At 37.2% G+C, this 72,089-nt stretch overlaps 4 protein-coding genes across 10 annotated transcripts; 2 read left to right on the plus strand and 2 right to left on the minus strand.

Annotated features, from left to right (window-relative positions):
* Window positions 1–4,488: 4,488 nt before the first annotated feature.
* On the minus strand, window positions 4,489–19,904 carry LOC577354 (myotubularin-related protein 14). 4 transcript variants are annotated; one of them, XM_011678237.2, is made up of 20 exons: window positions 19,217–19,904; window positions 18,681–18,737; window positions 17,949–18,046; window positions 17,059–17,173; window positions 15,890–15,965; window positions 15,190–15,256; window positions 14,544–14,666; window positions 13,309–13,453; window positions 12,745–12,819; window positions 12,217–12,280; window positions 11,243–11,328; window positions 10,238–10,314; window positions 9,709–9,745; window positions 9,229–9,296; window positions 8,613–8,674; window positions 7,845–8,028; window positions 7,028–7,139; window positions 6,548–6,576; window positions 5,703–5,825; window positions 4,489–5,318 (listed from the first exon to the last, which is right to left on the minus strand). In XM_011678237.2, exons 1-20 carry the CDS (start codon window positions 19,319–19,321, stop codon window positions 5,129–5,131), a joined length of 1,893 nt encoding a protein of 630 aa, XP_011676539.1. In that variant the 5' UTR covers window positions 19,322–19,904; the 3' UTR covers window positions 4,489–5,128. The 4 variants fall into 4 exon arrangements, with proteins under 4 accessions (XP_011676539.1, XP_011676538.1, XP_782679.3 ...); XM_011678236.2 differs by having other exon boundaries at window positions 7,028–7,136; window positions 8,613–8,677; XM_777586.5 differs by having other exon boundaries at window positions 8,613–8,677.
* Window positions 19,905–20,456: 552 nt separating this feature from the next.
* LOC105444249 (putative nuclease HARBI1) lies at window positions 20,457–24,216 on the plus strand. Of its 2 annotated transcripts, XR_004061842.1 has the most exons (3): window positions 20,457–20,811; window positions 22,942–23,203; window positions 23,530–24,216. XR_004061842.1 is itself a non-coding variant. In XM_030973134.1 (2 exons), exons 1-2 carry the CDS (start codon window positions 23,032–23,034, stop codon window positions 23,778–23,780), a joined length of 423 nt encoding a protein of 140 aa, XP_030828994.1. In that variant the 5' UTR covers window positions 22,451–23,031; the 3' UTR covers window positions 23,781–24,216. The 2 variants fall into 2 exon arrangements, 1 of the variants encoding a protein (XP_030828994.1); XM_030973134.1 differs by lacking the exon at window positions 20,457–20,811 and having other exon boundaries at window positions 22,451–23,203.
* Window positions 24,217–27,486: 3,270 nt separating this feature from the next.
* LOC100891218 (mitochondrial tRNA-specific 2-thiouridylase 1) lies at window positions 27,487–34,365 on the plus strand. Of its 3 annotated transcripts, none has more exons than XM_030973056.1 (11): window positions 27,487–27,538; window positions 27,692–27,878; window positions 28,934–29,099; window positions 29,707–29,897; window positions 30,426–30,598; window positions 31,066–31,119; window positions 31,592–31,658; window positions 31,987–32,087; window positions 32,786–32,927; window positions 33,282–33,364; window positions 33,688–34,365. In XM_030973056.1, exons 2-11 carry the CDS (start codon window positions 27,797–27,799, stop codon window positions 33,817–33,819), a joined length of 1,191 nt encoding a protein of 396 aa, XP_030828916.1. In that variant the 5' UTR covers window positions 27,487–27,538; window positions 27,692–27,796; the 3' UTR covers window positions 33,820–34,365. The 3 variants fall into 3 exon arrangements, with proteins under 3 accessions (XP_030828916.1, XP_030828918.1, XP_030828917.1); XM_030973058.1 differs by having other exon boundaries at window positions 28,941–29,099; XM_030973057.1 differs by having other exon boundaries at window positions 27,490–27,538; window positions 27,730–27,878.
* Window positions 34,366–35,993: 1,628 nt separating this feature from the next.
* On the minus strand, window positions 35,994–39,953 carry LOC752214 (uncharacterized protein C12orf45 homolog). The gene is made up of 4 exons (XM_001175939.3): window positions 39,811–39,953; window positions 39,092–39,142; window positions 38,300–38,436; window positions 35,994–37,245 (listed from the first exon to the last, which is right to left on the minus strand). The coding sequence occupies exons 1-4, from the start codon at window positions 39,857–39,859 to the stop codon at window positions 36,991–36,993; spliced, it is 492 nt and encodes a 163-aa protein (XP_001175939.1). The 5' UTR covers window positions 39,860–39,953; the 3' UTR covers window positions 35,994–36,990.
* Window positions 39,954–72,089: the final 32,136 nt, after the last annotated feature.

The following is a 72,089-nucleotide window of genomic DNA, read 5'->3' on the forward strand; positions in this document are numbered from 1 at the left end:
GATAATTGCCCCTATTCTAATCTGAGATATATTCGTTTTACTTTGATAACTGCCCCTTCCCCTCCTAATAAGTGCTCTTTTTATCTCTGACAAATGCCCCTTTTCCTTTCTAATAAACGCGATTTTTCCTTCTTACGAGTGCCCCTTCCCCTTAACATTCTCATAATTACCCCTTTTTTAATCTCTGATAAGTGTCCCGTTTATTTTAACATGCCTCTTTCTCTTTTCAACGAGGTCCACTTCCCCCTTCTCATGAAAGCCCCCTTTCACCTTCAATAAATGCACCTATTAAAATCCGATCGGTGTCCCTTTTCTTTCAACTGATGCACATTTTTCTTTTTTATTAGTGCCCCTTTTTTATTCTCATAAGTGCTCCTTTTCCTTTCTGTTTTTTCCGTCGACAAAAGCCCATTTCTTATTTTCATAAGTGCCTTTTTTCATCCGTGGCGAGTGCCTTTTTTTGTAGGTATAAGAAGTGCCCCACTTTTTACTCTGAAAATTACTATTTGTACTTTAGCACATGCTCCTTTTCTTTTCTAATAAGTGTCTTATCCCATTCGATAAGCATCCCTTTTTCCTCTCGTCATTAGACGCGTCCCTAATTTCAAGCGACTTAGAGCAGTTTCCCCCGAAGGTCGCTCACTGCATTAATAGATGATATAATTATGTTACTTATCAAGGTATTGGGTCTTTTCAGTCTTCCATTATGAGAATGTGGCCCATCAGGATTGGATTTTTTCCTCTTAATAAGATGTATAGGATGCATTAGTTCCTAGATTCAAGTATCATCAGTCTGCTATATGAACCCCGTTATGCTTGTTAGTGCTTTATACACCAGTTTTGCCACTTACATTCAGTACCCCCTCCCATTGCATGTTTAATTAAATAACATTTATTGATAATTGAAATACACATATTTATCACACATAAAGCCCTGCTTTGTAAATAAAAATCATTTATTTTTAAATATTCTGATACATTAATATTCTGATACATTAATATTATGTTTCATATCAATGACCTAACAAAGAAATACATACATGCTTTAGTAAAAGACATTTTAGATTCAGAATGCCAAAATTGCATTGGTCCAACAGAAATAACAATCTTTTTAAGGACAACAACTCAAAAAACAAAAATCAAGTTTTCAAGTTAAAAAAAAATAGCCTGTGGTAATTCAGGAATGTCCTGATCATATGAAGTAACATTTAGACTTCCAGACAACCATTTAGTTTCAATAAGAATGATGCTGCTCCATGCCTAAATGTTGCATGATTAATCAGACAACAAAAATGGTACTACACTGGATCGGTAATAGCGGTGGGTTCCTCCTGCATAATTTTCTAGTAAATTATTCATACATCACATTTTCATGAAAAATATTGAATAATTGAGGGGAATTTTCCTCAGGTACACTGTCAAATTATTCTTTTGAATTGTGGACCATGTAAACACACGTGCAAGATTTTAAAAATCATTTAGTGATATGTAAAGGAAAACATTCTCTGAAATCTGATTTGGTTTTAATTCTGGGTTTACTTGGCACCCGGTGTTAAAACATGCCATAATTACCAACAAATACCATTGCTCAAGAGAAATAAATCTCCCTCTCCACTACTGACTCTTTTCTCAAAGCCACCAAAAATGTTAAAACTATCCTTAAACCATATTTCAAATGAAATTCCGGAATTTCATGCCAGCTATTTATGTCTTTGGATCATGAACGGACTTGGTTCAAAATAAATCTTTAGGCATGTACCGGTAGTCCAACACAATTCCTTGTCTTGTGAATCATTGTTAGTAGTATGATATAAGATGGGGGATGGCTCATGCAATAAAGACAAAAACAGTTATTTTTTATATCCTTACTAGTTATACGAGGCATCAACAGGGCTCTTCCCATGTGCTGTTATCCTGGCTGTTATTACTTTAATAAATTATTATTTTAATTTTACTATCATAGCATTGCACTAAAACTTGCTTGTTAATATAAATCAGCAGCAGAATATGTTGGATGGACTAAGAACAACACATGCAGAGTTTACTAGACATACCTTAAGTTGAATCCAACATTAGATCAGAAACATACAGAGCATTTATTTCCCCAACATACAAGTAGATCAAAACTTATAGTAATAAAACCATTAAGCATGGGGAATTTCATTAGTTATATTACAATAACAAAATCATTTTTCTTTCCACATCTTCCTTAATCTCTCAAATATTCACTCATTCCACAAAAATAGTTGAAAGTTTTGATAGGGATTTTGGTACGTGCTTCATCCAAATAACTTTGTATATTAACTAATAAAACGTATATATCTATATATATTACTCTCTTGTGTGATACAAAAATACACATATGGGAAACAACAGAACATAGACAAATTCAGTAGAGAAACAAGAAAGGAACAATTAAATTCTACATAGATATTTACACAAAGATGAAATTCTTAGACTATAAACAGACTTTCTCAAAACAATTTCAACACATATCCTACATTCCCATATTTCAGAAAAATTGGACAATGCTATGTCCTTATGCCAAATGATTTGCCATGTCACTATAAAATAATTAACCTCCCTATGTCAAAGAAAAATTAGGTCGATAATTTTCCTGATGGACATGTTATATTGAGAGAAATAAATGCATTTGAGTTTGTAATGTAACAAACTAACAGGCCATACCTATAACATTGGAGGACATTCTGTGGATTACATTGTTTGTGGTTCAAGTCCCGCCGCAGCACTCATGTCCTTTGGCAAGATATCAATCTACATTTGCCACTCTCCACCCAGGTGAAGTAAATGGGTACCCAGTAGGAAGAAATCCCTTGACACCTACAGCGGAGTTAATACTATGATACTTTGAATCAGTAAGCGCAGCAGAGTATATTCATATACTAGCTGCAGTTCATAAATGGACATATTCATTATCATATAACAGCTGCTTACATGGAAAGAAATAGGATCTAGGTGTGCTCTATGTATAAAGGTACTACATGTATGTTGAAAAATCAGTTCACAATAATCAAGGAAAGCAAGATCACATGTGGACAAATCAAATATTGTATGACATTTCTTTAAAATTAATCATCTCATTACACAGAGTTAGAAAGAAAGTCATATCTTAACTTGAAAACCAATGTCAATTTTTCAATAAGAAATTTTGATATTCCATAAACCTTTCATGTATGTTTTTCATTACTTTTTCAATCAATTTGATTATCCTCATGCCCATGTAAACAGGTTAAATAATATATATAATGAAGGCATACCATTCAGCTGGATCAATTTTCTGAAAATGATTGTACTCATCCAGAAGTGGCAAGATTTAATTGTTTGGCCTTCATCTTCAAGTGTCAAGTGTGGATTTTTTTTTTTTTAAATAAAAAATAAAAAATAAAAAAAATATTAAAAGATTTTATTTTTGGTAAAGAAACTTAATTGCATCACTCAAATGACATATTGTCTGTTTGGAGCCAGAAGGATAGTAATTCATATTTTATACAGAGTTAACGCCTTCCTGGCTCCAAAGAAACGATATTGCCCCCTCTTACTGCAACAAGTCTTGTTAATAGTGGAGGTATCATGGTATTGATACTTTTGTCGCTTCACTTTACTTTAATTCAATAAGTTGACGGTTCAAATCACAGCCTAGCTCTTCACATTTGACGAGGCATGTGCCACTGTTACCCTGCTGTTAAGGGGTACCTGATATGATTATGCAATAAACCAGGGCAATACTAATAATGGAGTGCATAAAGCATTACCATATGACAAACATGAGAGTTATATAGGTAGCCACGTAGTATCATTTTGAGGTGTTTTGAATGTAGATAATATGCTACACTGAACAATCGATCTGGAAATACCCAATTATGATGAGAGAAAGAATTTTTTTAAGTGCTATAAAACCCGCCGCTTGAATAATATACATCCAAGAATATTTTCAAAAAGAACCATCATCACTTTTGTTAAACACCACAAGAAGTGATTTTGCAAATCAAAACTTGCTTAACTATCAAGGCGTTTGAAAAATGGGAAATGAAGATTAAAATCAACTCATTAATTTCAATTTGGGTAGTTTCAGAGAGAAAAAAAGAGAGAAAGAGAGAGAGACTTATGACCAACAAAAATGAAAAAATATAAAAATACTAGGACAATCCAAGTTAAAATTATACAAGTATTGCCATGAACCATGGCTACAGCACTATTCAAAGCAGAACAAGTTTGCACTACACATCAGATAGCTTTGGAATACTACCATTCGTACATGAAAACATATAATCAACAGGGAATGGTCTATATATTTCTAGAAAGAAAAAAAGTTTCAACTCCCTAAAACTTCCCCATGTCTTCCCAAGAACCTCATTCATAAATCATATCAATCAACAGTAATATTCTATAAGATTGTAGCAAGAAAGGGGATTACTATAGAGTTTTAACATGGATTGTAGGTAGAGTTATTATCATGATACAGGGCCCGGCTAGGACACAAGCTGATGCGAGGCAAGGTCTTAACTGCAGTGCCGTGATTGGAATGAAGCAAATATTACAGCAGACAGATCACACCTCTCCCAGATGGTGTCTGACTTTGTAGCTTGCTGCAATGATGAAGATCCTCCAAACAAAGATCATCCTTTGAGATGGTTCCAGGCATACATGGATTACGATGTTGCAGCTACCACAATCACACTGAACTCTTTTATCACTCTCTTGGTGCCAGAAGTGGAGCTGTCTGTGCTGCGTATACAGCCCCAGCATTAACCCAAGCTTCTTATGCTCAAGGAGTTACAACCACACATGAAATTGGGTCATCTGTAAAAGGCCATGTGCAATATCTTCTACCTCAACAGGCACCTCTCACGTTTTGAAGACTTACAGTCATGTGTGAAAGACCATGTGCTACCTCAATGAACCAGCACCTCTCACTTGTGAAGACTTACTATATGTGAAAGGCCATGTGCTATATGCTAAGAGACTCCTCTTACATGTGAAGACTTAGCAAAGTCATATGTGAAAGGCCATGTGCTATACACGCCACCCGCACTTTCAACAGGCACCTTGCAAACGTGAAGACTTACAACCTCACCAAAAAATGCAGTCATATGTGAAAGGCCATGTGCTATGCGTACTGACCCCTTCCACCCTTGAGTCCTACTTTCGTGACCAGGTTTCCTAACACACCCCCTATTCCAGTGCTGGGTTCCATGGCGTATCTGGGACCAATCACTGATGAGTAGATCTTGTTAAACTCCATTCGGACCTGGTCTAGCCTCTGCTTCCTTATGCTCTCCTCAGGGATATGCTCAGGTCTGAAAAGGAAATAAATTCTTACTGTTTATTAAGAAGAAGCTTGCACAATGGAGATAAACGACAACTATCCAACCTGGGGTTTTAAATGGGTCCCATGGGACCCCCTTAATGCTGCCACACCACACTATCTACTGTATCTTCATCACCACGATGGCAAGGTGTGGCCTTCAAGGTATATTCAATGGACAGAAATTATTTCCCAAGGCATCAGAAAACTGAAGACCGAACACATCACTCATGACTGTTACCATACATCAATCTGTGCCACAACACAACTGATATCTGTCAAGCTAAGAAGGAGGGGGGGGGGGGACACGGAACCAGGAATCGATTTCAGATGGCCTAATGTGAACATCAAACATAAAAGGCTAGAGTATGCTTACATCGGTGGGTTGCTGTTAGCTGAGCTAGCTGATCCACTGGAGATGTCTGAATTGATAGTGAGGGGCGAGTCTCGGGCTGAGAAGTAACCCTTTACACTACCCGTGCCTGATATTATCTGCCAACTGAAAAATCACAAAGGGGAATATTAAAAAAATTGCAATTAGTTTATTAGCTTTTACTTAAAAGCTGCCTTCATGTGAAACAGAATCTATCTTTGAGTGAAAAATAAAGTGTTATTTTTTCAGTACCCCTTTACACTACCTGTGCCTAATATAATCTGTGAACCGAAAACAACACACAAGGCGAATTAATTACTTTCTTATTTAGTGTGTTAGCTTTTTCCTAAATGCTTCCTCCACGCCAAACAAAAATTCGCCTTCACACTATTTGTGCCTGATAAAAATATTCACACAGAAGGATTAGCTCTGTAAAGTCACAAAAATTAAATACAACTTTTTTCTCCCCAATCCTGCCGACTACTGTACCTCAAATAATAATTGTACATGTATCATAGTCAAAATAAGTTCCAGTCATTATGCAATTTTGCTACTCTAGAAATGGTATGAAGGGAGCAATTGAATACAAATTAATCAAATCACCTGAAATTGACATTAATATTTTCACAATTTTGTATATAAGAGCAAAAAATAAGTTGTTATCAAACAAACAAAGAATAATCCATTCATTGAAAAAATGAAATTGATGCATTTTGTTTGAATTTCCATCAATTCACTTGGGCCATTGCCTCAGAACAGTATTTGTAAAAACTGATCTTCATGAAAATGCTACATATTATGTTTCTGTAGTCTTTGATGTAAAATAGGCCATCCATAATATTACATACCTTCCACATGCTGATGATGTTGACTTTGCCTGATGAGGAAAATGAAGAAGAAACAAAAATAGGATCATAAAAGTAATGCATACAAGTTCAATAAGTTTTTGTTTTTGTTTGGTTTGTTTATAATTATTGTACTATTATTTATCAATGAAAATATTTTACTCTACATATTTACACATACGAAGATAAAATCACTAAGTAAATAAAACGGGAAAGAAAAATTAATTTATCTTACACTGGCATGTAATTATCATAACATTCATTAATACTTTTCACGCTTCTATTACCCATAGAGAAGCCTGTTGTACCAAACAGTCTGTAATAGGCAGATTTCCTCCTATCTTTAAACTTTTAAATAATAATACTATTGACTGGCTGATTTTTGGGGGTGATAAAAGATTGTATTTCCCAATTTCATATCCTCCTCAAAGCCAGTAAACATTATATACATATTCAAAGTGTCAATCATGAGTGACCCCTCACCAAATCAGCTGATGACCTTCGACATGACCTGGGTACTGCTACAGGACTGGTTGCTGATTGGATGATAGTTTGCTTCGTGCTCTCAGGTCGGTGGAGTGCTGATTTTGGTCTACTGAAAAAAGAGACATGATTAATTCTGCCATCTGTTTTTATCAACAAGGAAACAAAACTAAAAGTAAACAGGATGTGTAGTCAACTTGTCAATGATTCGGCTAAGGCAGAAGTCCATGCAATGATCAAGTGATCTAACTATGTAAGCTTTATCACTCTATTAAACCAACTATTAACTACTACAATATAATGATGCCAATAACTCTTTGTAAACAGCACCATTTACAGTTACATCATATCTAACCAAAGGACTCACAGTATTAATACCCTGCTCACTGGATTCAATTACATTTTTGCACTTTTCAGTACATGCACACTCTCTACTCTACTGTGGAACATGTAGAACTATTTCAGACAATCAAATGGATAAACATGAAAGTGGCCCATTCATTTTTTAATGTAATGAAGACAGGGCTCGGTAAACAAAAATGCTGAAACATCAGAAGATGTAAAAAACAACAAATGACACAATCATTTAATAATCAAAAGGATATTTTAGAACAACAACAACAAAATTTAAAGGCAAAAAGAACAAGAAGATTAGGAAAAAGGAGACAAACTTCAAGAGACAAAAGGAGTAGAATTGATAAAGAAAGAGAAATAGACAGACTTAAAGAGAGCGAGAAGAGGAACAAAGCTCATAGACTACAACATTATCAAGATAGTCAAGATGATGAAAAACCAATGGAGCACAAATGAATCTTACACATTATATTTGGGAGCACCATTTGATGTTTGATGAACATCTCCATTCCTTGTTTCTTCTTTACAGCTAGAGTCTTGAACAGATGTTAAGATAGGAGAACTTGTGCTACTGATGCTGGTAATACTGATATTACTGCCGAGACTGGAGTTACTACCTAGTTTGTATTTCCTGCTTTCTTCCAGATCTGTAGGGAAAGGGAAATAATCGCAAATTTGTTGATACAGTGGAATATCCATTTCTAAAATGCATAGACTGTAGAGTGTACATAATGATATGCATTGTAAATCTAACAGTTTGCATTTCCAAAGAGTTTTTAACAATCCTTCCCATTATGTTGTTCTTAGTTGATTTATAATTGGCATTAGTTGAAATTGATAATTTATGATTTAGGAATATCAAGCAAAATCCATCTTGAACTGTCAAAAACTTAATTTCAATTGCTATGATCGTAAAATGTGTTATTATTCATATTTTTGTTAGATTGTACATAAATTGAACACAGTATTTGTATGATAAAAAAGACAACAATTTCTCCCTAAATAATCGTTTTCAGTATTTGACTACCGGTATTCTACTTAAGATTTTTTTAAATACTCCAATTAAACACAAAATAATATCAGTGGACTTACCTACTTTTATGTTTTCTTTAATACTGTGTTTTCTTTGTTTTCTTGCTATAACAATTAATTGTAATTTCATTGAAGCAAGTTATACAGAATGTCATAAATGAAACAAAGTATGAGCTGGGAGGATGAATAATAAACAAACCTAATAAGACCATCGGTTCAAGACAGGATTCTGAGTCTGCTCTACTCGATGCTCTGTGTCGTCTGCTGTAGTATAAGAGATTCAATTATCATATTTAATTGGTATATTATTCTAAGAATATTATTACAAATATATATGTAATTTTAATCATAGGTCAGAGGTTATTGTATGAAATATTTTGTCAATTCTGTTATAAAAATGAGAGCATGTTGTTTCAAAGTAACTTCATGATTCACATCAATGAAACTATTAAACAGTGTATAATACTCCACTCAATACATTAATCTATTTATTCATCAATTTTTCTTTTAAACAAAATTATTCCATACAACTTTAAAAGAGTCCAAGTATATGGCAAGTATAATGAAAGATAACAATTGGAATAACAAGACACTTTGACAGTTTGAAGTCAATAACTTCTTATGATAATAAAAAAGATGGACTGAACTAACGATATTAATCAAGGTAGTTGGATTAAAAAACTGCATCCACCTTCCACACGTATATGTATTAACCCTTGAAATACTATGCCTAAGATAATAAGATAACGCAAGTTGGAGTCTACAGAAAATCTTTCTTATACCAACATTAAATTGTATCCAATGAGTTAACTGACCTTCTTTGGAGTAATGAGAAGTCATCGGATGTGATGTGCTTCAGGAAGTTGAAACAGAAGAAGAAAACCTGGGAGGCAATTACAAATAAATCAATCGGAATGAACATGCCAAGCAAGTATCAATAGTGGTAGTTCTTTTTTTACCTCACCCCTAAGGCCCTAATACATGTTATCTTTGGTATTCAATTATATGCAAGATATTGCTGTGCAAAGCAATTTTTCAGAGGTTTATAGAATCCTGGTCAAACTATATTCTGAGGTATGATCGTTTAGTAAACTTCACATTTAATGCAATTCACTTTATTTCAAACACACAATAAAAGGACTGTAAACAATCGTACAACATTCATGTATTTGTTCACTACATCAATAAAACACAAAATTAGGTTAGCATGCATTTGTGAATAGATCCAACTCGAATCACTGCCATAAAAGATGCACTTTGAATCAAATCATTCATGACAGAAAATGAGTACTTACATCTTCTCCTTTCCCTAATCTGTCACATAGATTGTGCCTGCACAAAAGATATTGACAGAATGAGATTTAGTGTTCATGACCCTAGACAAATTACTATTTTGAGATAATCATCATGTTTATGACAACAACACCTGTTGAAAATGCTTGAAACATATATTGAAAACTTTCCAGGGATTAAAAGAATACTCTCATTAAAAAATAAGTTGATAATGACAGCTGATTCAAAATTGTTTTAAAGAGCTAGAACTCTTGTAACAATAATAACACTAGTAGATATTCTTTTGATATCCTGCCTTTTTATTTCCTGGTACAATTAACTGATCGAGGTGATTTTCCATGTAATATTAACCAAATCATGGAATTCAATAACACTTCCACACTTGCAGTAAACACCCTTCTCTACATTTTACAGCAAATGGAATTCCCCAAACAAAAGATCACTGATAATAAGGGGCAGAGTCCAATGTCATTAGTATAATGGTGATTGCATATGTTCAAATCTTCAGAAATATCAACAGTAAGTACTTACCCATATAAGAGCCAGTCATACGCAATTGTGAGATAGAGTATTTCAGCTGCACTAAGGTTTGCATGGGCTTTGCAGTCCTATGGAAAATGAGGAAGAAGGGCAAAGTAAGCTACAGTGTGCACAAAGATAAAATATACATGAATGACATGTCCATTTTGTAATAACAACTACCCGGTAGGCATTTAAAAGGTCGATTTCTGGGAAAAGATGAAAAATAATTTGTGAGCGCTATCATTGTTGTTATGCAAGTGTGGAAGAACATCAGATAAAAAATGTTCCCTAAAAAGTATGTCTCTTCAAATGCCTTAATATTCTAAATATGGCATGTAAAAGCTTACAATTCGGGACAGATTTTTATGCCACATGTTCGTGTAATCCCTTATACATATTTCTATGTACAGTGCTTGTAACTACCAAGACTGGGCCAAATTTCTTATCATTTTGATGATTCTAGAACCTTGCAGTACACACCCAATACTTAAACGCTAGATGATCAACCTTTTCTGATCGATTCCACGATGTTTCTTTCACAATGCAATTGCATGACTAGAACTCAACTTTATCTTTATACTACAATATTTCTCAATTTTTATTGTACAAGAAACCAGGAAACATATGACATGACAGACATGAAATTGAAAGGCAATTACTATGAACATTGATGAGCAGTGTTTTTATTTCTACTTTTAAGTGAATTTACCAAACAACATTCAATTCATTGCATAGACACATATCATCATTTCATTTTTTAGAGACTGATCTAACCAAGAAATTTAATCAAATGAAGCACACAAGATTGAAGAGATTAATTTATCAGGCTGCAGGTAATGTTTCTCAATATGCTTGCTGAGCTGTGCCATATTGGCTGGTTCCTTAGTAATGTTCATGCATCATTACAATGGAGAAGGAGTGTACTTTGCATGGATTGCAAGGTGTAAGCAAGATGTCATTGCCCAGTAGTACTATAAGGCCATTCCTTTTATACATACATAGGTGATAACTTACCGCCCAAAGAGAAAGCCTGAGAAGAGAGATGAAAAGAGGTGTGCGGTCCCAGCCTGATATACAATGTACTAACACCCCAGAATCTCCTGCAAAATAAACCACATGATACTTTCTTTACACTCATTTCCAACAGCTTGCGTAAAAAGGAAAAACACAAATTATTTTCAAGTAGATCTTTTGTGGTCATGGAATTGGTAGAGATGAACATCATTCATATACCATAGAAAAAATAACAAGCACTATAATTCAAATCAACACCAAAATCTTTTCAAGTAGCGGAAAAGGGGGAAAACCAACATTTAATTCACATTTATTAACAATGTGTAAGTGGAGAAAGTTCAAAACTTAGCGTCTCCCACTGTGGAAGGAATCACAGAGATAAACTTCAAGAGAATTCACTACAATAAGGAAATAAGGACTGTAGTCTTTGTTCTACTGTAGAAGTTATGTATTCTGGGGGGTGTTTCACAAAGCTGTTTGTAAATTTACACAAGACTTTACGAATGACTTAAATATAAAAAGCCAAATGGGATGCTCAAACATTTTTAACTGCATCAACTAAAGTTGAACTGTGCAGATGTAGATTAACATTCTTGTTATAACAAACATTTTTAATGCAAAGTATATTTTTTGCCATTACTTAATTGAGGTTATTAGAAATATCAGGGAAAAATTTGGCCATCCTATCTCTGGCACTTCATATTAAAAGTCGTTCGTAAAGTCATGCGTAATTTTACGAACAGCTTTATGAAAAACCCCCTGGTGAGCAAACAGGAGAATACTTGGATCAAGCAGGGCAATATGGCCTTCTGTATAAACATCAACGTTTCACTTATACAGTGAAACCTGTCCATAAAGACCACCCAAGGGAGACAAGAAAGGTGGTCTTTAAAGGCAGGTGATCACTAAAGCAGGTTTGACTGTATTCCCATATAACATGGATGTTTCCTAGCAAGGTTACATGTTTTACTCACCATCTTTGATAAGGAAGAGCAGGAGCTTCAGGTAGTTCTGTGTGATCTTCACCAGATCCCATTGCTGTGCCAACAAAATTATGCAAATTAAAATTAAATAAAACAATTAAGGATATTATCATGATTGCAGAAGGACAGTGAAATCATCACTGAAGAATTGGGGACTGATCATTCCCACTTACTTGCCTGCCACTGTTTGATTGAGGTCAATATCATTGAAATTGTACTTTTAATAAACACACAACTCTCGAAAAACAACATTTAAGTCAATAATCAAATTCAAATAATGATAGACTTAAATGAGGTTGGGTAGTCCTATGAAAATATTCAGGCAGTCATTTCTTCCGATGAGAATGAAAGGCGTTAATTGTTTCAGAGTGCCAAAGAAAAGATGGTTGATACCACAATATAATTATACCTAAAACTCTAGGCAAACAATAACAATAACAACATCAACAACAGCAACAACAACACAAATGTGGTGTTAATGCTAGGGCATAGTCCATGCATATTGAAAAAACATCTCACCCTGTACATATGCCAGTCAATGCCTGTGGAGGTGGCTACTCTGTCTGGTATACTCAGATCAGCATCAACAAAGTCCTGTAAAATTTTAAAAGTACATCAATAGGATATGAATTTACCAGTTAATTCTTTTCATATAGCAAGGCTTCACACTATCTTTTTTTCATAGGAGGTCTGGACTGAAAGGTTTAGGGCCTGTATGCATGAGTCTTATGTTAAAATTCTGACATTTTCAGGTTCGTAACAAGATTTTTGGTGCCTATGTGTCCTGGGCACCTGTTAGTGTCAAACCCTGCGATATAGGACATATGGCAATGCTTTGGGTTAATACGACAAGACTATATGGCCTACTTCATGAATGCTGTAATTAGCAACAATGTTATCAACAAAAAACAAAAATACAAAATTCTTTGACTGACTTGGGCATTCATGGTTTATAAAATGTTTAAAAAAGCAGATTCAAAAGTATTAATCAAATGTTAACACTTCCTTGAATTTTAACTTTATGACATTTGTCCCCAAAATCGTGGTGGTTAAGAAGGGATTTACATACAGTATTTTGCTAACCTGTGACCAGTCAAAGAAGAGATTAATACCGTTGAAGCCATTGTCCCTGAAATCTTTGAAGAATTCACAGCCGGGGTACGGTAATGAGAGCAAGCAGAAATCAGCATACCTATGCTCCTTGTCCACTTTCTCTGATGATGTTACACTGTTAAATAATGTAATGATAACCATTTACATTTCATGACCATTCTTTTTTCACTAATTTTGCTGTGTAATTCCAGTAATCTACATATTAAGAGTTGACACAGGGCCTTCCACAAATCAGTGGATTAAGTTGAGACAGGTTCATTGCCACTTTACAAAATATTGGCTAAACTGTCTGAGATTTTAGGAAATCTCACTGTCAAAACCGTAGATACATCAATCTTCAGAGTATTTCGGTAGCTGTTTTCAGACAATTCAATTGTCATACTGAAAAATGTGTCCCTACATTCCCTAGGCTACATAAAACATAAATAGTTGGTCCTACAATGAAACAAATCAGAGAAATAACTGAGACTGATAAGTCTATCTGGCTTGCCCAATTTATTTGGAATATGTGTCATCCCTTAATAAACTGGAAGCGAATTGGATGTTTCACCACATTTCTCATTTAAAAAACATTTCTTTCATCTTATCTAAATTCTTAGGTTTTATTTTGAATGTCTTTTTCTCCCATTTTCAGTATGGCATGTTAATACTTTTAACTTGTTGATTGTTTTGTTCTTTCCCAATAGTTATAATATCTATGTCTCATGATTGGCAGGTGCTAACTGGTAAATTTCTCTTTCCCAGAATAACACCTAGCTGCTAACAATACCCTTCCTGTGGGTCGACTGTTATGCAATCTCTTGCACGTGTCAGGTCGCTCCAGAGACAATTACTCTACCACCAATTCCCCACTTCAACTCAACTGACACCTTTTCACAATATGTGATCAACTTGAGTTCTACTCTTTAGGAGATGCAAGGGTTCTACAATACATGCTCCAGCAAAAAATTGCTACAGTCAATATCCTACACTAACCAAACATCAACCATGAACTAAAAACTATACCTAACCCTAAACCTCAACCCTAACCTAAACCAAGTTGCCATCCTGACCCTAACCCTATACCTTTCATGGAGTGATACTTGTGAGAAAATTCCACCTCAGCATATTTCTAAGCACCATGTGCAACCCTAACCCTAACCATATATCTAAGACGAAACAAAGCCTGGAGCAATCGTCCCTTGGATCACCATCAGGTCACTTACTTGACCCCAAACTTGACTTTCTTGTTCTCTAGCATAAGGTCACACACAGCGGTCACTTGGAGCATCTTCAACAGCTTGATATCTTGACCTCTGTAGCGGTCAAACAACGGCCAATCGTTGCTACTGCAGAATAAATAAGTAAATATTGATTGACAAAGTATAATTGTGGGGTATATATTCTGGATATTCAGTAGATTTAAGGATTCTTATATGTTGAGGATAAGGGGATATTCTATACTTGTTTCAATTTAATTAGTTTTCTGGATACATGTATTAAGTAGACTAATTGATGCATAGATATGTATAAACGAGTATCTTCCTCATCTAGTCATGTTATCCAAAATGCAACCAAGACTTTGACTGGTATTAGGGATCAAAGAAATCCAGTATAACTCTCAATGTCACGGAAGCAAAGATAAATGCCTTTCCTTTTAACTTGAATAAATTTACATATTCAATGTTAACATGCCAAAGGGGAATGAAAGAGCAACACATTTTGAGGTGATTTGATCAATTTAGACAATTTTGCAAAACCCACTTCCTCCAAACACATCAAATCAGACTAAACACATCTTCAAAGATAGTGTATAAGGTATTAGCAATTGATTAACATTTGTCAGTGCAAAGATAAGCATGAAACACTTACCTTGTAGATGGGCTCCTACTTAGACTGGTCATAGTTTCTTCATCATCTAGTTCTGCACTTTCACCTCCTGTCAAGAAAAAAGAAATGAGTTTGATTGAACCACTCTACAGGATGGAAAATTGGCAATAGACTAGTACACTGTACAGTGATGAAAATATCAAAATTAGTTTATAAAAAAGATATACCAGTGTATATATATGTATACAGTCAACCCTGCTTTAGTGACCACCTGTCTACAAAGACAACATTCTTTGTTTCCCTTGAAAACGGTTTCTCATTGAAACATGTACATGTACTAAAGGAACCTGTCTACAAAAACCACCTGTCTTCAAAGACCACTTTTTGTGTTTCCCATGGGCGGTCGCTATAGACAGGTTTGACTATTACATCCATACTCATCTTACATGTTAATACTAAATTCACTGAACATATTGCAATCAAGAGACAACACAGGAATAGCTAATTGACATTTATTTTTATCTGAAATTTTATCAATATTATTATCTATCAAAATAAAACAATGTATTGAAAGCATGAATCTTAGATTGCTAGTGATCTCGTTTAAATACAATAAAAATCTACAAACACCTTCCATTTTGCTCTACATAGCTATAAAAAAGCACAAAACAGAGACGCCCAGATAATTCAAATTCTGACCGTGAATGCTCTATACAATGTCATTACAGTTAGAAAGGTATACCTGAGAAGAGGTAGTTGAAGCCAGAACGTCCATATATCTCAGGACCTCCCGAGAGGGTAGCTGATCTGCAAATGTGCTACAAATGCAAAGAAAATATATTGATTTATATGTAACAAACATTTAACAAAATGAGCATCTTCATCAAAGATACTCAAGAATGTTCTAACTCTCAAGCTAAAATGTGTCATTGCTATTCATTTAAAGACAAATCTTCCAATAACTTTGATGTTATAAAAAGATTCTATGGCTCTCTACTTCCAATGAGAAAAGAAGAAAAGAAGAAGAAAACAAAAACATGTACTGGTACACTGCATAATATATAACTGTACAATTGAAATTTGAACAACCATCATTATTTATAATAAGACCTTAAGTTTCACTTTTGAAAGTCTTGACTATAACACAAGCATATCAAAGCCTATTAAAGGATTTAAAGAATTAAATGATCTCCAATACCTAATTACAGTTTCACTTTCACCCTTCACAGTACATATATATGTTAACAAATTGCAAAAGGTATTGATATCACAAAATGTCTGACATCAAGGATCAATTTCTTGAAAATATATTTTCTACTACAGCTCTACAACTCATAAATAATTATGACAAGAAATCAAGAGACAATCTCTATAACATTGGCCAATGTATCAAAGAACAAAACCTCACTCTTTTTTTGCTAAAACAACCCCTCGTACATTTTTTTAGAATTTGACACACAATTACTCATCTGCTGCACGTCTTTAAATGTTCTTTACCAAATAATACCTCTATATAAGGTGTGGTTTGCATGATACATCAAGTCATCAACCATTCATGTACTATATCTTTGTTATGTTATATTGTAGAAAGTTGTTATATTATTAACTTACATGATTGATCAATATAATTTGTGAAAAATATATGTTACTTGGAGCAGCGAGTGATTTAGCTTGAGAGTGTTTTGAAGAGAGCTGTGTAAAAAGGAGCTCTTAAAGTGAGCTCTAGCAAAGACATATAAAATACATAGGAACTGTCGCAAGGAAATCTCACATCTAGGGCAAATCCAAAGAGAATTCCAGTGAAAGGGGAAGTCTACCCTCATGTTTAAGTTGCAACTTAATATCAAGGTGGACTTCCCCTTGAACTAAAAAGTATACATTTGACACTGTTGCTATTATGAAACAACTTACCTTGCCATCACAGAGGATAACTGGCATGACAAATCTCTCCCTACACCTAGCAAATCTTGAGCGGCACATTATCTCTCTCAGCTTGGTCACATCATACATGCTCTCCACATGGTCTCTGAAATAGAGAAATTGTTAGAAGGGTATGTCAATTCAACAAGGAATCTCTCTCTCTCTGATAACCTTTTAGACTTTGAGCCAAATATTGTCAAAACCTTGAGCCAAATTGAACTAACAACCTTTGTTGTATTGTTAAAGCAGCTCCAAAGAAAAATGTATTTTCTTGTAAAATCTATGGGGTTCATGAACTGGAATATTTTTCTGAGAAAAGTGCTGCCTATCTCTTGATCACTAAGTCTAATAATCACAATATAACAAGACATGTTAGTGTGGGAGATGCTTTCAGAATGGAATAATGATAGACCCATTTACATTTCTTGCCCCTATACATAGGAGCAGGACTAGTGGCTTTAAAGCTTGTATACCAATTACCAAAATATATTTTGTTATGTATGTTAGAGATTCCATTTGGCTATACTATATCAAAAATATGAGCTTTGAATATTACTTTTATAAAGAGAAACTGCATGTATAAATTAGCACTTTAAATACACGCTCAATTAACATAAAGTTACGTATGAGCAGACTTCTCGATGCTCGCTTGGAATCAGGGCCTGCAGGGAACCCAAGTCGGACCTTGGGACCTTGGTTCTTTTATGGTATTACATGGAATGATATAGAAGGTGCACTGATAATGTGTTATTCTTCATTTTCTCTATACGCCTTATCTGCTGGGTTGTATGACACAATGTAAAGTATTTTGGAGTTGATTTCTTTACATTCTAGCCACACACAAAACAATTTAAGGTGATCGGTACACTTGAAGGATTTACCTTTCTCCTACTTGTCCATCAGCTCCTAACATGTACTCCAGTATAACCAACTTGCCTGGGTAGTGACCACAAAGCTCCCCATTCGAATTCAGGATTACCTTTTCAATCAAACAAAAACAAAAAACAAGTGTCAGGTCACAGTATTTTCTTTAAACCCCATTTTCTAAGTTTAATTAATGAAGAAAATCTAAAATATTATTTTATTATATATTTTTTTAAACTCACTTCAGTTAATTTCTTGGTTTCAAAACTTTGTTTTTTTTATGCTATTGCCGTGTGAAATATCTCACAGGAGTAAAAACTTATTGTGATAAAACTTTTTTTCTATTCAATAGCTTCATATCTTAATATTAAGAACAATAATCTGTAAGAGGGATGTACTCCAATGGAAGAAGAAGAAGGATGTTAAAAAGTGACATAACATGTTTACCCTACTACCCTAAGGGAATATGATATCAAGTAGCATTCAGGAGCAATGTGGGGAGGTGGAGGGTGTCATGTGGGAAGAGATTCGGGGAATTGGATACCCCCTTTCTCATGCCTGACAACATTTATGACCCTTTCTTTTTGTATCGATTTGCCAGTCATACTTTTTGGAATACTTGAACCCTCCCTTGTCACCATTGGTATTGTTCGTCATCCATCTACCTACCACCCCCAACCACCCCCAACAAGTCCTTCACTAGTATTAAAGGAATCTGGATCACAGTAAAACAAGGCAAGGCAACTTACTGAGTATTTGTAGTCCTTTGCAAATAAAGCAAGACATTTCCTCTCAAATCCTTCAACCTGCATTACAAAGAACATGGAAAAGAAGCATTATGATTTATGAAGCAAGAAGATTATTTCATATATATAGTCTAGAGGTTCTAATAAGAAAAAAATGACAAGCTATAAAGACATCATATTTACATTTATCATGATATACAGAACAAAAATATTATGCATTTCTGTGTTTCTCCAAAGTGCCTTCTCCCTTGAGGATGTCCAGATAATGAGTCATGGTTTCATACATGTTCATTGTGTAAAATAGACATTTTATCACTTTAAGGTTTTTTGATAAATGGGAAAACTCTCTGGCACTTTGTGACAGTGTCACTTCCAATTCAGCTAATTTGAAGTACGAATAGTGATTACAACTTCCAAAATTCATAACTTTACATTTCTTGGTCCGACTTTGTTCAAACTTAGTTTCACCAATCTGCTTTTAATAGTTAGTTCTAATACTAAGAATAGTATTAGAAGGTCTAGTAAGATTGGAAACTTACTTTACTACTGCCTTCACGAGCTCTGTATTGAGTCTTGGAGAAGTGATCTAACAGTTGACGCGTGTCATTCTCATTTATAACCGATGTTCCTTGACTATCCCCCATCTTTGGATAACGTTCCTGATGCCGAAACGGGCCAGCTCCAGATCAGAAGAAAGTGCCCCTCTCTGTCTCTCTGTTTCTGTGTCTCACTGAATCGGTCACAACTTTTTTAACAGACCCCTAGTTTAGATGATTACAATTATATCACAGAAAGTACTGAATTTGTCCTGGGTTCATGCTCGTCCTTCATCATTCATGTCTTTCTTTACAAAATCAAACCAATCTGCCGATTTACCACACTCCACGATCCACTGCACTGCACTGCGTCTTAGTGACGGGAAAGATCAGAGTGGCAGGAACGTGACTCTGTCTCTCTGTCTGTGCATCTGCTTCGCTTGTTTCCTGGTAAACCACTTTAATTAAAAGATGTCCGGATACAGTACAGCCATAGAAGTTCGTGTTCTCAAAATAACGTGACGTAACTCTCATCTCTCCATGAAGTTGCAGTAAATCTAGACTCTACCAAAAGTAGTCGCATCATATCTTTAGACTTTAGCCATATTAAGGTCATGCGACATCAACACACCAACTCACGTAGTAGTATAGTAGTTTACCCCGTAGTTTTCACACTGAGTGCAGTGCCATTGACGTGAGGGAGCGAAGATCAATGAATGTAATGCAATGGTGGACTAGCTAGACTAGACTCGATCGACTGTCCAGATTTTTTTTACCAGTACGAGATAGACACGCGAACGCTTTTACATAGTCTACTTTGCAGACTGGGTATGTGCGACAAACTATTTGCACACTAACCTCTCTCCTCCTCAGACTCTCACTTTAATTCTCTCGACATTTCACTGTTAGTCTTCCTCTCTATCATTCCCCCTTTTTTCCCCTTGTTGTTAAAAGAAAGCGAGAAGAACCATATGACTATGGACAAGTCTCACTATATATGACTCATATTTTGGGGGCTTAATTGCAGCAATAAGGTACTCAGATTTGGTTTGGATGGGGGTGTGCCGCTGAAGCCTAGAAACCCCTACCCATTTAGGGTCTCATTTTTGTGGATTTTTCACAAAGTAAAGCCCGTTTTTTGCAATTTTTTCTGGTTTTTGCCAAGCAAAAACCCGAACTTTTTTTGAAAATTTTGAAAAACAAATTCATGTTTACGGATATTTTTTGTTAAAAATGGAACCCATAGGCCCGAATTCACAAAGGAGGTTTAGATTTAACCCAGGCTAAATCGCGTCATAATACGTCATAACCCCGAGCTTTAGACCATGGGTCATTATTTTGGTATTCACAAAGGAAGTTTAGATTTAACCCAGGCTAAATCGCGTCATATTACGTCATATTTTTAACCTGCTCAGAAGGGTGGTTTAAAACAGCGGACTAAATCTAACCCACGGTTTAACGCGTCATATGACGTCATACCAGCGAGCTTTGGCTTTTAGCGCAGACGATCGTACAAATTTTGTTGACAAATTTGTGGTGAAACAAAGTGAATATACCTTCACAAAGTTGCTGTTTTTTCAACTTTGATAGCCTACATTGTAAGTATTTTTAGTTATTCACAACATATTTGTACCATATTCTCAGTTCTGCTACAATGGAAGCCCAATTGAACATGATTTATGTGCGTAAAAAGTGCACGAATAATAATCTTCATCGTAAGTTGCACAGCCTTTGCGAACATTGTCGCAGAACCTAACGCAGCTCGGACCCATGCGTGTGTATTTGTGTTGTGTTGTTTATGTAATCCTGCGAGGCAAGGCAATTTCGCAATAACTGCGAATGTGCCAGCTAACAATACGAAATTAGTTATAACTTCACACAATTGTAATCATGACATTTGAGACATTCCTGGCCTGGGGGGGGGGGGGTAGCGACAGTTTCATTTGTATTTTCTGCTCTGCTGATGCTGCTTCTCATCTGACTAACTAACGGAGGAGAACGAAAAATGCCGAAATGAAAATGAAAATTCTTCCACGCTGATGTCTAGTCTAGATCTAGGCCTACTATATACAGAGGCCTGGTCTAGACCTAGATCTAGACTAGTCTCTAGTACTACTAGTCCTATACAGTATACTGACACTCAGTACTGACTGAATAAGACTTGAGCTTGAGCTCGAAGTCGGTGGCAGTGAGAAACGCAAACACGACGTGGGCCTAGGCTAGATGATAGATCTAGTAGGCCTAGGCCTACGGCCTAGATCATGAGATAGGTCTAGTACTAGACCCTAGATCTATCTAGATCTAGGTCTAGTCCTCAGTCTCAAGAAATTAGTCAAAGCACGCCAAACCATGGCATGAATTAATAAAAAGTATTTTGTAAATTATTGTAAAAGATGCAGATCTAGATCTAACTTTAGATCTAGATCTAGATCTAGAGGTGTAGAATCTAGAATCTAACTGTTAGACCTAGATCTAGATCTAGGCTAGAGGTCTAGTCTATTCTAGACTCTAGATTTAGAAATTGAAATGGAATAAAATATTTTTCAAAATAGGTCTAGATCTAGACCTAAGTTAGACCTAGACTCTAGATCTAGATCTAGTCTAGATCTAGGTCTAGTCTAGTACTCTAGACTTTCTAGATCTAGAACTAGACTAGTAGACCTAGGCCGTAGGGTCTAGGCCTACCGGTATAGGGTCTAGACCTCAGGCTCTAGATCTAGAATCTAGTCTAGTCTATGTGGTCTAGACCTTTCTAACGTAAACCTAGACCTAGGCCTACTTTTCATAAATTCATGCCAAGCCCGCGCCGATGGTTTGTTGTGTTGTGTCTTGAGAAGTTGAGTGTTTGCGTGTCTCACCGTCACTGAGTTCGAGCACAAGTCTGAGCTGAATGAGAGGTACTTTGTCTTTAGGCCCATCTAGACTAGATCTAGACTAGACTCTAGTCTAGTACTGACTGTCGAATGTCTCTACACTCAACTCCTACAAATTTATACTTCATCATGATCATGTCTAGGCCTAGACTAGACCGAAAGCTTCAGTCTCTATACCGTCGGTTGTTCCACTGAGACTAGACTCTACGTCTGGCTCCACTAGACCTCCGGTTATAGATAACCGGAGGTCTAGTGGAGCCAGACACCGGAGGTCTAGTGGAGCCAGACGTAGTCTCAGTGGAACAACCGACGGTATAGATCTAGAGACTGAAGCTTTCGGTCTAGATCTAGTCTAGGCCTAGAGTCTACATCAATACATTGTTGTACTTGAATTTTGAAGCAAGTTTAAAATCTGTGCAAGCAAATAGCCAATAAATCAATGTGTGTTCTTCCTAATCTACATGTAATCTTAGTCAAATTCAACCTTTCACATGGGACATCTAATGCTAATTTACATGTAGATCTACATGTATCTAATTTCACATTTTATCAAGCATGAGTAGATTTTGAACAAAACATTACAGGAACTGGCCCCTACGTTCTTATGGAGGTTCAGTGACATCATCTTTCCTAATTACCCAATAGTATGAATCAATAGCACTCATTTCTTTAATGCAATCAAAGTATCGTTAATATTTTTTTTAGAGTTTGCAAAAGCTATTCAAAATCAGATTGTCTACAATACAAAGAATGCAAAACATGTAATATCATAGGATTTATTTGATAAACAATGAATGATATTTTTTCATTTCATGTTCTAATTTTAATTCACTTTTTTCTATTTTGTTGTGACAGAGACAGCATGGCTGAATATATTCACCATCTCCGCCAGCTTGATCGGAACAGAGAGTTGATAGGCAGACCTCAGAGAGGCCTTCGTGACCCATGAACCCTTTTGAAGTGTATGATGATGAGTCATTTTGGACCAGGTACTGGTTTTCCAAAGAGACAGCGCTCTACCTCATCAACTTGGTGGATGAAGAGCTGAGGAGGACGACAGACAGAAACGACCCAATACCTATACAGGTAGTGACAGCACTTCGATTCTATGCTGTTGGTGAGTAATTTACCTTATTTAGTATTTAGTAAATTTCTATTTAATCTGGGCTGAGCGAAAAAGTAAAAGGGTAAAATTGCGGGTACCATGTTTTGCGGGAGGTTTTTTCATAAACCGGGAGTTTCTACATCAAAACGGGAGGAAGTGCGTGGTGGCGTGAGACTCCCTCTAAATGCAAGAGAGTTGACTGCCCTGATTTAATTAAAAATCTATTCTACAATTTTAAGGACATTAAACATTTCTCAGTTTGAGAATTTGATCTGGCCATGTAACTTGTAAGAAATTGTACTAGTTTTTATTTCACTAAAAGGATTTTTTTTTTACAGGGTCATTCCAAAAGATGCATGGTGATGAGGCACAACTTTCACAGTCTTCTGTATGCAGAGTCATCAAAGATGTGTCAGAAGCGTTTGCAAGAAGAAGGAAACAATTTATGAAGTTCCCAACATCAAGAGAAGAAGTAGAAGCAACACAGCAGCAGTTCTACCAATACTGCAGGTTGCCAGGTTTTCTAGGTGCAATTGATAGGACTCATGTCTACATCAGGAGTCCTGGTGGAGATCAAGCCCTGTATTAGATACTCTATTAATGAAATGAAAATGTTCCCTTTTTTGGGAGATGCTCCCCATTTACTTTTAATCCAATTAATTAAATGACCGATATGGAATTGGTTCACCCTTTAGTTTCTCTGAACGAAACGTACACCCATGCAGTACTGTGGTCTGAAACAATTAGACCGTATGATTTGAAATCTAATGGTTGATATAGTTCCTCCCAAAAACATTTTTGCAAAAGCTACCAACCACTTTGAAAGGGAAATCGTCATCATCTTCATCATCATCAACATCATCACTGAAATCGTTATTTGACTGCTTCATCACCATCGCCACCGACAACATTGCTGTCATCATTATCATCACTGACATCATCATCGACTTCAACATTGTCTTCGTCAATAACCTTGAATACTTGTTTTGATTATCCATATTAAATCGTCAATATTTAAATATAAATTTCTCTTGTTTGATGGTGTGGTTTTTCTTGTGAAATCATTAAGTTAGGAGGTAAATGTTTTACAAGTGAATGACCTACTTTGTGTATCTTGTTTAATTATTAATATACCATTTGCTGTTATCTATTACTTATAATTACCCAGTTCACACCATGAATTAAAATGGATTCAGTATGTTTCACTAAATCCAAACACCCACACAGAGAGAGCAAAAGATAAAGAGAGAGAGATGAAGAAAGAAGGAGAAAGGGTATGTGTGAGAGAGAGAGAGAGGTGGAGAAAAAAGAGAAAGAAAAGGGGTACGAGAGGGATTTAAAAAAACGGAGTTCTAACTAAATAAAAAGATATTTGACAGAGGTGGGGTAGAGAGCTGGTGAAAAAAGAGAGACAACAAACAAAAACAAGGAAGGTGAAAGAGTGAGAAATAGAGACGAAATTTACAAAAAAGTATTTTCTTTTTGTTTAAATCACTATTCCCTTGAGAAATTCAATAAAGCAGAAAAATTAAGAAGAAAAAAATGAACGCCCCCCTAAGAAAAGAATACAGCAAATAAACAAATTCAGAAAAAATTAATGCCCCCCCCCTAAAAAAACAATGCCCCCTCCCCCCTAAGAAAAATTAAAAACAAAATTACCCCCACCCCCAGTAAAGCCCCACCCCTAAGAAAACAATTAATGCCCCCTCCCCCCTATGAAAAATTAAGAACAAAATTAACCCCCCCCCTAAAAAAAAAAACATCCCCTAAGAAAACAATTGATGTCCCCTCCCCCCCCCCCCGAATTAGGCCTAATAATTTTTTATCACATGTCAAGACTGCCTTGTTTTTGCTGTCCTATTTTATATGACCAGTAAGCCCGGTTTTTTCTCAATACATCTATGCATTTTATGCATTAATGCCAGTATTTTCTATCAGATAGTATTTATCGTATAACCTTTCAGCCCTTTCTTTCTACATCATCAACACATTCTGGACTAAACGTCATCGATCGCTTTCGCTGCCTCTACGGAGTCTACGCTATATATAACACGAGTCTACTCTTACTTCGGATTGATTAATTGCTAAACTAAAGTGTGACCTACTCTCTAAAATCATCATAACAATCAACGAAAATGTGATCATATAACTCTAAAATGAACACTACATCATAGAAAATTTTCACTCTGGTATAAGGGTCGTTTACAGAAGTTTTTTGTGGACTCTTCTACGAAAACTGTCGATGTTTAGTGTGTTGTGATGCCCAGCTGATCATATTTATGTCGGACGATTATAGGCCATAAATTAACAACGAGAGTGAGGAATTATTGAGGTAATTTATGCGAAATTCGGTAATATTTTGAGGACATCTGTCAGAGAACTGTTTTAGTATGTGAATAGTGGTTTAAAGTCTTATCTCAACTTAGAATCGGTCGGTTTTCAGTCTCTACTAATTGTAGGCGAAGAGTAATAGCCCAAATACAACTGAATCTGGACTTAGCAGACGACGGTGAACTAGGTGGAGTAACCAAGTGTACTGAGCGCGCATGCTCAGTTCAATGCTTCAATTCTGCGCATGCTCAGTTTATTTTTTTGCTCTCTTAGGCATGCTTAAACCGTGGGTTAAACCGTGGGTTAGATATAGACCATGGGTTATTTAACCCACGCTTTGTGAATACCGAGCGAGGTTTAAACCGTGGGTTAGATTTAGCCTGGGCTAAATAACCCAGGGTTAGATTTAGCCTGGGTTAAATCTAAACCTCCTTTGTGAATTCGGGCCATATTGTTTAGGTTGTAAAAAAAACAACCCATTAGAGCAGCACACACCCGTATATGTGAGTACCAGGCTCGGATCCAGGGGGCCGAGCAAGCCTTGCCCCCCCCCCCACCCCCGCAAAAAAAAGAGAGAGAGAGAGAGAGAGAAGGAAAATAAGGGAAAGGGAACTTAGAGGAGATGAGGAAGGGAAAGAAAGAAGAGGATGAAGAGAAAAGGGGAAAAAGGAGAGGGGGGGGGGGGCGAAAGGTCCTTACCTCCCAGGCTGTTGCCTCCCCCCCCCCCCCCCCCCCATCAACACAAATAGGAGAGAAGGAAGGAAAGGGAAGAAAAAAGGAAAAGAGGAGATAAATGGAATGAAAAAAGAGGAAGAAGATTTAAAAAAAAAGGGGGGGGGGTATCAGTTGCAATTTTAATCAGGGACAAAAAGACAGTCCTTGCCTCTGACTCCCCCCTCCCCGCCCCCGCCAAAAAAAATGAGACAAGAAGGCAAAAGCGAAGGAGGAGAAGAAAAGAAAAGGTGAAAAGAAGGGGGAAATCAGTTGCGATTAATCCCGCCAAAAATGCGTGGACCGGGGGGGGGGGGGGGGGGGGGGGGGGAAGAGAGAAAGAAAAGAAGAATAGTGACCTGCCAGTGTAAAAATAACGAGGTATCAAAATATGCTCATTTGACCGTGATTAAATGCCTAAAACCCCTATGCTTCTTGGGGCTCCGCCCCCTGGACCCACGCCAATTAGTGTCCTGCCAGTGTAAAAAATAAGGTATATTAAATGCTCATCTGACCCTAATTAAATATGCATAAAACCACTAAGCTTTCGGGGTTCTGCCCCCTCGACCCCACCAGGGGGTCTAAGACGGGCCCCTATATGCATATCTGACCGTTATAAAATGCCCATACCCCACTTCCGGGGGATCCGCCCCTTGATCCCCGCCGGGGCTTTGCCCCTAGACCCCACGCCAATTTACGTTATATACGCTCTACCTGATCGTAAATACTTTAGCCTCCCCCATGGCTCCAGCCACTTTGAAAAACATTCAGCGGGGCCTGCATGTAAGAGTGGGGTGATGCAGATTTTTTGTCAAAAAAATGTTTTTGCTCATTACGCCACTGCTGGTCACCATTACGTACCAATATTTGGCTCGCATGATTTCAAATTTGCCCCCCCCCCCCCCCCCCGCTAAATTAACAACTGCCTACCAGGTACTCAGAGAGTATTGCATCTTCTACTGATTAAATCAAAAGATTTCACTGAAATGATCAAGAATCAGTTTAATATAAACCGGAATATATACATTTACATATACATGCACAATATAAATAAAACAGAAATCAAATATGAGAAGGGGCACAAGAGGGGGTAGGTATTCTCGTGCCCATGGATCTCTTTATTTTCTGTCGTTCGACTATAGTCAGAAAGAAGAATGGAAATGGAGATAAAACTGGCTCCATTTAAAAAAAAAAAAAAAAATTGTTTGAACTAAAAGTTTAATTTACGAGACTAATAAAACAACCATCCTAGGAATAAAATGTCAATGTCAACATTGCCATGGTCGTGCTTGGATCGTGGATGTGGTGCGAATTTTGCTTTTTGTTTGTTTTGTTATTTGATTATTATTCAATTTAGCTAAAACATATTTCTGTGATTAAATGAATTTAATAATATGGAGGTGTTAGTGTTTAAACCGTGTGTAGCCTTGTTTCTTCTTATTACGTTACTTCAAATAGATCACCAGTTTCATCTCACTACTGACATAAAATTACAGACACGGGACTGGGCAATATTCTCTGTCTCTGGGCTTCTTCGATGAGTGGAATAATAAGACTAACATCATGGCCAAGGCCAAGCATATAGTGTGTGCCATGTCCGGAGGTGTGGATAGCAGTGTTGCAGCATGGATTTCGAAAAGCAAAGGTAAGTTTTATAAACAAATTTATCATTTATTCAAAAAGTTTCATGACCATTTTTTTCTCAAAATGAAATGGAGATTTTAAATTTTAAATCTATTAAAATAAATAAAAATTAAAAGCAAGTCAATTCCTAGTCATTATTCTTAGTGAGATTGTGATGATATCTGCTCTGGTATCTTTGATGTATGCTGCTAACAATGAGACTCCTCATCCCGTCTCTCCTAGCTCCTCTCCTCGCTCCTCTCCTCTCTCCTCTCCTCTCTCCTCTCTCCTCTCTCCTCCTCTCCCCCTCTCCCCTTTCCCTTCTCCTCTCTCTCCTCTCCTCTCCTCTCCTCTCCTCTCGATCTCCTCTCCTCTGGATCTCCTCTCCTCTGGATCTCCTCTCCTCTCTTCTCCTCTCTTCTCCTCTCGATCTCCTCTTGATCTCCTCTCCCCTCCTCTCCTCTGATCTGGATCTCCTCTCCTCTCGTTCTTGTCTCCTCTCGTTCTCCTCTCCTCTCGTTCTCCTCTCCTCTCCCCTCTCCTCTCTCCTCCTCTCCCCTCTCCTCTCTCTCCTCTCCTCTCCTCTCCTCTCCTCTCCTCTTGATCTCCTCTTGATCTCCTCTCCTCTCCTCTCGTTCTCCTTTCCTCTCGTTCTCCTTTCCTCTCGTTCTCCTTTCCTCTCGTTCTCTCCTCCTCTCCCCTCTCCTCCTCTCCCCTCTCCTCTCTTCACTCTCCACTCTCCTCTCCTCTCCTCTCCTCTCCTCTTGATCTCCTCTCCTCTCCTCTCGATCTCCTCTCCTAGTCTCCTCCCTCCTCTCGATCTCCTTTCCTCTCCTCACGATCTCCTCTCCTCTCCTCTCTCCTCTCCTCTCTCCTCTCCTCCTCTCCTCTCGATCTCCTCTCGATCTCCTCTCGATCTCCTCTCCTCTCCTCTCCTCTCCTCTCCTCTCCTCTCCTCTCGATCTCCTCTCCTCTCCTCTCCTCTCCTCTCCTCTCCACTCCACTCCTCGTCCACTTAATTATCTTCTGTTTATGTCTCTTGTTTTCCCAATCTCTCTCATATATTGCTTTGCCAAGGATTCAGAGTGACGGGCCTATTCATGCGTAACTGGGATGTGCTGGATGAGACTGGGGTGTGTACAGCGGACAGAGATTGCGAGGATGCCCAGAATGCATGTGAGATTCTTAAAATCCCCTTCCATCAAGTCAACTTTGTTCAGGAATACTGGCATGATGTGTTCAGGTAGGAAAGGTCAATGTCTTTAATATACACCTTAGAATCTCCAGTAAAAATTGATATCCAGAAAGCTTATGTGACAAGCAGGGCCACAAGCAGGGCCACAGGGTCTAGCGCGCGCATGAACAGCCTCCTAGAACTAATCCAGCTGAGTCTAAAAGTTAGTTGATTATATCATGATCGTCATAATCACATCAATGATCAGATATTTGTGAGTGTCAAGTCAGTACTTCTTGCTCAGATCATCAGAAACTTTTGGAGGGTGAATTTGATAAAAAAATAGTTTTAAGCTCAGAATTCAAACACTCTGTGATTGGTTTGAGATCACTACCAGTATTATTTTACTTTTATCTTCATTTTAAATAGTGAGAAAATAAGCCCTGTATATTTATGTAAATATCTACTGCATAATACAGTTCAGAATTTGATCAGGTCCGATTCTCTCAAGATGCCACTCCATTTACAGAACTCAAGATATGATTGGAATGACAACATTTCATTTTTTAGATCTGTAATTCATTTCTATGAATTTGTTTGCTATAATCTTAGCAATCCATTAGCAGATTAGTGGTCAGTTATTTCAAAATATTCATCTTAATTTCTCCCAATGCAGCAAATTTCTTAGGCAATACCAACAAGGCTTCACACCGAATCCAGATATTTTGTGCAATAAATACATCAAGTTTGACAAATTCCTGGACCATGCAATGACAAAGTTTGATGCAGATGGATTAGCTACAGGACATTATGCTCAGAGAAGTATAGGCGAACAGTTTCTTTATGACAAGGATTCTGCTTCTAAAGGTATACATGAGATTAACTGCTTCCTTGGTGTACTTACATCTGTTTATTCTACATCTGTCAAATCAGTTTAAAATCTTGAAAATAATGTGGTCAATCTTCAGATGTCTTGTCATTTGAGCTCCATTATCATTTAGGCTTGACACAGAGATACCTTTTCTCTTGAATTTTGTCTAATATTGTTAAACTATTTTGGACAGAAAAGTAATTAAAAGTTATTGGCTTGATTGATTATACCAAGTTTTTACCATTATATGCTCAAATTCATGGATTGAATGAAAACGAAATTAAAAAATTGATCCATACTCGGCTTTTGTCATAGATGGAAAAAATTGCTAATTTTATCTTTATTTTGTTTATAAATGTATGTTCATTCAGCAGCTTTAGTATTCTGAAGGTGTAAGAAGAAGGTGCCAAGAAAATGAATAATTTCAAACAAAATTTGAAAATAATTGACTGTAGGACACTAGGACTGATATGATATCCTATTACAACTATATAGAATATAATAGCATCTGTGTTTCCCTTCAGGAGTGAAACTTTTGAAAGCAGCTGATAGCTGGAAAGACCAGACATTCTTCCTCTCACAAATCACCCAGAATGCATTAGGGAAGACACTCTTCCCAGTGGGTCATCTGACCAAGGACGTAGTGAAGCGTATCGCTCATGAGGTTGGACTAAAGAGGGCTGCACAAAGGAAAGAGGTAATCATGAAAACTTGAAATATCAAAAGAAAAAGGAAATCTATGTTTGTGTACTTGCACAATTATAAATTAATGGAGAAAATAATTTACAGAGTCAATCCTGTTCAAGATGGTCCCATGTAGGAAATTTCCATTTTCTCTCTAGAAATTTGATTCATGTAAATCTTTCGTAGATGGCTAGGGAGGATGAGAAATAGAATTTGTTTGTTGAGAGCCAGGAGGGAGGTCATGACATCACATCAGATCTTCTGGCTCTCAGCAATGGACTTTATACTTCTTACATTTGTACATAAATCATTGGCCTTTATTCATCTTTACATTCTGAAGCATCCAATACTTCAAAGAGGGCAACTAGATATTGTAGGTGAAGTTAAAGAGGGATTAATTGATATTCAACTGTAGAATGTTAGATTGCACTTTATATAGCTATTATATTTTAACTATATACTTATGTTCTTTCATTACAGAGTATGGGAATATGTTTTATCGGAAGAAGACATTTTCCAACTTTTATCAAGGAGGTAGGTATTTCACTTTAAATTTATTCATTTACCAATAACAGGTATATTAAGTCCCTTTAGTATAAAATCAAACAATCAAAGATGTTAACATTGAGCACCGTGTTGAAATAAATTCTTAATTGCTTATAATACAGGTCAGATGATTGGACCAGCAACATTTTCAATCACCAAGACTTTTTAGAATACACAGTCATTAAAAGTAGTGTTTGACACTCTTTTATGATAATTAGCTTGGTATTTATTTTTGTCTAAACCTAATATATTTGTAGTTGTAAAAATTAAGTGCAATTTTATTTCTGTATTATCCCTCATTACCAATACTTAATATTACCTGGAAGCAGTCTACATTCAAACCACTTCATATGCTTTGTGTGTACTGGTATATACGTAGCATTGTTTAAAGATAACAGAAATGAGCAAAGTTCTTATGTTTTCTTCACCAATTATTGTTATCTGTTTCCATTATTGACAGTATCTTGAGCCCAAACAAGGATCTTTCATTTCTGTAGAGGATAATAAAACAGTAGGTGAACATCAAGGTAAATCAACATTCTCTATCTCTCAACAACTTTGTGAATAATTAAAGGTTTCTTTCTCTTAAGTACAGATAAATGTTGGAGAGTTATTGTCTGTGGATATCCCTTTCATTTGAATTTAAATGTATGAATAATTGAATACATTTATGACATGCATCTCATGAGAGAGAGAGAGAGAGAGAGAGAGAGAGAGAGAGAGAGAGAGAGGATTTTGCAGACATTTGAGTTTAATTCCCATTGGGAATTCCTTCTTCATGGCACAAGACAATTTAATTCATATTTTCTCCATAAAACGTATGAATCTTGATAATATTTCCCCCTCTATCGACAGGTCATTTCTTATTCACTCTTGGTCAAGGAGCCAACATCGGTGGAATGAAGGAAAGGTGGTTTGTGGTGGACAAGGATGCTGAGAATAATACCGTCTTTGTGGTAAGATTTGCCTCTACAATAAATCGTGAAAAATATGGAAACATGAAAACATTGCATGGAAAATATACGGGAGTCTATGAAGGCCAACGCAATCTTATGATCTGTCAATGACTGCATTTTAAAAGCAACTGGAATGAGATTACGTATGGAGTTTCAAACTTGTAGATTTAATGTTTCTGAGGTTTAGAATGGGTAAATGAGTAACAATAGTGTCATTTATGTGATATTGTAATGTTCTTCCAGTTACAAGAAAAACTCAAATTTGCGACCAGTTGGTTCCAGTTTTTCGACTGGTATGGTGTTACTATTATTTTTTGATGATTGGCTCTTGTTGAATAAAACAGCTTGATCTTTTATCGTGATATATTGCTGATTGATTCTTGTATGTAATTCCAAACTGAGCTTCATGATATACATTTAAAGGTATGACATAGAAATTAGATGACCCGACATTACTAATGGTGACATTTGCTTCAGACTTTATTTCATTACAGATAAAGAAATGAGTAAGTAAGTGGGGTTTTAGCATTTTGGTTAAGAGTTTGAGTCAGAGGTCGCTATGTTTAGTTCAGGGTTGAAGTTTGGAATTCAGATAGTGTAGGAAATTGACCATTGAAAAGTTCTAGAACCCCAAATTATAGTGAAAGCTTTATAGTGAAAGCTATATCTTTAAGACCCTATCTTCTTTGGTTGTTCAGGCACCTACTACCCATCACCCAGCCCTGTTCCATGAAACCTTGATGACTGGACCAGTCCACTGGATCCATCAGCCACCTAGAGAACTCCTGGAGGATCAGATGATGGATTGTGATTTCAGATTCCAACATGTTCATGGTCTCAGTAAGTAGAATGGAGGCATTCATTTACATTTGCCACTCTTAACCCAGGTTTAATGAATATTGATCTGGTAGGAAGTTACTGGTTATGTACTTTCATGATTGAGGGCTGCACTTTGAGCAACTTCTGTAGTAGATGTGTGTGCAATATAATTTGTTTTAAATTACATATCCCTATTGGCTATTTTCCTTCAGAAACTGGAAAGAGTCCTGTTTTTTTAATTTTAAAATTTAAAGTTATGGTCTAGTTTTATTGCTCATGATCGTCTGCTGAATTTGTCTACTGAGCCTATTCTCAACATTTGTAGTATTTTCATGAAATAGATAGGACTAATATTCTACATGCTCTTTCTTTCAGCAAAATGTACCTTGACCTTGAGTTCCATGGGCTCTGTTATTGTTTCTCTCAGTAAACCAATGAGGGCGCTAACACCAGGCCAGGTATGTGACAAGGAAATCTTCCCATATTGAAGTGGTGTATCGCAAACTAATGCATTCATTTTTTTCCATTTTAGTTCCTGATATTCACTAGTTTAAAACTTCTTTTTAAAATAATTCTTTGCATGATTTAAATCAATCCTAAAAAGATATACATTTGGTTGTCACAACTCACAGGTGGGTGTATACATTTTGTGATTGCCATTATTCAGTTGCTTTTCAAGAGAATGGAATTTGATGAAAAGGATGTTTGATGTGTGATACATAACATGTTTTGACAATACACATGACTTTTAATCATACATGTACTTTCATCTTTGTTTCAGTATGCTGTGTTCTACCTGGGCGATGAATGCCTAGGCAGTGCCGTCATCATGAAACGAGGTCCGTCGCTCTACGAGATGAACTGGAAGAAATACCAGAGTGGAGAATGGAAAACAGAATGGCTCAGCAGTTGATGACATGATCAAACTAGGAATATCACACTCATAGATGAACTGGATGAAATACCAGAGTGGAGAGTGGAAGACAGGATGATTTGGAAGATGTGGATATCATGAAACAAAGATCATCTCTAACAAGATGACTTACATAGGAGAAATACTAAAGTAGACAGTTGAAAACAGAAAGGCTTGAGACTTGATGACATCATGAATGAGGATCATCACTCTACAAGATGAACTGGAAGAAACAGCAGAGTGGAGAATGAAAGTCAGAGTGTTTGGAATGATGACATCATGAAAGAGAGAACTTCTCTCTATGAGATTAACTGTAAGAAATACCAGCGGAGAATGGGAGACAGAATTGATAGGAATTTCATTTAGTACATGTACATGTATCTATGTATTACATGATACTCTGCATTTCACAGTGCTTTATAAGGTCCTGTAAAATTTGATTGTACATGTACGTGTATTTTTAAACTAACTTCTATCCAAACGATGTGAGAGGTCTTGAACAAAATCAAAAACTGTCTTCACTATAAAGAGTTTATTTATGCAAAATATGGAGTTCAAACCTCAGAATTATTTGTGTCCGCTGTCTATGAAGTATGAATGAGAGAAATGTGTGAACAAAAGTTGAAGAGGCAGTGTGAGACAGAGATAAACTCGCCAATTCGGAAAACACAACCACTAGTAATTTCCTCTTTCTCTATGTCTGTCTTTAAGTTCCTCAAATCTTATGATATCTTTCATGTTTCATTCCTGATACTATGCTTTGCTGGCCCCTGCCACTCTCTCTTTCTCGCTCTTTGCCGATTATCGGTATACATCTTATCTTTAGTTCATCTCACTGATACTTTTACTATATCTCTCATCATCGACTCTTCTTGAACTACCATTCAGTAATCTTATCTTGCTCTCCCTTTCTCTCTGATTCTATGTCAAATTTATTGTTCGACTTTGGATAATCTCTCACCATTCTTCCCAGTCTTCTGGAGGATCTGATATTGACAAAATTTCAAACATAGTTATTTATTGTTTAACTTCTTCGGTGATATAAAGTGCATTATTATCAACACTTCTCTATCTTCTGATGCTCTTTTGATGCTCTTCCATACCTCTCAACCTTCAACTTACTAATTAGTTGAACCCTCTTTCTCTCCCACTCTGTTTTTTCCCTACACGGCCGACTCTTTCACTCTCTCTAATGATGTCTCCTTTACCGTCAATTCCATATCATTTCATATAGTACTTATCCTGTCAATCAAACACAATTTGAAAACATGTTGAGCATACTCCAAACTATGTGGTTTAAAAATACACATTAGGTAGCAATATTTAATTAGCGATGATACATAAAGTGTACACTTTATAAAACAAATATACTTGGCACCAAAATAAATGATTTTTGAAAATTTTGACTAGTTTTGACATACCGGTACTGATGTTTCAAACTACCGGTAAGTATCAACTTCTACACTGGTATGGAGGATGGGCAAATCCATGGTAATTGATTATTTGCTGTTCCATATGTTAATACAAATAAGAACAAGGGAAACGCTCTCGGCGGTCTCGCCTGCATTACGCAATTCAATATTATGAAAAATTGAGGTTGGGACATTATTCATAGACAGAGTGGTCCATTAGCAGCCCCCCCCCCCCTCCCCCCAATTAAATCCTCTGAATATATTCAGCATTTTGAAGTAAATATTGACCAAGAGTCATCGGAAGAATTATTTACTATAATTTGTACCAAGATTAATAACTTTGATGGAATATGAAAAATTAACAACAATTGATTGATTTATCCTCACATACTGACCTAAAATGACCTTTGACCTTGACTTTGAGACCTGGAATTTGTGCCATAAGATTTGTGATACTTGATAATCCTTGTGTACAAGTTTCATGGAATTTGAACAAACACTATTGAAATTATGCTAAAAATTCAAAATTTTGTTTGATGTTGATGCCACAAAACAGTCTAAGTTTTTTGACCTGAAATGACCTTTGACCTTAACTTAGTGACCTGAAATTCTACTCACATGATTGGGGATACTTGATAACCCTTTAGTGTAAGTCTCATTGAATAAGAACTTATACTTTTTAAAATTATATTACAAATTCAAAAAACTTAACCTGAGGTTAAGTTTTTGATGATGATGCCACAACATAGTCTAAGTCTGTTGACCTGAAATGACCTTTGACCTTGATTTTGTGACCTGAAATTCTACCCACATAATTGGGAATACTTGATAACCCTATAGTCCAAGTTTCATTGAATGAGAACTTATACTATCAAAATAATACTACAAATTCAAAAACTTAACCTTAGGTTAAGTTTTTGATGTTGACGCTGCCACCAGAAAAGCGGCGCCTATGTCTCGCTTTTTGCTACGCAGGCGAGACAAAAATGAAGTCCAAGATGAATAGTAACAGGAAATAAAATTGTTCAGTCGAACCAAATTATGAGGAGCTCTGATATAGGAGGTATCTGTTATAACAAGGCTGGTTCCAACTCTTTATATTATTATTTTTTACCCTGATATAACAAGATTCTTAATATAACAAGGTAATTTCTTTGGTCCCAATTGTTACAACGAGAATCCACTGTAAAGTGTAAATGCTATTTTTTTCTCATTTTGTATGATACAAGCTCTAGTCATATTAATGTCAACTTAATGGAAAGAAAGAAATGATTTTGGTAACTCACAGGACATAATACCTTTTCTGCCCAAATTTAAATAGTATGTATCATATGTGATTATGTAATTCAGTCTAAATCATTTTTTTGTCTTGTTTTGTTATACAGTTGCCCATTGAGTTCTTTTCCTCACAGGATAGTATTTGAGGAATCTATCCAGAAGTTCAACCCTTTTAAGTGCTGTCGGCATCAAATCCTTTCTGAATTTCAAACTTGTATTGAATGTTTGGACGAAGACATTGTCCTCTTCTTTGAAATTCAGAATCATAAAGATTGATCCTATACCACTGGTTGTATCAAGATGAAATCTAAAACACTACAACAGGGAACCATAATGTTACCTAGTGATATAATGATATTCATTTCAGATATAACTTTTGAAACCGGTTGGCTTTGGATTGAAGAGCGTCTTTGGAATTTCTTCAACGAGCACTCTCTCCTCTGCATGAAAGTTTGTGCATCAATATTCCATTTCCATAAAGCTATGTCTTATCACCTTCATTACATCCTACATCATCCGACAACTCTCCCGGCATCACTTCAATCAATGTCCTTCCATCTTTAGGCTTCTTTCCTTTACCAGGTAGCTTGAGTTCTGAGAGGGTAGCATCTCCTAAATCTGACTTGTCATATTTCAGTCCTACACGGTTGTCCTCGTCACTGTCACTCTCATCTTCTTCACTTTCCTCCTCCTCCTCGTCATCTGAATTTTCATCATGTGCACACAAGGCAAGGTTCTGGATAAGTAAAAGACAGAAAATAACAAGCATTAGATTGGATCTACTATCTACCTGTACTACCAAAATAATTCATGGGCCACTTCCGATAGTCTACCAAGGATGTAGTTCACAAGTCTGCACCAATTACATCGTAATGAACAAATTCCAACTTGATAGTTGATACCCCAAAAAATGATATGCTTAGTGATGAAATACATAGGTATAAGTGTACAAGACAGCTGAACACTTAGTGCAGTTATCTTTAAATAAGAGATACACTTCAAAGCTAGTTTTCTTGGTTCTCTCAAACTCTAGGAGAAATACACATATCAATTAAACAATAAATCAACAATATTTTGTGAACAATTGGTCAAACATTAACATGTCTTTGGAGAGGGGAGTATTCTTTTCAATCGTCACCCTCTCTCTAACATCTCTTCTCCCTATTTTTTGAAATTTATATTGATTATTCACAAATATCTGATTGAAATTTAATTCATCACATTTAAATTATAACACTTAATTTACTGGTTGCTTTTAGATTGCCAGTGACCGTCTTAAAATGAACTTAATGGTATAGACCAGTTCTGGTCATGCGATTGCATTGTGAAAGAAACGTTGTGGAATCGATCAGAAAAGGTTGACCATCTAGCATATAAGTATTGGTGTGTACTGCAAGTTTTTGGAATCATCAAAATGATAAGAAATTTGGCCCAGTCTTGGTAAAGTTTCGAGCACTGTACACAGAAAGATGTATATGGGACTACCCTATATCTATCCAGTCCGGATAGATATAATAATTTACCAAATAAATATCAATTAGTAGGCGGTTTCCTAGCAAATGTTTATCATCACGTATTAGTCAAAACATAGTCTTTCACATGATTGGTAATAACAGCTTCCATTTCATTTCTTGAGAGGGGGGCGTTTCCAGAACTGGTCTTCACCTTTAACTGCATGCATAATGATGAATAATAACATTTTGTCTATGTAAAGTATGTTTCTCTTTTAAAATACATCAAAGCCCTGAATACAGTTATAGTGCAATACTGCAGTTATTCAGAATATATACCATTTCAATGATGGGTCCTTCACAATCATCAACATTTTCAATGTCTAGGTCCTCCATGGCACCATCCGCTATCTTCTCTTCAAGCTGCTTGTTGGCCACCTCCATTTGTGGTAAAAAAGACTTCACTCTGCCCAGTACTGTAATACCAATAGATTACAACAAATACAAGGTCTTCATTAGTTATAACAAATTGTATAATTATACTTGGATAGCTTTGGTGGCTGGTGCAATGAGTTTGTATTTTAAACTCAATTGTCATGCAAATACAACAGGAGAGAGAGAGCATAATGTAATAGAAAAGGGAGATAGAAAAGGGAGATAGAAAAGGGAGATAGAAAAGGGAGATGGAGAAGGAGAAAAGACAAAAAAGAAGAAGAAGGAGAAGACAATTCAATTAAATATTAGCTTGCCATGGTTCAATTGTTGTGTAATGTTTCAGTAAATTATGACAGGTGATCATGACTAGAGTAGAGTAGAGTGGAGAGTGAGATGAAAATCCCAAGTGGTTTCTAAAATTAATGATAGACTTTGGCTTAATGGGAATGTTATTATTTTGGCTATGTCTAGTAGTAGTATTAAGCCACCATAGCCATGATTTCCTTTCAAAATTAAAAGTCCTAAGATGTTCTGTATATGAGCTGGCTAAATCAAATTTCTAGAGTGTCTTGCATTAGAAGTGTATGGTGAACAGCCCACATAAAATTAACAATTTTGTGATTAAAAACAAGATTTTGCGAAAGTGTCACCAAAAATGAAATTTAAAATCACACTGTAAATTAAAAAAAAACCTACCTGATGAAGGCCCCATCTTGAATGGTTTACTTTTCTTGATCAGTAAGGAATCTGTAGGATATGAACCACAAAAAATGTAAAAATCATGATATTAGAAGCTCGAACCAGTAGTGGCGCTGGTCCGAGAATAAAGATCGTCTTCGTAAACGCGGACAGACGCGTCCTGAAAAATCAGGATCGTCCGCATTTTCATGTATCAGATCCTCATGATCATTACGGTAGATAACTTCACACAGGCGCGCTCGTCTGCAACCCACCATCAGCATGCACTTGTATTGTGCAATGGTTTGCCATGAAACCTGTGAAAAAGTGTATACTAATATCAACATTTTTCCGAAAAATACTCCAAAAATAACAAGAAAAATTTACACGAAACAGGTAATAAACATAACAAATTTTAACTCATGTTCTTTATAATTATATAAACATTCGATGAATATTTACTTCATTTTGGGTATGTTTTAGTGGAATATCTCCACGCCTGAGTTACGGATCAAAAATGGACACGAAAGTACACTAGGCCAGGATCACATCACCATCACATCACATCACGTTGGATCGAGCTACAGCCCGAGATCAGTAGCGGTCAGCGCACAGCGAACACCGGAGGATCCCTGGCGCTGGCCTGGTGTTAAAGTGAGACCGGTAAAAAATTTCCTCCCAGTATCGGTATTATAATTTTTAAATCTTGAGTTAGCCACTCAAGCTCAAGCACTTACCCTGAATATTTTTCTCCCCAATATTGAGTAGTTCTTGTGAAGGATTCATCTTCTAAATAAATTGACCCTATATGGATAATGGATGATTCAAAGTCAATTTTTTACAGCTTTCAGGATCAGGATCACGTACGGTGCCACGCGATATTGTGGGTGAAGCTTTTCTTCACACACCTAATCGGAGATGAAGGTAGCCCATCAACGTTCACCAATGTGTAAAAATTGCCAATTTGGTGAATGGTAAGGATCGCATTGTACAACCGCTTGCACGCAATATAATGCTTTGTGTATCCTCCAGGCGTCAGCGCAGTGATTGCTGATTTACAACCAGGAGACGGATGGATATAGTATGGAAGAGGAGGATGGAGGGGGGGGGGTAAAAGTCAAAGAACGGAGGCCGCATGTAGAGCAGTTTTAATCTTTTAATTTAGAATCGCCATCCCTGATAAGCAAGCGTATATATGCCTACATTATATTCTTCTTTTGACTTTAGGCTTTACGGCCATCATTAGCAAGCCATATACATTTTCTATCGGGAAAAAAGGGCGTATAATATCAACTCTTACCTAATTACAGAAAGTGATTTCACCGTCATGCACTTATTTCTATACGTATCTAATTTTTCATCATCTCGATCATCATAATTATACGAGGGCAGCTCTTCATCACCCTAGCGTGTTGTACATTGTCTATGGATAAAGTGGGATATTAATTCTTCACCACCCTTCGCTAACTTTTCACCACCCTAGCGCCATGTACATTGTCTATGGATAAAGTGTAATATTAATTCTTCACCACCCTTCGCTAACTTTTCACCACCCTATAGCGCCATGTACATTGTCTATGGATAAAGTGGAATATTAACTCTTCACCACCCTTCGCTAACTTTTCACCACCCTATAGCGCCATGTACATTGTCTATGTATAAAGGTTAATATTAACTCTTCACCACCCTTCGCTAACTTTTCACCACCCTATAGCGCCATGTACATTGTCTATGTATAAAGGTTAATATTAATTCTTCACCACCCTTCGCTAACTTTTCACCACCCTAGCGCCATGTACATTGTCTCTGGATAAAGTGGAATATTAATTCTTCACCACCCTTCGCTAACTTTTCACCACCCTAGCGCCATGTACATTGTCTAAGGATAAAGTGGAATATTAACTCTTCACCACCCTTCGCTAACTTTTCACCACCCTAGCGCCATGTACATTGTCTATGTATAAAGTAGAATATTAATTCTTCACCACCCTTCGCTAACTTTTCACCACCCTAGCGCCATGTACATTGTCTCTGTATAAAGTGGAATATTAATTCTTCACCACCCTTCGCTAACTTTTCACCACCCTTTAGCGCCATGTACATTGTCTATGTATAAAGTGGAATATTAATTCTTCACCACCCTTCGCTAACTTTTCACCACCCTTTAGCGCCATGTACATTGTCTATGGATAAAGTGTAATATTAATTCTTCACCACCCTTCGCTAACTTTTCACCACCCTATAGCGCCATGTACATTGTCTATGGATAAAGTGGAATATTAACTCTTCACCACCCTTCGCTAACTTTTCACCACCCTAGCGCCATGTACATTGTCTATGTATAAAGTAGAATATTAATTCTTCACCACCCTTCGCTAACTTTTCACCACCCTAGCGCCATGTACATTGTCTATGGATAAAGTGGAATATTAATTCTTCACCACCCTTCGCTAACTTTTCACCACCCTAGCGCCATGTACATTGTCTCTGGATAAAGTGGAATATTAATTCTTCACCACCCTTCGCTAACTTTTCACCACCCTAGCGCCATGTACATTGTCTAAGGATAAAGTGGAATATTAACTCTTCACCACCCTTCGCTAACTTTTCACCACCCTAGCGCCATGTACATTGTCTATGTATAAAGTAGAATATTAATTCTTCACCACCCTTCGCTAACTTTTCACCACCCTAGCGCCATGTACATTGTCTATGTATAAAGTGGAATATTAATTCTTCACCACCCTTCGCTAACTTTTCACCACCCTTTAGCGCCATGTACATTGTCTATGTATAAAGTGGAATATTAACTCTTCACCACCCTTCGCTAACTTTTCACCACCCTTTAGCGCCATGTACATTGTCTATGGATAAAGTGTAATATTAATTCTTCACCACCCTTCGCTAACTTTTCACCACCCTATAGCGCCATGTACATTGTCTATGGATAAAGTGGAATATTAACTCTTCACCACCCTTCGCTAACTTTTCACCACCCTAGCGCCATGTACATTGTCTATGGATAAAGTGGAATATTAACTCTTCACCACCCTTCGCTAACTTTTCACCACCCTATAGCGCCATGTACATTGTCTATGGATAAAGTGGAATATTAATTCTTCACCACCCTTCGCTAACTTTTCACCACCCTATAGCGCCATGTACATTGTCTATGGATAAAGTGGAATATTAATTCTTCACCACCCTTCGCTAACTTTTCACCACCCTATAGCGCCATGTACATTGTCTATGGATAAAGTGGAATATTAACTCTTCACCACCCTTCGCTAACTTTTCACCACCCTAGCGCCATGTACATTGTCTATGGATAAAGTGGAATATTAACTCTTCACCACCCTTCGCTAACTTTTCACCACCCTAGCGCCATGTACATTGTCTATGTATAAAGTAGAATATTAATTCTTCACCACCCTTCGCTAACTTTTCACCACCCTAGCGCCATGTACATTGTCTATGGATAAAGTGGAATATTAATTCTTCACCACCCTTCGCTAACTTTTCACCACCCTAGCGCCATGTACATTGTCTCTGGATAAAGTGGAATATTAATTCTTCACCACCCTTCGCTAACTTTTCACCACCCTAGCGCCATGTACATTGTCTAAGGATAAAGTGGAATATTAACTCTTCACCACCCTTCGCTAACTTTTCACCACCCTAGCGCCATGTACATTGTCTATGTATAAAGTAGAATATTAATTCTTCACCACCCTTCGCTAACTTTTCACCACCCTAGCGCCATGTACATTGTCTATGTATAAAGTGGAATATTAATTCTTCACCACCCTTCGCTAACTTTTCACCACCCTTTAGCGCCATGTACATTGTCTATGTATAAAGTGGAATATTAACTCTTCACCACCCTTCGCTAACTTTTCACCACCCTTTAGCGCCATGTACATTGTCTATGGATAAAGTGTAATATTAATTCTTCACCACCCTTCGCTAACTTTTCACCACCCTATAGCGCCATGTACATTGTCTATGGATAAAGTGGAATATTAACTCTTCACCACCCTTCGCTAACTTTTCACCACCCTAGCGCCATGTACATTGTCTATGGATAAAGTGGAATATTAACTCTTCACCACCCTTCGCTAACTTTTCACCACCCTATAGCGCCATGTACATTGTCTATGGATAAAGTGGAATATTAATTCTTCACCACCCTTCGCTAACTTTTCACCACCCTATAGCGCCATGTACATTGTCTATGGATAAAGTGGAATATTAATTCTTCACCACCCTTCGCTAACTTTTCACCACCCTATAGCGCCATGTACATTGTCTATGGATAAAGTGGAATATTAACTCTTCACCACCCTTCGCTAACTTTTCACCACCCTAGCGCCATGTACATTGTCTATGGATAAAGTGGAATATTAACTCTTCACCACCCTTCGCTAACTTTTCACCACCCTATAGCGCCATGTACATTGTCTATGGATAAAGTGGAATATTAATTCTTCACCACCCTTCGCTAACTTTTCACCACCCTAGCGTCATGTACATTGTCTATGGATAAAGTGGAATATTAATTCTTCATCACCCTTCGCTAACTTTTCACCACCCTATAGCGCCATGTACATTGTCTATGGATAAAGTGGAATATTAACTCTTCACCACCCTTCGCTAACTTTTCACCACCCTAGCGCCATGTACATTGTCTATGGATAAAGTGGAATATTAATTCTTCACCACCCTTCGCTAACTTTTCACCACCCTATAGCGCCATGTACATTGTCTATGGATAAAGTGGATTATTAACTCTTCACCACCCTTCGTTAACTTTGTACCACCCTAGCGCCATGTACATTGTCTATGGATAAAGTGGAATATTAACTCTTCACCACCCTTCGCTAACTTTTCACCACCCTAGCGCCATGTACATTGTCTATGGATAAAGTGGAATATTAATTCTTCACCACCCTTCGCTAACTTTTCACCACCCTAGCGCCATGTACATTGTCTATGTATAAAGTGGAATATTAATTCTTCACCACCCTTCCCTAACTTTTCACCACCCTAGCGCCAAGGACATTGTCTATGGATAAAGTTGAATATTAACTCTTCACCACCCTTCGCTAACTTTTCACCACCCTATAGCGCCATGTACATTGTCTATGGATAAAGTGGAATATTAACTCTTCACCACCCTTCGCTAACTTTTCACCACCCTATAGCGCCATGTACATTGTCTATGGATAAAGTGGAATATTAACTCTTCACCACCCTTCGCTAACTTTTCACCACCCTAGCGCCATGTACATTGTCTATGGATAAAGTGGAATATTAACTCTTCACCACCCTTCGCTAACTTTTCACCACCCTAGCGCCATGTACATTGTCTATGGATAAAGTGGAATATTAACTCTTCACCACCCTTCGCTAACTTTTCACCACCCTATAGCGCAATGTACATTGTCTATGGATAAAGTGGAATATTAACTCTTCACCACCCTTCGCTAACTTTTCACCACCCTAGCGCCATGTACATTGTCTATGGATAAAGTAGAATATTAATTCTTCACCACCCTTCGCTAACTTTTCACCACCCTAGCGCCATGTACATTGTCTATGTATAAAGTGGAATATTAATTCTTCACCACCCTTCGCTAACTTTTCACCACCCTTTAGCGCCATGTACATTGTCTATGTATAAAGTGGAATATTAACTCTTCACCACCCTTCGCTAACTTTTCACCACCCTTTAGCGCCATGTACATTGTCTATGGATAAAGTGTAATATTAATTCTTCACCACCCTTCGCTAACTTTTCACCACCCTATAGCGCCATGTACATTGTCTATGGATAAAGTGGAATATTAACTCTTCACCACCCTTCGCTAACTTTTCACCACCCTAGCGCCATGTACATTGTCTATGGATAAAGTGGAATATTAACTCTTCACCACCCTTCGCTAACTTTTCACCACCCTATAGCGCCATGTACATTGTCTATGGATAAAGTGGAATATTAATTCTTCACCACCCTTCGCTAACTTTTCACCACCCTATAGCGCCATGTACATTGTCTATGGATAAAGTGGAATATTAATTCTTCACCACCCTTCGCTAACTTTTCACCACCCTATAGCGCCATGTACATTGTCTATGGATAAAGTGGAATATTAACTCTTCACCACCCTTCGCTAACTTTTCACCACCCTAGCGCCATGTACATTGTCTATGGATAAAGTGGAATATTAACTCTTCACCACCCTTCGCTAACTTTTCACCACCCTATAGCGCCATGTACATTGTCTATGGATAAAGTGGAATATTAATTCTTCACCACCCTTCGCTAACTTTTCACCACCCTAGCGTCATGTACATTGTCTATGGATAAAGTGGAATATTAATTCTTCACCACCCTTCGCTAACTTTTCACCACCCTATAGCGCCATGTACATTGTCTATGGATAAAGTGGAATATTAACTCTTCACCACCCTTCGCTAACTTTTCACCACCCTAGCGCCATGTACATTGTCTATGGATAAAGTGGAATATTAATTCTTCACCACCCTTCGCTAACTTTTCACCACCCTATAGCGCCATGTACATTGTCTATGGATAAAGTGGATTATTAACTCTTCACCACCCTTCGTTAACTTTGTACCACCCTAGCGCCATGTACATTGTCTATGGATAAAGTGGAATATTAACTCTTCACCACCCTTCGCTAACTTTTCACCACCCTAGCGCCATGTACATTGTCTATGGATAAAGTGGAATATTAATTCTTCACCACCCTTCGCTAACTTTTCACCACCCTAGCGCCATGTACATTGTCTATGTATAAAGTGGAATATTAATTCTTCACCACCCTTCCCTAACTTTTCACCACCCTAGCGCCAAGGACATTGTCTATGGATAAAGTTGAATATTAACTCTTCACCACCCTTCGCTAACTTTTCACCACCCTATAGCGCCATGTACATTGTCTATGGATAAAGTGGAATATTAACTCTTCACCACCCTTCGCTAACTTTTCACCACCCTATAGCGCCATGTACATTGTCTATGGATAAAGTGGAATATTAACTCTTCACCACCCTTCGCTAACTTTTCACCACCCTAGCGCCATGTACATTGTCTATGGATAAAGTGGAATATTAACTCTTCACCACCCTTCGCTAACTTTTCACCACCCTAGCGCCATGTACATTGTCTATGGATAAAGTGGAATATTAACTCTTCACCACCCTTCGCTAACTTTTCACCACCCTATAGCGCAATGTACATTGTCTATGGATAAAGTGGAATATTAACTCTTCACCACCCTTCGCTAACTTTTCACCACCCTAGCGCCATGTACATTGTCTATGGATAAAGTGGAATATTAACTCTTCACCACCCTTCGCTAACTTTTCACCACCCTAGCGCCATGTACATTGTCTATGGATAAAGTGGAATATTAATTCTTCACCACCCTTCGCTAACTTTTCACCACCCTAGCGCCATGTACATTGTCTATGTATAAAGTGGAATATTAATTCTTCACCACCCTTCGCTAACTTTTCACCACCCTAGCGCCAAGTACATTGTCTATGGATAAAGTGGAATATTAATTCTTCACCACCCTTCGCTAACTTTTCACCACCCTTTAGCGCCATGTACATTGTCTATGTATAAAGTAGAATATTAATTCTTCACCACCCTTCGCTAACTTTTCACCACCCTATAGCGCCATGTACATTGTCTATGGATAAAGTGGAATATTAATTCTTCACCACCCTTCGCTAACTTTTCACCACCCTATAGCGCCATGTACATTGTCTATGGATAAAGTGGAATATTAATTCTTCACCACCCTTCGCTAACTTTTCACCACCCTATAGCGCCATGTACATTGTCTATGGATAAAGTGGAATATTAATTCTTCACCACCCTTCGCTAACTTTTCACCACCCTATAGCGCCATGTACATTGTCTATGGATAAAGTGGAATATTAATTCTTCACCACCCTTCGCTAACTTTTCACCACCCTATAGCGCCATGTACATTGTCTATGGATAAAGTGGAATATTAACTCTTCACCACCCTTCGCTCACTTTTCACCACCCTATAGCGCCATGTACATTGTCTATGGATAAAGTGGATTATTAACTCTTCACCACCTTCGCTAACTTTTCACTACCCTAGCGCCATGTACATTGTCTATGGATAAAGTGGAATATTAATTCTTCACCACCCTTCGCTAACTTTTCACCACCCTAGCGCCATGTACATTGTCTATGTATAAAGTGGAATATAAATTCTTCACCACCCTTCGCTAAGTTTTCACCCCCTAGCTTCATGTACATTGTTTATGGATAAACTGGAATATTAATTCCAATTCACCACTCTATAGCCATGTACATTGTCTATGGATTTACTAGAATATTAACTTTTTACCACCACATGCAGCGTCATCAAAAATTTCTATGTTAATGATTGAATTTTACACAAGTTTATCGAAATTGTGTTCGACTAAAGTCTGTTCTCAGGACAATTCTCTATTTTATGGTTCCCGAAATATCTTGATCAATATAATTTTTTAATAATTTAGTAGAAGTCAGTGTCGTAGTCGACTGATTTGAGCACTTGACTTGAAATTCAAAGAGAGAAATGGGGACCCGCATATACGAAAGCGTTTGTGTTAGTTATGCCCCTGCCCTCACGGTAACCATAGTGGTAGGAAGACTCCCCAGTGAGTGGATGGTGCACATTGTGCGTGAATGAATCCTATGACCGGATAGTAATATCTGTACATCGCTTAGAGACGATATTGTGTATTAAGCGCTACATCCGGATGTTTTTCTATATATGAAATAATGGTAAAAAGGGTGACAAACTCTTCAAAGGTTTCGCTTTTCTCATTCCTATGGAATTAAGAAGTTATACCAGGACTCCATCTTATAAAGAGTTGATATCAATCGCAACTATGTACATAAAAGATAGGAGACTGCAAACTTACGATTGATTTGGACGGATCAATCGTAAATATATAAGACGGGGCCCAGCTCTCATGAAATTCTCACAGTGATAAGAATTCCAATGATACACATCTCAAGTTTGAAAACCATATTAAGACTGCGGACACCAGAATATTTCGAACACTAATAAACATTTATTGAGAAATTTACAGGAAATGGCAATGCATATACATGACTTGTATTTCCTTTCAATTCTACTTTCTCTTCTTCGTTCTCGTTAACATAGCATCTACGGTAATACATGGCAACTTAGAATAAAGAATCAATACTAGAAATAGTAATATCAAACTTATCTATTGGAGAAGAAAGTTGCGACGAAAGTGCGTCTCTTTGCTCATTTACCACTACCCCTTGTGACTATGACATTCATAGTTAGCAACTGAGAAAGTATTACATTCAGATACTGTACAAGATTGTACATTAATTTCAATTTTGAAGAGATCATATGATATTATTGTTAGCCGACACAACTAGCTTTTTTACCATTTCAAATCGGCCTGCATATATTATGACGTACTATCAAGTACATGATCAGGAAACGTATTAACATGTTAAAGTACAAACACTTTTTCCATAATTATACACGACATAAATCAAACAAACAACATCAACAGAAGAAGCTTCCTTGCATTCTATAGCATGTGTCAAATGTGCCTGTTGGTTATGGAAAAGGGATTAATGGTATTTGCCAATTTTATTGTATGTCTGTTAAATTTTATATACACAATTATGCATGTACGCTTTTAAACTCTAATATGAGTTTATTAATGAATTCGTTCAATAAACGATTTATCACAATTAACTCCTCCCTCTCCATTTCATGTTTTACCACCGCCCTTGCAGACATTTAATATAGTGTTCTGTAGACCAAGACAACACAAACTTGTTAACAAATTCGCTGTTATTCACATTCTCTCTATAGTATAATTATATGGGAGGTAAACTTAAAGTTGTACAGTTAGTTTACATCTCAAATTCAGCTGTGCACATATTTAAAACATTAGACATGGCAACAAAGTCAAAATGAAAACCACATATTACTAACAACATTTTACGAGACCAGCATCGCCTTCATTGTCATCCCTTTGGAATTAAGTATTATGTGGAGGTCGTACATAAACTGCACCACAATTTCACCGTTCATTTCCGATTCTCTTGAATCCATAACGACTGAAATAAAATCCATTCAAGTTGCAAACTTCTGACGAATCAACACTTTCCCAGTTGCATGTACCTGCATAGGGTCTTGCTACTGCAAAATATTGCGGGAAAAGGGTGTAATTATACGCATTTGCCATGTATATTGAGGTTCATTTGTAAAATATATTCCACATAATTATTACAAAATGTTGCAAGGTAAGTTTTCTCTACAGTTGTATTAATTAGAAAAAGATATACAAAAGACTAGTACAATAGAACTTTAAATTGTTGACAACAATATTTTGGAGAGTGCAAGTTTTATAATTTGTTTGATAGTATGTGAAATAAAGAGGACTGTTTCATTGTTAAAGTATCATACCTCACCCGTCTACATTTCAAGCACTATAGTTTATGTAAATGGGCGACGGAAGAGGATCGCAACTGTTTATTTCAGTTCATCCTCGTGAAGCAATTGCTTATACAGTAAACCACCAATCGGAAATATTAAATCTCTTAAAGGTAGTGTTTGAATCCAATGATCTCTTTTCCAGCCAACATGAAAGTCTGAAGAACTTTGCAGGAATTATTATGTCCTATCTGTCAGCAGTGTCCTATAGTATTCAAATTGGGCAAGGAAACCTGTTTACTTTTTAGTCTTCACTGTCAGACGCTATTGAGTGAATTATTGACTTCTTTATTGCTTCGGTAATAACATACATAAAATGAGCTGTAATGGGAACACGAGCATTTGTCTTCATGTACTAAAAATCAGACTAACTAAATGAGCGTGATCGACAACTAATGGTCATTATTTTCTCACAAAAAGACATTTTCAAACCTTTTGGTTTTGAGGGAAGTTCTAATTTAGTAGTATATCTTTCAAATGACGTCGTTGGAATTTAACATCGTCATTATTTTTGGCCTGCAAATACTACAGGACATAGTACCTTTTAACTTCAATAAACTGTATTACTGTAAATGGTGTTGGGTGTCGTGTGTCACCAGGCAATTTTTTTTAATTTCCAATATGTTTTCAAATAGTCTGTCGCTTCGGTCTGTTTTTCATTCCTTTATTTTGCAATCCTAAATGAACAAGGTGCAATTTACTCACTAATGCAGCATCCTTACCCATTACAATCGAATAACTTAGGTGACGTTAGGTCAGAAGTCATGATATAACGGATAATTGAGTGTTTTATCCATATACCTCCGAGCTGTACATTGAGTAAAGTACACACAACAATGTTATGTCACTGTAAAGACATCTATGTTATATAAATAAGTATATTACATTGAACTGCCTTTTCACATCAAACACAACATACCAAAAATCTAAGAAAATGAGACCCCCACACAGTCGTTATTGAAATGGTGTCCAAGATGGCCGGCTTTACCACATAATAAGACAGTATACATCTTTGAAATGTGATTTTGGCATATAGGTTGTGGGAGTCGAAAAATCTATTTATACCCCTTACCAGAGGCGGACCTCCCGGGGGGGGCACAGTGCCCCCACATTTTCAAGCACCCGAAAAATGCTCGTCTTTACATAGGAAAAGTGCCCCTTTAACTTTGTAAGAAATGCCCATTTTTACATAGGAATAGTGCTCCGTTTATTTTGACAAGTGCCTCGCTTTCCCTTTTCAAGTCTGATAAGTGCCCCTTTTATTTGGACACGTGTCCCTTTTCCTTCAACAATTTCCCTTTTTCCTTTGCAATAAGTGTCCATTTTCCATACTGATAAGTTCCCTGTTTAATCTCTAGTAAGTGCCCCTTTTCAGGTACGAGAAGTGCTCCTTTTCCTTTGTAATAAGTGCCCCTTCTAATTTTAATAAATTCCCCCATGTTAACTCGGATAAGCACACTTTATTTTTTCACATGTGCCCCGTTTCCTGTCTAATAAGTGCCCTTTTACCTGACGATAAGTGCCCCCTTAGAAAAAGAGCCCCTCCCCCTTCTCATAATTGCACCTTCTCTGGTAAATGACCCTTTTAAGGTACGAGAATTTACTCCTTTTCACTTGAAATAAGTGCCCCTTAACCCCCTTTAAAATCTGATCGGTGCACATTTTCTTTCAACTAATGCACACTTTCCTTTATTATAAGTGCCCCGTTTTCATTCACGTAAGTGCCCCTTTTCAGGTGCAATAAGTGCCTCTTTTCACCTCTGATAATTTCCCTTTTAACAATGATACGTGCCCTCTCTTCCTTTCTAATAAGGGACCTATCAACATCTGACGGGGGTTCCTTTTCCGTCGACAAATGCCTATTTCCTATTCTCATGACTGATTTTTTTTTTTCATCCCTGAGTGCCTCTTTTTGAGAGTGTAAGAAGTGCCCCATTTTCACCTCTTACAATTATTCTTTGTACTTTGACTCATGCTCTTTTCTTTTCTGATAAGAAAAGGGCCCTTTTCCTCTCATCATTAATCGCGCCCCAAATTCCAAGCGACTAAGAGCAATTTCTCCCGCATCTATCAATGATATACTTCCAACTGCAAAGCATGATGCTTAAACAATATCTTGTATTGTGTATAAAGCGAAACAAATATCGAAATCATCCCTGATAATGTAATCACAATGTAAGGGTATATACCAATGTCTAAAAGATTGTATATTTTCGCAATGAGATTTTCCTTTGTAGGTGCCCTTTTTTTCCAGAAAGTGTCCTTTTTTGTGGTGCCCCCCCCCACTTTGGAAGTCGCTCGGCCGCCCCTGCCCCTTAATACAGGTTATGGCCACCAGAAAACCTTGAAATCCAACGGGCTGGAGCATGGCAAATGAAATGTTTGGCGCTGGTGTGATCACCACGCCATTGTTTAGCACAAAATTGTCTGGAACTAACAACATTGACAACTTTGGCTAATATGACGTCATACTTCGGTACTCTATTGATGCGAGAAACAAAACGTAATCAACAATAAAGAGAGAGGCAGATGGGACAGGCATACATGTCCTTCTTAGTTGGTGCTTTGTCTACATTGACGCAACTAAAATGGAGCCAACGTCCGCATACATCACAACACAGCCACTGGACACTCGGCCCGGTCCTATCTGGACAGCTGAGCATGTCACATGAGGTTCTTTGGTTGGGGGGTGGCTTTGCCATCAGCATCAGCTCATTCCTGACGTGAATCCTCATAACCCTAGCCGATTCAGGAATTTGGGCAGGGTCAATGCCCTTACTGAGTGCTAGGGCATTCTGAAACGTGATAGATAGATAATGAAAAGAAATGTTTAAAATAGTTCAGTGTCCGCGTACAAAATATACACAAAGTTAACGTTGATTGATTTATTGTTAAAAACAAAGGCATTGAATTAAATCAAATTGGTTTATTAAAAACAACATGGCATACAGCTCAAGAATGATATTGCCTGTTTTATAAAGTAATCATCATGCTCACGGCAATTGCAAACTAGCAATCAATCACTAACTTATCTTTGTGCTGCAGGGCCCAGTATAGCCTATCGCAATGTTAATGTTGTTAATGTTGTTAATGTTGATGTCGGGCGCTGACAAGCCTAGAAGAGGACTTACCATCATGACAAAAGACCCGCACGAGTGTCCATCGTTTTGCTTTGCAGATTCGATGTTCCCCTCTTCCCAATTCCACCCCTGGAATTCATTCGTCACTGCTGCCCTCATGGTGATATACTTCCTATATAACAATATGAGTACATAAAAGCAAAATATATAATAAGTGTATATAATATATATCCTTGAGAACTCTCGGAAGGATTTTTATTTCAATTGTTTTAATTGTTATTATTTATATATAGGCTATATATGCATACATTATATATATATATATATGTATATATATATATATATATATACATATATATATATAAATTGGAGAAGGTGTTTGTTCCGAGACCAGATAGTAGAGAAGGTGTGTAGGCATGAACAAATTCAGACAGACATGAAGGGATTGATCAAGAGACAGATTTGTCAGGAGGAAATTCTTTAACTATACATTACAGGATAGCATGTCCCTATGCGCTTTAAATAGAAAGTACAGAATTACAAGAAAAAGTAATACAAATTAGACAATTCAAATTTAATGAATCCGTTTGTTTATAGGTATCTAATGCATGTTAGTGAGAAGGGTTGAGCTGTATACACATTACAACATACAAGTACTAACTTAAACTGTGCTATATGCGTCCTGTATTTCTTTCCATGCATGGAGTCTAGGACACTAATATGCCTCAGCTTGGTATCCACAGCAAGTAGGATCCAGTGGCTGTCATTCACGTTGACAGGAAAGAACAACCATCTGTAGTTGGTCAGCTTCACCTGCATGGGTAGATTCACAAACATTATCTCAATTAATAGATGAAATAGATAGATGAGGTGCAAATAGTTCTCGTTTTCTCTTCGAATAATAATCAGGTCAAGGGAACCCAAGAAGATTCTCCTCATTTTTTCTCTTATGTGCGTAAATTTTAAAAAAGTGGCACTTTTCTGCTCTGGGAATGTACAACATGGCTTGAATCGTCATGAAATATGTGAAAAGTCACCATTGCTGTGACCGATTGTAATATAAAGGCAAAAGATTATACAGGTGTGTCAAAATAATTTAAAATTCATAAACACACATTGTATGGGGAAAGGTGAGGGCATGACATCATAAATATGCTAATTTGCATACACAGGCCAGGGGCGGCGATTTCTTTTCATGACCGGGGGCGGGGGGGGGGGGGGTTGGACGAAATGCGAGATTTTCTACAATATTTACTTGTACATTTTTAAGGATATCATGCGAAGGAGCGTAGCGACTGGGCTGGAAATCCCCCCCCCCCCGGATCGCCGCCCGTGATACAGGCTATACAAGACATATCACTGTTTCATGAAAATATGCAAAACAATACAATGTACAATATCATTGCCTTTTATTTTTATCTTTTTTGACGTGAACTTTTTTGCACGGAAGGCTCACTAATATCTTGGTAGAAAGGAAAAATGTCATGTAAGGTCACGTGCTGTACATCTACAGCCCATTATATACGATGTGCGTCACATTGGGGTAGGTAATAAGTACATGACGTTCTAAAAAGCTGGGACGCGCATACTTCAAGGTTGTATTTCCTGCAAATACAAAGCTCTTAACATCAAACCCCGTATATTTTAACAAAACTATGGAACGTTTAACGAATTGAGCCATTTTAACCGCCCTTCAGCCAATAGATACTCTTTATAAAAAGGGCCTACCCCATACTGTGAGAAAACGTTTCATTTTACCTTCCGACACAACCACTGCTCGTATCTTCCAAGCTTCCACATGACGGCAGTGTATGATGGGAATGCGTATACATGCATTGTGTCGGACAGGTTTTGCTTCCTGGAGAGGACGGATAGGTACGAGTTGATAATCTGTGAAAGAGAAATACATGTTTACCATTCTTTCATTGTTGTTCTTACCATTTTAATCTTCAATTATTAAATACTTTAATTTTAAAACATGTTAAGTTACCATAAGCATGTAATCCAGATGGGCTTCTTATAAAAAAACATACAATTTCAACATAATTTTTTTTTATAGAAATTGAAGAAGAAAAAAAAATGCAATTTTTAACACAAAATTAGCCTGCATGGAAGTAAAAAAAGGTTTGGAGAAAAAAAAATGATTGAAATTTTAAAATATGTCAGACAAGCAAAACTGAATACATTATCACAAGCGTTGAAAATAAATTATAGACATAACAACTATACTCTCCGTGTCTGTCTGTACATTTTCTTCCCGTTCCTTGCTTTCCTAGCCTACATAACTTCATTTTTTTGGTTTCCCTCTCCCCCACCCACTCGGAGCCACTCCCTCCTTCTATTTGTTCTCTCTCTCTCTCTCTCTCTCTCTCTCTCTCTCTTTGTTCTCTCTCTCTCTCTCTCTCTCTCTTATCATACAATAAACTTACCCTATCATTGATCCAAGATGGAAACTTTAAGGAATCGAAGTCTCTTTTCTCCAAAACCTCTCCACAAACATACAATCGATCGGAGTCTCCTAATTTGACATCTTTAGGCTGAATGACTTTGATCAGATTGAGGAATCTTTCCCTGTCTGGGACGTAAACAATATCAGAAAATTAAGACAGAGTGTTACTAAGAGATCTAAAGCAGCGATAGATGTTTAAGAATTTTGACCTCCTCGATTGAAAACATTACAGGTACCATGGTACTTATGCAGTATTGAATATTTCACGAATGGAAATATAAAATATATATACACAATGACCACGTGTTCATTTAAAGCAAATACAAGTCAAGTGAAATTAGAACGCAAAGACAAATATGCTTTTAAATTTGTGGTAAAATAGCAAGGTCATTAGTATTTTAAGTTGAGTGCTATTTATAGACAAGGAATTTTAGACTGGTGTATCAGAGGCTGGACATTATAGATTTTGCATTGGGTGAGTAATAACAATTAATGTGAAAATACGTCATTAGCAGAACATTATACTAACAGCAAGCCTTATCATTTGGGGTTTTCCCTGCAGACCGCTTTTTCATGCTACTTTTCTTTTGACATCATGTAAAGTAATAGGCACAATATTACACAGACAAAAACAAGTGTTTCTTACTTACACAAGCAGCTACAACTGAAATGTTAGAAACTAAAACCACTATGATACTTCGTTGAATTATTCAATTCAATTCAATTCAATTTTATTTCACATCTCTTTAAAACACATTAGAAGATATTCAAACAAATCAATATAAATTAAACAATATAAGTATAACAATATTTATGTACATGACACTCTGAAAGAAGGATGAAGGGAGGTGAATGCGAGGGATCAACAAAGGCCATTGGCCTGTCAAGGCTAATTCCCTATATTCTTCAAGAGAAATACATATGCCTTTTTCAAGAAAAGAATGAAATATATAGCACAAAGAAGACACAATTGCATTAAGGGAAGATTGAACAATTTTAGCACTAATTTCATCGTAACCAGGACATTCAAAACTTGATATAATATTAATTATAGTAAATTCTGCAATGGGGCTAAAAAATGAAGACTCACAAGCAGATCCCCGCAAACAACTATTAAATGATGTAGTTCCTGCACTAACGGAGGGGTACCATGCGCGTTCCCAAACATCTCCGGCTCGTAACAAAAGAAAGAGATCTTCCCATATTGACTTTACACACCGGACTTTTGCTGAAAAGGGGTGGGGGTGCTGAAAAGGTTCGTATCATCTCCGATAAATGCCCCTACTAAAATCTGACAGTTGCTCATTTTACTTTGACAAGTGCCCTTTTTCACCTATGAGAACCGCCTCTTTTATTTTGAGACGTGCCCCTTTTCCTTCTTAAAAGTGCCCCTTCACCTTCTAATAATTACCCCTTTTCATCTCTGATAAGTACCCCGTATATTTTAACATGTGCCTCTTTTTGATAAGAGCCACTTCCCCCTTTCCCATAAAAGCCCCTATCACCTCTGATATTATGCCCCTGGTAAAAATCTTATCCGTGCCCCTTTTCTTTCACCAAATGCCCATTTTTCTTTATTATAAGTCCCCTTTTTTCATTCTCATAAGTGCTCCTTTTCATATCTGGTCAGTGCCCCTTTTCAGGTGTAAGGAGTGCCCCATTTTCACCTCTGATAATTATCCTTTGACACGTGCTCCCCTTCTTTTCTAATCAGTGTCTTTATCCCTTTCGATAAGCGTCCCCTTTTCCTCTCATAATTAAACTTGCCCCTAATTTAAAGCTACTAAGAGTAATTTCCCAGGGGGAACTTTTCTGGGGGGGGGGGGGGTTGGTGTTCTCGGGGCATAATCTTCGGGATGGTAATTATCCCGCTGGTGATTGGCAGTGAGGTGATTGCCCTCGGGGTAATTGTCTTAGAACCTAAAAGGCTTAACCTGTACCAATCCTGTAGAATATGTAATTTATCTGGCGGGCATATCGGCGCTCAGTATACTAACATAATCCGAATTTAAAACTTTTCTCGAGTAATCTTAGTTCAACGTTGGCCTACGGCCTCGATTAAATACAATATCACCCGGGTAACTCTAAATCCCTCTGTTCGTATGCTACAAAAATAATGCATGCTCCGAAGTTTTATGTAGGAAAGAAAATTACAGACAAATCATCAATTCCTGACTACTGTCGTATAGTCCACGAACTTTGCAGGCCGAGGTTGAAATATAATGACAAGAGGGAAATTCAGAATTTAAGAGGTGAACATAATTATTGAAAAACAAAATGCATGTAAATGTGTAATATTTGTTAGGCCTATATGTGGTGTTAGCGATTACATGCCATGCTACACTGATAAATATTAAGTTTATTTATTAAATGATAGACAAGGCAAAGTATAATGAAATACCTCCGGAGCAGTGCTTTGAAGGAGTAGGGGAAAAGAACTTTCTAATACTCGCATTGGTAACGTGGGCCATTTTGGGTTCCCTCTGTTCTCCGGGTTCGGTATCTTTAAGCATAAAGAGAAAGCGAGGTAATACATTAGGAAAATTTTGATCGAAAAGAAGAAAAAAGTTCATGTTTATGCAAGCATAGATTAGGTATGTAGTGTATGATTTACCTTCTTGGCTGTTCTTGGTTGAAGCCTTTGGAAAGAACTGTTTGATGCCTGACAATGGATTCGAGACCACCTTAGGTTCTTCGGTGAGTTTCCTCGACCCTGTATCATTTAACACAAAAAGAAATAAATAGATACACGTTTGAAAATAATAAAAGTAAACACTTTGCTTTCCGTAATGAACTCTAATGAGGGTTCCTTTTCTAATGTCATTAGAGAGACATTTTATATACACCATTAATGGGGGGGGGGGGCTATTTTGGTGCACCTAATGTTTCATTTGAAATTGACGACAATAATATTGTGTAACGTATTCTCCTAATGTTTTATATAATCGTATTCCTTAAATAATTGTAGAGAGTAAGTGTGCCGAAAATGTCGATAGTCAAACGAAAAAGTACTTTTCACAAGTAAAGGAGGCGTCCACAGTCATTTTGGGATCGCCCAATTTTCATATACTTATAAAGCGATCGCAAAGACTTGAACAAATCGACTCAAGGACAACAGCAGTAACTCAAGGGAATCATATTTGGGTCAGATATGGCGACAGCAAAATAGAGTCACCTGCTAAATGGATCCCTCGACATTGAACACTAGAATTACATCATCGAAAAGTCAAATCGAGCAAGAAGATGTCACGATTTCCAATTCCAGACTACCTATAACAGAACTGAAATACTTGTCATATCATTCTTCCCAAGAAAAACAAAGGACAGGAACAAGTAATTAACTGTCTTACTAAAAACAATCGAACCATTCAAGGCCGCGTTAACACGCTATCTGATACTTGATCCTCCGGCCACAAAATAAAATCAAAAGGTAATTCTAATAAATAAAATAGGACCACTCTAAACCTCCAGCTTATATTCCCTCGCCTAATCTTTTGGAGGACAGCAATCAAAGATTCAAGTTGTATATATGTCCAACAGAGGCAGCCCTCCCGGGGGGCAGGGGGGCACAGTGCCCGAACTTGTTCAAGCACCCGAAAAGTACCCCTTTTTACATAGGAAAAGTGGCCCTTTTACTTGTTAAGAAGTGCCCCTTTTTACATAGGAATAGTGCCCCTTTTATTTGGACACGTGCCCCTTTTCCTTCGACAAGTTCACATTTCCTTTGCAATAAGTGTCCATTTTCCATTCTCATAAGTGCCTTTTAATCTCTAGTAAGTGCCCCTAGTTAGGTACGAGAAGTGCCTCTTTTCACTTTAGATAAGTGCCCCCTCTGATAATTGTCCTATTTAAATCTGAGAGGTGCGTGCATCTTTTACTTTGACAAGTGCCCCTTTTCCTTTTGTTACAAAATATGCTCATCTGACCGTAATTTATTGCCCAAAACCCCTGAGCTTCTGGGGGCTCCGCACCCTGCACCCCAGGTCAATTCGTGGCCTGCCACTGTCACAAATAAGGTATAAAAATATGCTCATCTGACGATAATTTATTATAAAAACCCTGAGCTTCTGGGGGCTCCATCCCTGGACCCAACACCAATTTGTGTCCTGCCAGTGTCACAAATACGGTATAAAAATATGCTCCTCTGACCGCAATGTATTGCTCAAAACCCCCTGAGCTTCCGGGGGCTTCGCCCCTGGACCCCACGTCAATTCGTGACCTGGCAGTGTCATGAATAAAGTATCAAAATATGCTCATCTGACGTTGATTTAATGTTTAAGACCCCTGAGCTTCTGGGAGCTCCGCCCCCTGGACCCCACTCCAATTTGTGTCCTGCCAGTGTCACAAATTAATAAGGTATCAAAATATGCTCATCTGACAGTAATTAAATGCCTATACCTCCTGAGCTTCTGGGGCTCAACCCCTTGACCCCCGCCGAGGAACGTTCAGCGGGGCCTCCATTTAAGTGGGGTAATGGGGATTTTTGTTTGTTTACCCCCCAAAAAAAAAAATTAAAAAAAAAAAAAAAAAAAAAAAAGCGTTTTCGCCACTGCAGGTGTCACCATTACGTACCAATATTTGGCTCGCATAATTTCAAATTTGGCCCCACCCCCTACGGAATCCTGGATCCGCGCCTGGTAAGAAGTGCCCCCTTTTCACCTCTGATAATTACTCTTTGTACTTTGGCACATGCTCCTTTTTTTCACCTGATAAGTTTCCCCTTTTCCTGACATCACTAAACACGCCCTAGCTAATTTCAAGCGACTAAAAGCTATTTCCCCCAAAGTTCGCTCGCTACGCTCACACGCATCTATAGATGATATACTTATGTTACTTATCAAAGGTCTTTTCAGTCTTCCATTATGAGAATGTGCTTATGACCCCATTAGAATTGGTTTTGTTCCTCTTTATAAGATGTAATTTTTCGCTCTGCGACCTCACACATCTTATAATTTTTCCTCGCTCGCAAACAATTTTTTAGACAATCAAACCCAACTGCAAAGCATGATGCTTAAAGGTAAAGACCAGTTATGGTCATGCGATTGCATTGTGAAAGAAACGTTGTGGAATCGATCAGAAAAGGTTGATCATCTAGCATCTAGCATCTGCAAGGTTCTGGAATCATCAAAATGATAAGAAAGTTGGCCCTTTCTTTGTAAAGTTACAAGCACTATACACAGAAAGATGTATATGGGACTACCCTATATCTCTCACAGACCATGAGAGAAACAAATTTACCAAATATATGAATTAATAGGCGGTTTCCCAGCAAAGTTTTTATCATCATGTATTAGTCAAAAAATATTCTTTCACATGATTGGTAATGAGAGCTTCCATTTCATTTTTTGAAAGTGGGCCGTTTCCAATATTGGTCTTTACCTTTAAGCACTATCTTGTACGGTGTATAAAGTGAAAAAAATGTAGAAATCATCCCAGATAGTAGTAATCACAATGTAGGGGTATATACAAATGTCTAAAAAAATTGTATATATTTGCTTCGAGATTTTCCTTTGTAGGTGCCATTTTTTTTCTAGAAAGTGCCCTTTTTTCATGGTGCCCCACTTTGGAAGTCGCTCGGCCGCCCCTGGTATCCGCACTTGAAATATTGTTGCGTTACTCTGTGGTGATTAACATTTGTAGATTGTTATTTTGTTCGATGATGTTATCTTCTTCATGGCATTTGCCTTCAAATTTTACATTTATAATCACCTTCATAGCAGTCTCTTGGGGAAGCACTTGGAAAGTAGTTTTTGATGTTCGACTTCGGCACAGGAATCACCACAGGTTCTCCTCGTTCTCCGGCTCCTTAATCATACACAAAAAAATATATAATGCACACTCACAAATTTGCCCACGGTCAGATATTGTGTGAGTGTGTGTGCGAATATTTAATAATAATCATAATGTTATCATATAGATTTTGACGTCATTTTATAGGAGAACGCGCAGTTTTCTTCGCGTTGTTGCCATCGCATCCTGTTCCGCACTATTCAAAACGTATGATGTTGTTACATAGATTTTTATGTCATTTTAAGGAGAACGCGCAATTTGTTTCGCGTTGCTGCCATCGCATCTTACCACTTTTCATTAAAAATAGTACAGGATTTTTTCTTTAATCGTTACACTAACCTTAGTTGTCCAGTAATGCCCGGCATGCTATACCTAAACCACAATAGAATTTTACAACGGTATCGAAGACCTTTATACCAATGGTATGAATGTGGTAATGATAAGTAGTTGTATATTTGCAGGCCTATAGAAAGTAGACATCTTTGAGTGACTGTTTTACTATACTAATTTCCTCCAATATAGACTGTAGTGTTTAAAAAAAACTGTTTAAAACTGTTGGGAAAACGGTTTTTGAAATTTCGAATTTCAATCATAAATATCTTGATAACCAAACATGCGATTGGTTTGTAAAAGTCATGGGATTCATTTCTGAACTAAACTAATTGCAGCATGAGCTAAATCCAGGATTTTGTTTAGAATCGGAGACAAAGTTACCTAATATACCTTTAACAGAACAGCGCACAGAAGACCAGACGCACGCACGCACATACTAGCGTTGGAGCTGTCAGGGATATGAAGCAATAAACGCAAATATTATAGCAAAGGAGATTAATGGCAGTGTTCATGGAATGTTTTTCTCATATCATTTGAGGGCAGATTGATGTATCAATTACCTTTGTCACAGTCAATTTTGGTCGGCGGATGGAAAAACTGTGTGATGTTTGACTTCGGCTCCAGGATAACTTTGATTTCTCGCTTTTTTGTGGGTCCTGTATAGGCAACGAAAATATAGATTTCAATATATTTATATATATATAGAGAGAGAGAGAGAGAGAGAGAAAGAGAGAGAGAGAGAGAGAGAGAGAGATACATATAGATCTAGATAAATATATCATCATGTACAGATCCACCAGAAGGGTTGAAATTATCAAATTAAGTTATATGACATATCCTTACCGTCAATAAGTAATTCGTAAATGTGTTACAAATCTATTTATTATAGACAATTCTTTAAAGCGAGCACCAACGTTGTTTTTATTGAACGGTCGTTGATATTATAATCAATATCTTGCACGCTGTGTAAGAAGTATCTTCTTGCAAGTCCGAGGAGAAAAGCCCTTGTGGTGTGGTTGGGAACCGGGATCACTTTGGGTATCCCACATCTGGGTCAGGCAGTATACAAAAACTTGTATTAAACAAATCATGGCAATACATACAAAAACCAAAAGCACAATCAGAAGAAGAAAAAAATATTGTGTTCAGTGGCATATCAGTTTTAGAAAAGAAAATAATAAATGACAGGAATGCGCTTAAGTCTGAACTGCATGAACAAGATTTGCAAACATTCTTCCCGATGAATTACCTCCTTCATAGTCTTTCTTGAAACCTCGAGGAAAGGTTCGTTTTGTGCCTGATTTTGGAACAGGGATCACTTTGGGCTCTCTGCAACGCTTCCTTGTTTCTGGAAATTCACAAACAAATATTATATGAATGAAGTCATAAAGAAATGAACGGAACAAGATGCGCATCAGACATCAGTTTGTAAATAGTTTACAAGCAAAATCTATGTTGATTGGCATGAGGCGAAACCAGCATGTTCGTGTGGATAGACCTACCAGTCGGGGCCATCAATAGAGACACTCTCTGATTCTTTGCCTTTGGCTTACGTGCGCTGTCCGTGTACTGGTATACAAGATTGTCCCAGACGGATATTCATCTTTAAATGCCTGTGAACCCTGCGTTTCGATTTCATAAAAATGAATCATGGTTGGCGCTATTTAAATCGCGATTTACGTTGCCCCGATTTAACTATAAAATGGGTGATTTAAATCGCTTCCATAGACTTGCTTACTATCAAAATGTGAATTTCCCGCTCGTTTTGCATTTGTACGCTACAAAATTACTAAGTTTCAACTTTTCGGCTTTAGCCTACTACAACAGTGTGACCGGACTTGACCTTGGGCACCCGGGGCAAAGTGGACCAAAAAAGTTTTAACAATCAAAGCAAAGTAAAGCAAACCATTTCGTCTATATACTTTTACATTAGGACTACCACTAATAAAAAGACACTAACAATGTTTCTCAAATAATCAGTTTTATAAAATGGTACGAGCTTGAAAAAATATTAAAAATCAACTTTGCCCCGTACCTCCGGAGCAAAGCGAAACACCATGTAAACTATAATTCCATTTTAGGGAAATTTAATAGAAAGAAAAGAAGATTGTAAAACAGATTAACAAAAATTATAATTGATACATACGCTTCAAGGTTTTTCTGGAAAGTTTGCAGATTTTCTTGGTTGTCACTGGTTCACAAGCATGTGGTTCCTTCAAGAAAGGCCCCACCATTGGACAGGCTGCCTTTATGTCATCCCTTACACATTGCAACTGTGCACAAGCTGTATTTACTGCCGTCAAGTCGTTGCAAAGGTACGAAAGGTCTGTTAGGTCCTTCAGCATGATTCTCAGTTTTCTTGTTGCCGATCCAACAACCTAGAAAGAACAAAGATCCGTTTTTTAAAATGGAGTTCCGTTATCAATTCAAGACATTAGTCATTGGTGGTGTATGAGTAAAAAGAGGGATACCGTATTGCCTTTTAGTATTTTACCCTATGACATTTTCATGTCAACATTATCTGCTTTGGTTTCCATCTTATTCAAACTAGAACTAAACGCACAGAACATACACTGTTGCTCATAAAGTTGGAAACAAACTTACTCCAATTTATTCTATTGATACTTTATTACATTTCTTTCTTCTTTTTTTTGTGTATTTGTGGGGGCTGCCCCCTACCCTTTACCCCGCTGCGTACAGTCGTGATTCAGTGGCAAAGCTATGGCCTCGTAACTGTGAGGCCCCATGATAAAAACCGTGTCGATGTGCTATTATTTTTGCCCGTTTGTGAGGCATTAATCCTCACTTACTGTCAGTTATGACTTAAGGGCGTAGGTCCCCTAGTTGATTAGCATAGTAGCACTGTTGTTTAAGCAGTCACGCAAAACAAACACTTACAAATTATTATTTAATAAAATCTGAGAATGTAAATTTGTATCTAGATGTATAGGAATACATCATTGTCTTCTTCTTTATTTTCGTTCTTCCCCCACCCCCTCCCCCCCCCCCTTTTTTTTTACTTGGCCGCCCAAGGGGGGGGGGGGGGTTACACCGCCGAACCCCCTAGATCCGCCCCTAATATATATATATTTATATACATATGTTTAGTACGTATGTAAGTACCTCTGACACTGCATCGAGAGTTTCTTCAATTTCATGCTCGTCCTGAGAGTCGTTGTCATTCGTCAGTACATCAGCTTTTGGATGCTCGATTCCTTTCAATAAGTGCAGGTTAAAGAAAGGGCTCTGTCTGTACTGAAGTGGCAGACTTTCCCATGTGATGGACGCTGCATCGTCTGATCTTAATATGGACAGGATATGCTTGCAAGGCCAATGTGTATTATACCAGTCTCGACATGTGCAATCTGGACGTCCATTTCCCGCATCTATTTTGACTAAGTAGGATGTTTCCTTACTTTGTAGCTGGAAGGTGTTTGTGCTTTTGGCCGTAACCTTACAGCTCAACACCCCCGCATCCTCCCATCTCTTCATTACATGCTTCACAAACTTGTGCGGGCGGTTGTGGAGAAAGACAGGGATCTCAGAGTTGTACGCTCTCGATGTATCCGAAGACTTCACGTTTTCACCAAGATACCTGCAGAAAGAAAACCGAACAACCTATTATTTGAGCGGTAACTGCTACAAACTATTAGAAAGTGTGTTTAATAGACATAATGTATAATAATTAACAGCCATCAAATAATTATGTTTCACTTGTTCTGGTTGGAATTAATATAATTGTATAAAGTTGTAAGGAAGGCATTCTTAGGGAACACTTGTTGAGCTCTCAGTCTATCTTCATTTGATTGCAAAATGTGTCTACATGAAAGTTAGATAAGTCGGCCTGATTTTTCATCGTCATGTCAAAGACGTTTCTTTTCATGACAAATGAAAAACTTAAAAAATCTCATATTAATTATATTCGTAAATCATGATAGTCCTTTACCACCTATAATTTTTTTTTTAAATCAAAGATACCCTGCATGATGTATGCATAGGGCTTGCTTTATTTATAGAACATACCATAATACTTTCGATTGCCTAAGATGACTAAGATGACCTCTTTTACTCTTATTCCTAAATCATCACTCCATTTCGCTTTTAAAAAGATTCCAGACTCGGCTATAAAGATAAAATGATGTAGCCCTATCTATACGCGTACGCCAAGTTTCAGAATTGTTCGGCCGTTAGATATACGCCCCCCCCCCCCCCTCCCTGGCTGAAATAGCACCAAATCAACACCGCCTTTTAAAGGGTTAACTGACTCCGTGAAAAGAGGAAACGTGTGTTTATTTGCATGGATATGTGAAGTGAAAACGGGTAGATTTGGATACCTTCGATAAGCATCGGGTAAGAACTGGTTGACAATAATGTAGACAAGCTGGCTAACAGACTGCGTCTTCTTGGATTCAGAAACCCACAAGTATCTGTGCTTCAGGACGGCGTTCAGGGATTCAACCCCGTTGTTGGTGTTGATCAACTGCAATCGATCAGTTCTGCAGTACTTCACCCATTTCTGCAGGAAGATATATGAACCTTTTCATACTTTCATTGGAATAATGTGACAGGATTGAAAAAACAAGGAAAAGGTCAAACGATTGAAAGTCAGTATCAATTAATTTCAGCTTAAAACAATTCGAAGGCTATTGAGTTGCCTTTTTGTAGTAATGGAGGTAAATTTATGACAAATATTCTACTTCAAATAATTGCTTCCAATGGGGTCTATCATATTATTTGTGTCAATTCTATTTACTAAAAAGAAGAACAGCATTGAAAATAAGAGTGGCAGTAACAGTTGTGTCATTCTGAGTAGTAGTAGTAGTAGTAGTAGTAGTAGTAATAGTGCAAAATCAGTATTAATAAAAGTAATAATAATAACTCCTACAAATAACATTTATAGTGATGAATATCGTAATTATAGTAATGATATGAATGAAGCAAAACATAGCCAGGAGAAGAAATGGGGATACACAAATACCACAAGATATATTTCACGTGTCACAAACTTAAATAAGAAGCAAAAGGCTAGAACTCTTTACAACATGCCAAGTATGAGCCGTAATGAAAACTTAATTATATATATTTTAAAAGCTATAATTAAAAGGGTCCTGAATATGCATTTTATGTGTTTTTAATTATAATACTTTTCATCAAGATAATTACTGTTTTGTTGGTCAACCACTTCTTCTCGAACCATCTCCGAAAACGTTCTTCATTCCGCCATGTGTCACATGCATGAAGGGCTCGGACATTCTCTCTGTACTGTTCTTCACTTTCGGAGTTAGCGATATCCACCATGAGTCGCATGAGATGTTTTTTGTCATATTTCTGACCAGAGCTACTTGACGATGACGTCAGCCACCTATTCCAACTTTGTAGGCGGTGAAAGTCACACAAGAACGTGGTGCATCCGCAATCTGAATATCAATATTGATGCCAAAATTAATTTACATACAAGGTTATTACAAAATCATATACATCTTCTTTTCAATAATGACAAGACGGTTCGTGCTTCAACTTTGCTCCTGATCTAATGCCGTAGAACAAAGAAGGATAGATCTCGCTAAGGCAGCGTCTTGGTTTGAAGTTATAGTGGGACTATTAGTTATAGTTTGGGGCGTAAGTAGAGTTTAAGTTAAGATTTCTCTTAGTGTTAGAAATTAACCGCACAGCCAGAGATTGTGTCGCGTAAGTATTTGTCAAGATATACAGGGAAAAAACAGTTTACATATTATCGGTCAAGGAACGTCATTACCGAAACAAATATATGGTCAATTGAGACATTTTCCTATTTTCTTGATCATTTAAAATGGACTCGGTCTACCCTCTCGGCCTATATTCATGCATCACTATTTGTTCCAAATCTCCCGCCATAACAACTATTTAACATGCAAAAACTAAATGAAACAAAATAAAGAAATTTAAGATTGAGTAATTACAATAACAATAGTGATATCGGTTATTTAGAAGCGCTAAAAAGTAACACAACGCTTAACAAAATATATAACAGATTATGAAGAGAAACATAAAACTCATAAAATACCTAAATCATTTCATATCACAGAGAAAAGAAATATGTTTTAAGAGATCTTTGGAAAGTATTGTTTTCATAATAGTGATATAATTATATACTATCCGCAAGTATTATCATGTGAGATCTATTATCAGGATCAAATTTAGGTAAGTTAACAATTTCTAAAGGAAATAATCAATATAAATCAAACTTATACCTTCGAAAGTACTTTCGATGGCCGAAATTTCAGACTCGCTAAAGTCGGTCATGAAATGACGTGGCTTCCAGTTAGGGTTCCATTCCCGTATGATCCGAAGCGCTGCTGCGATAGACGCAGTGTCCTCCGATTCTGTTATGAACGTAGCGACAACCATGTATTTCACATTGGTAGGAACCACCAAGAAGAATACGGGGAGGGCGTACTGTGAGGTGCGATAAGTTGCGTCCAGAAGACACAGTTCGTTACCATACAAACTTAGCAATTCTCTTTGCCAAGCAGCCTGGTGGACGAAGAGAAAGCTTTCACGTCCTTTGCTCATTTCTTCTGCCACAGACCCTGCTCCACATAGAATGTTGTCTTCTTCTGGTACTGGTACGTTCAATGGCATATGTTGATCGGTGCCACCGGAAGTTCTTGGTCTGAAGAACTGACTGTCGTCTGGACAGTCAGACTTCCATTGAGTAACCAATTTGGCAAGGTTCTCTTGGTCAATACAGCTGTCCCTGTATTTTAAAGATAAAAGATACTATATTATTGAAAGCACATTATAAGAATTTTAAAATTATAAATATATACATATATAGTATACAAATATACACTGCCTTGAGAGGTTCTGGTTAAAACTATGCGCAAGAGGTGACTCCAATAGTACTATTTGCTGAGGGGCGCAGCCCCGAAGCAAATGGCACTTATGGAGTCACCGAGGCCCATAGTTTAACCAGTACCTCGAATAGAAGGCATGGTATATTTGTTTTATATCCTGCATCAAAAATTTATTTTAAAAAAAAATATATATATATATATAATATATAAATATTTTATTTTCATTAAATTAAGATTTGAACAAAAAAAAATGGATTCAATTCAAAAAAATTAAAATCACATTTTTTTTTTCAACTCCCAAATAGTAAACCAAAATAGTACTTTCATATAGTACTTTCTAAAAATAGGTCAAATATTTTTGGTCATGTGACGAGCTCTCAACCAATCAAAAGCCAACAAATTTTTGATGCAGGATATAATAGAAAACATATAAATTTACAACGCTCGATGGAATAGACAAGAGGCATCGAAACGCTTTTTATTTATTCCCTTCAGCTGAAGTAAGTATTTCATACATATATAATAACTATGTAAAACAACTATGTAAAACAATAAAATGCTCACTTCACATGAAGAGAATAGATCGAAATAGCATTTGAAGTTGAACCCATGTCTCTTGTGTATTCCGTCTAATGTTGTGAATTGGTATATTTTCTAGTATTTTCATTCTGCATCTCGTTAGACATGTTTCTCAGAGCATTTTCAATATATGTATGATGATGATAATGAATATTATATATATACTAATCATTATCATCAATATACATATATTTACATATATATATATATATATATATATATATATATATATATATATAAACACCCCCCCCCCCCCCGGCACCTCGAATAAGTTTCATGCTACGGAATCTACCCGATGGAAAAAGGCAGCGCAAGAGCGCATCTATTATGACTGCGTCTGAACAAAGCCGAAAGGGTACAAAGATTCATAATGTTGACGGGCGAAGCATCTACAACGATTGAAAAATGAAATATAAACACTTTTATTGAGACGGAAAAAACTTCACGACTGGCCAGAGAAATGGACAAATAAAGATTAGACATACTAGGAATATGCGAAAAAAGAAGGAAAGGATATGGAAAAATGACGTCAGAATCATGAAAGGGGAGTTGGGCTTACTCTTTGATAATGAAAGAAGGTGTAAATTCTTAAATTTTTGTCAGACGTTGGCTACAAGTTTGCAATCAGTGGCTTGAATGCAAATGTACATTAGCGTATATAAACACCAACAAAAGAAACACCCCCTTACAGGGGCGGCGATTACTTTTCATGACTGGGTGGGACGAAATGCGAGGGACGAGAGAGCACAACGAGAAGGGCCAATGGCATAAAGAGCACCAACGAACGCCAACGAAAGGGGCAAAGGAGACAGAAGTGAATACCCCCCATAAAGCTTTATAACAAGTTTTACTACATAGCTCTATGCTCTATGCTAAGTTTTTGAAGTTGTGTTGTATTAAAAAAAGAAAGATCTTCAGCAAAATTATAGTATAAAACAAGCAATATTTTTTTTTTTTACACTTCACTTTTACTTTGTCGGTATATTAATGTGCAGTCCGAAGGGTTGAACATATTTAGTAGGTACATTTCAGCAAGTAGGCAGGAAGAGACTAGTTGGCCCAGAAGGGATTAGACCACACTCTCATCAAATCAGTTCCAATTAACATTTTAAAAAGGGGATCATGGGGGACCAACGGGTACCGCTTCGGCATTGTTGGCTATATAGAGGGCGCAAGTAGAAACAAGTAGTGCAGTCCCGATTTAAAAGAGCAAGCGGAATATTAATTTTTGTAGCACTGATCTATTTCTATAACTCTTAATCTTGTGAACATACAGTGTAAACTGTGCTGACGTGATACCAACGGAATACACATTTTCTACAATATTTAATTGTACATTTTGAAGGATATTATGCGAGGGAGCGTAGCGACCGAGCAAGAGGATTTTTGCATTTTTATTATTCATAACGCTGCAATCTTTGGCCCTCCAGAACGAAAAAGTGTGTTGCAGTCTTTAGTCAGTATTTGATACACATTTTTTGGTGTGCAATTTTTCAAATTTGCAGGGGGAACAATCCCCCCTAAAAAAATTGAGGGGGGGGGGACGTGTCCCCTCTGGATCACCACCCCTGCCCCCTTAAACAAAAAGGCGTAACTTTTTAACGAAAAAGGTTTTAAGCAAAGTAAATCAGAAACAGAAAATAGTCAATAAGTGTCAAGGAGCACTCCTGCCATTTTTTTTCTCAAAACCAATTCGTTAAAAAATTACGCAAATTTGGTTGATTGGGGGGGGGGTACTTTTTTGTTACGTTTATATTATGCTCTATTGCTCTAAAACATTCAAGTGAAGACACCAGTTGTCCCCTCTGATAAGGTAAATTACAGCTTGGATCAAGCAAAAGATCGATGCATTCCATCATAAAGTGCCTCGGTAGAATCATGGGAATAACCTGGACAGATCTTGTTGGGAATAAGTAAGATATATAATAACAAGGGAAACGCTCTCGTGGTCTTGCCTGCATTACGCAACTCTATATGATGAAAAATTGAAGTTGGGACATTATTTATAGGCAAGGTGGCCCATTAGCAGGCCCCCCTCCAAATGAAATCCTCTGAATATAATCAGCATTTTGAAGTGAATATTGACTATGAATCATCAGAAGAATTATTTACTATAATTTGTACCAAGAATGATAACTTTCATGGAATATGAATAATTATTAAAAAATAGATTTATTAATTCTTATATTCAGTTGTGAAAACATAATCTCAAGTCCAATGACCTAAAATGACCTTTAACCTTGACTTTGTGACCTGGAATTTGTGTCATGTGATTTGTGATACTTGATAACCCTTGTGTACAAGTTCCATTGAATTTGAACAAACACTTTTGAAATTGTGCTAAAAATTCAAAATCTTGATGTTGATGCCACAACAAAGTCTAAGTTTGCAGACCTAAAATTACATTTGACCTTGACTTTGTCACCTAAAAGACTAATCACATGATTGATGATACTTGATATCCCCTATGTTTGAGTTTCAGGGAATTGGAATGTAGACATTCAAAATTATGAAAACAAATCAAAATCTTAACCTTTGGTTAAGTTTTGATGTTGATGCCACTACATAGTCTAAGTTTGTTGACCTGAAATGACCTTCGACCTTGACTTTGTGACCTGAAATTCTGCTCACATGATTTGAGATCCTTGATAACCCTTTAGTCCAAGTTTCATTGACTAAGAAATTATGCTTTCAAAATTATATTACAAGATGATGCCACAACATAGTCTAAGTCTGTTGACCTGAAATGACCTTTGACGTTCACTTTGTGACCTGAAGTTCTACTCATATGATTGGGGATACTTGATAACCTTTTAGTCTAAGTTTCATTGAATAAGAACATATATTTTCAAAATTATACTAACAATTCTGATGTTGACGCCGTCACCGCCGTCACCGGAAAAGCGGCGCGTATGTCTCGCTTTTTGCTTACGCAGGCGAGACAAAAATCGAACAGGCCCTCTGTCATCGACCATAAGCAAACGAATATTTAAAGCTTGGCCATATACTTCACATGCGAGACGTAATAGCTGTTCAAGAGGGAAGTTTGGTTTAAAGTCCCACTACATGTGCGTATAAACTTTTCCTGACTCCCCCTTTCTCATCATCTGTAAATTCCTCCCCCCAGTGGCGGATCCAGGGGGGAGGGGCCCGGCCCCCTTGAGAAAAAAATCATGTAAAATCACGTGATTTTTACCTTTTTGGGGGGTTGGGACCCCCCCTGGCGCTCAGGGGGGGGGGGGAGGTGCAAATTGAAATTTTTTTGAGGATCAAAAAAAAAAAAATGTGCTCACTACCCCCCATGGAGGCCAAAGAGCCTGAGACTTTGAAAATCTTACCTTCTTTTCAACGTCGCGGACAGCATATGATTGCTAATCTGCTTGAGTGTAGGCCAGTAGCGAG

This window comes from Strongylocentrotus purpuratus, unplaced genomic scaffold (genome assembly GCF_000002235.5).
Source record: "Strongylocentrotus purpuratus isolate Spur 01 unplaced genomic scaffold, Spur_5.0 spur5_scaffold_6, whole genome shotgun sequence".
NCBI classification, from domain to species: Eukaryota; Metazoa; Echinodermata; class Echinoidea; order Camarodonta; family Strongylocentrotidae; genus Strongylocentrotus; species Strongylocentrotus purpuratus.

What these genes read in the sequence shown, in the direction of transcription:
- LOC100891218 (XM_030973056.1), top strand. Translation starts at nt 27,797, where the DNA reads ATGGCCAAGGCCAAGCATATAGTGTGTGCCATGTCCGGAGGTGTGGAT. An exon ending in TTCCAACTTTTATCAAGGAG is followed by an intron (nt 31,120 to 31,591) that starts GTAGGTATTTCA and finishes CATTATTGACAG; the next exon opens with TATCTTGAGCCCAAACAAGG. An exon ending in AACAGTAGGTGAACATCAAG is followed by an intron (nt 31,659 to 31,986) that starts GTAAATCAACAT and finishes CTCTATCGACAG; the next exon opens with GTCATTTCTTATTCACTCTT.
- LOC105444249 (XM_030973134.1), top strand. Translation starts at nt 23,032, where the DNA reads ATGAACCCTTTTGAAGTGTATGATGATGAGTCATTTTGGACCAGGTAC. An exon ending in ACTTCGATTCTATGCTGTTG is followed by an intron (nt 23,204 to 23,529) that starts GTGAGTAATTTA and finishes TTTTTTTTACAG; the next exon opens with GGTCATTCCAAAAGATGCAT.
- LOC577354 (XM_777586.5), bottom strand. Translation starts at nt 19,321, where the DNA reads ATGGGGGATAGTCAAGGAACATCGGTTATAAATGAGAATGACACGCGT. An exon ending in CTCGTGAAGGCAGTAGTAAA is followed by an intron (nt 18,738 to 19,216) that starts GTAAGTTTCCAA and finishes TTTGTAATGCAG; the next exon opens with GTTGAAGGATTTGAGAGGAA. An exon ending in CAAAGGACTACAAATACTCA is followed by an intron (nt 18,047 to 18,680) that starts GTAAGTTGCCTT and finishes TTGATTGAAAAG; the next exon opens with GTAATCCTGAATTCGAATGG.
- LOC752214 (XM_001175939.3), bottom strand. Translation starts at nt 39,859, where the DNA reads ATGAATCCTTCACAAGAACTACTCAATATTGGGGAGAAAAATATTCAG. An exon ending in TGGGGAGAAAAATATTCAGG is followed by an intron (nt 39,143 to 39,810) that starts GTAAGTGCTTGA and finishes CATATCCTACAG; the next exon opens with ATTCCTTACTGATCAAGAAA. An exon ending in AAGGACCCATCATTGAAATG is followed by an intron (nt 37,246 to 38,299) that starts GTATATATTCTG and finishes TTACTTATCCAG; the next exon opens with AACCTTGCCTTGTGTGCACA.